This window comes from Myodes glareolus, chromosome 3 (genome assembly GCF_982192425.1).
Source record: "Myodes glareolus chromosome 3, mMyoGla1.1, whole genome shotgun sequence".
Classification (NCBI taxonomy): domain Eukaryota; kingdom Metazoa; phylum Chordata; class Mammalia; order Rodentia; family Cricetidae; genus Myodes; species Myodes glareolus.
The window spans coordinates 78,357,394-78,429,482 of NC_142028.1; the positions used below are offsets into that span (position 1 = coordinate 78,357,394).

Below are 72,089 nucleotides of genomic sequence, written 5' to 3' on the forward strand. Positions count from 1 at the left end.
AGTCTTTTCAAATAGGAAAGAAACTAGAAGAGAAGAGTTCAGAGAACAGTCCTGTGCCAAGGAATGATGATTTATACTGAAAAGTGGAAGAAGACAATTTCCCAGAGAACTATCCAGAAGGTTGGCTTCACCAACAACTTGGTTTTCTGCAAGTGACACCCATATCAGACTTCTGAGATCCAGAACTGTAAGATAATGACACTGGACCACCAAAGTTGTGACAGTTGGTTATTGGTGTAACAAAGAATCATTTAGGGAAAATAAGACAACAGAAAGATAAAGGGCAGGAGAGGAGACTAGAGGACAGAGAAGACTAGGGATCAGATGCAGGTAGTAAGAGACAGAAGACAAATAGGGAATCTAGAGGAGAGAGAGAGGGGGGGGGGTGCAGGAGGCATGGGAGCAAAGCTGCGAGGAAAGATGGGCAGACAGAAAGCCAGATGGTGACAGGAACAGATGACATGAAGAGGGGATTTCAGGCAGCATGCTCATCGAGTCTGTCCTTGTCCCTACCAGAATCAGTGGATCTTCTTGAGCTGCAGGTAGATCCCATTCTTGGCTTTCAACACAAGTTGTCGTAAGGGGACTGGGACCCTGGTGCAATCTGCCAGCAGCTCAAAGCAGAGTAGGGTCAGGGCCACAACCACCTTCAGCTCATTCATAGCAAATTGTTTCCCAATGCAGTTTCTGGGTCAGAAAGGGACAATAAAACTCAATGACTTCTGACCTGAGCAGGGAGGAATCCCTGAAATAGCCCAGAACAGCATTCAGGGGCTACCTTCACAGGTCCAGTCTAATCTCTGTCATTACAGGTCATGCCCACTTCTTCCCCAGGCTGTGGCTCTCCTGACTTTTGATTCAGCCTCTGTGTATTTCCGGCTACTTTGACTCTAGTTCTTTTAGAGTTATGAAGTCTGTTAGGCCAGCATTATAAGCATTAGAGCTCAAACTTGTGAATTATTTACTAAGTTAATCATTGCTTAGGTTACTTCATCCAGGGAGATCTAGGGCATTGCTTCTGAGGACTGGCGTCTGATTTCAGTAGAAAAGTTCCTAAGGGGGACTCTGTTGGGAATCCTCAATTGACTGTCCCATCTTCCTCCTAATTAGAGTACCTCTAACCCCTTAAACAGTTTAGCCTTCTAATTGTACTTTAGAAAAGTCTCTTGTTCCTGCTTCAGTTTTCTTTTCTGGACTTCCCTGATCTCCCCAAGTTTCTGCCCACTATGATCCTCTGTACCTCTATCAGGTAGGGCTCTATTCAGAAGCCTAGCTGCAGCTAACCTTCAACTGGCTGGATCTCCTCACCTCTTTTCTGCACATCTCATTCCCTACTTCAGATCAAGTTGTTCATGTGTTGACAATGTCTCCACTCCCTCAGACTGCATATTCCCTAAGCTCAGGCCAATGAGCAGCTGTCTCTTATTTCTTTGCTGATTTCCCCTTTTTCTAAGGCACCCACAGAATCATCACTGTGATATTTAATGATAAGCCACAGTCAGAGCATACAATGATATCAGGAATATAGAACATTTTGAAAACAGCTCAATGAATGAGGGAAAGAATGGAGGAAGAATAAATTTTGACTACAGATATAGTTGTCTTTGTGGAATACAGTTTTGAGATGGAAGCAGGGATATGAGAGTATCTTTCATTCTTTTTTTTTTTAAATCTAACATCACACCTGACACAAGAAACTCCTTAATATTTTATTTTAAATTCAAAATAAACATTTTTATTTGGCTCTAAATTGTATTTCAATGGAAATTTAAAAAGGCTTCTGAGCAAAGCAAGGTGTGGTGGTCTGTATGTGGTTCTCAGAACTTGGAAAGCTTAGGCAGAGGGATCATGAACTCCAGGCAAGCCTGAGCCTTTCTCAGAAAATGCCAGCAGCTGAATGCTTCATTCCAACCTAAGCTGAGTTTCCCACTACTCTGCTGTCTTCTAGTGTAAGTGGCATGATTCTCAGTGCGTGGATGGGGGGACATTCAACCTGAAGTATATCAAATGCTAGACAGCCTGTGTCTGGAAGAACAATTGACTTTAATCCTGTTCTGTAAAATCTCATTTGCCCCTTGAGTAATTCATTAAGTATAGGATCAGAAAAACCCTCTGCTCTGCCTTTTAAAGCTAACAGTAAGTTGGGTCCCCCGGAGCCTTGAGGATTTTCCTAGAAGCTATTGTAAAGCCTTCAACTTGTTCAGTATCTATTTCAGGATGGTTTTATATTTCACTCACCAAGAATCTTTTTTTTTCCATTAGACTTGTTTATTCAAGTATCCGAAAACACTCTTTCCACTTCCTCCCCTCCTCCCAAAACCCTCCCGCTCCCCCCAACTCCCCCCTCTTCCTCTCCTCCTCCCTCACCATTCCCCAGAGCAGTCAGGGTTTCCTGCCCTGTGGGAAATCCAAGTTCCTTCCCCCTCCCTCCAGGTCCAGGAAGGTGAACATCCAAACAGGCCAGGATCCCAAAAAGCCAGTCCATGCAGACGAAACAAGACCCAGTGCCATTGTCAATGGCTTCTCAGTCTTCATTTGGACCTTGGGGGCTCAGTCAGCCCCCATGTCAACCACATTCAGAGAGTCCAGTTTGATCTCATGCTCGTTCAGTCCCAGTCCAGCTGGCCTTAGTGAGCTCTCATTCGATCAGTCCCCTTGTATCAGTGGGTGAACGCACCCTTCGCGGTCCAGACTTCCAGTGCTCCAATGTGGGTCTCCGTCTCTATCTCCATCCATCGTCAGATGAAGGCCCCCTCTGATTTTGCTTTCCTTGCTCACGATCTCCCTCCCTCTGCTTCTCATTTGGGCCTAGGGAGTTAAGTCCAGTGTTCCAATATGTGTCTCTGTCTCTATCTCCATCCATCGCCAGATGGAGGTTCTATGGTGATATGCAAAAATTCGTCAGTATGGTTATGGGCCAAGGCCAGTTCAGGCATCCTCTCCTCTGCTGCCCAGAGTACAATCTGGGGACCTCTCCTTGGGCCTGGGAACCCCTCCAGAATCAAGTCTCTTGCATACCCTAAAATGGCTCCCTTAGTTGAGATATAAACTTCCCTGCTCCCATAACCATCCTTCCTCCCTCCCCCCTCCCATTTCCCCAATCCATCCCCGATCCTCCCCCTCTCCCCTCTCCCTAACCATCTCCCCGTACTTCCACTACTTTCATTCTTCTACAGGTTGACATCCAGTTATGCCAGCACCATTTGTTAAAGATGCTTTCCTTCTTCCATTGTATACCTTTAGCTCCCTTGTTGAAAATCAAGTGTTCATAGGTTTGTGGGTTAATATCTGGGTCTTCTATTCGATTCCATAGGTCGACTTCTCTGTTCTTATGCCAATACCAAGTTGTTTTCAATACTGTAGCTCTGTAATAGAGTTTGAAGTCAAGGATGGTAATGCCTCCAGAAGTTCCTTTATTGTATATGATTGTTTTGGCTATCCTGGGGTTTTTGTTTTGCCATATAAACTTGATTATTGTTCTCTCAAGGTCTGTGAAGAAGTTTGATGGGATTTTGATGGGGATTGCATTGAATCTATAGATTGCTTTTGGTAGAATTGCCATTTTTACTATGTTGATTCTCCCAATCCAAGAACAGGGAGGTCTTTCCATTTTCTGGTATCCTCCTCAATTTCTTTCTTCAAATACTTAAAGTTCTTGTCAAATAGTTCTTTCACTTCCTTGGTTAGAGTAACCCCAAGATATTTTATGCTATTTGTGGCTATCGTGAAAGGTGATGTTTCTCTGATTTCTCTCTCTGCTTCTTTATCCTTTGTGTAGGAGGGCAACCGATTTTTTGGAGTTGATCTTGTATCCTGCCACATTACTAAAGATGTTTATCAGCTGTAGGAGTTCTTTGGTAGAGTTTTTGGGGTCGCTTATGTACACTATCATATCGTCAGCAAATAACGAAAGTTTAATTTCATCCTTTCCAATTTGAATCCCCTTGATCTCCTTATGTTGTCTTATTGCTACTGCTAGAACTTCAAGCACTATATTGACGAGGTATGGAGAGAGTGGACAGCTTTGTCGTGTTTCTGATTTTAGTGGAAAGGCTTTGAGTTTCTCTCCATTCAATTTGATGTTAGCTGTCGGCTTGCTGTATATTGCTTTTATTATATTTAGGTATGATCCTTGTATCCCCAGTCTCTCCAATACCTTTAACATAAATGGGTGTTGAATTTTGTCCAATGCTTTTTCAGCATCCAATGAAATGATCATATGGTTTTTTTCCTTCAGTTTATTTATATGATGGATTACATTGATAGATTTGCGTATGTTGAACCAGTCCTGCATCTCTGGGATGAAGCCTACTTGATCATAATGGATAATTTTTCTAATGTGTTCTTGGATTCGGTTTCCTAGTATTTTATTGAGAATTTTCACGTCAATGTTCATAAGTGAGATTGGCCTGTAATTCTCTTTCTTAGTTGTGTCTTTGTCTGGTTTTGGTATCAGGGTAACTGTAGTTTCATAAAAGGAGTTTGGCAATGACTCTTCTGTTTCTATATTGTTGAATACATTAAGGAGTATAGGTATTAGCTCTTCCTGGAAGTTCTGGTAGAATTCTGCATTGAAACCATCTGGTCCAGGACTTTTTTTGGTAGGGAGATTTTTGATAACAGCTTCTAATTCTTCACGACTACAAGGTCTATTAAGATTGTTCACCTGTTCTTGGTTCAACTTTGGTATATGGTACCTATATAAAAAATGTCCATTTCTTTTACATTTTCCAACTTTGTGGCTTATAAGCTTTCGTAGTAAGATCTGATGATTCTCTGAATTTTCTCTGTGTCTGTGGTTATGTCCCCCTTTTCATTTCTGATCCTATTAATTTGCAAGTTCTCTCTCTGCCGTTTGATTAGTTTGGATAGGGGTTTGTCAATCTTGTTAATTTTCTCCAAGAACCAGCTTTTTGCTTCATTGATTCTTTGAATTGTTTTCTGTGTTTCTATTTTGTTGATTTCAGCCCTCAGTTTGATTATTTCCAGTCTTCTACTCCTCCTGGGTGAATCAGCTTCTTTTTTTCTAGTGCTTTCAAGTGTGCTGTTAAGTCTCCAATGTGTGCTTTCTCCGTTTTCTTTAATTGGGCACTTAGTGCTATGAACTTTCCTCTTAGCACTGCTTTCATAGTGTCCCATATGTTTGAGTATGTTGTGTCTTTATTTTCATTAAATTCAAGGAAGACTTTAATTTCTTTCTTTATTTTTTCCTTGACCCAGGGGTGATTTAATAGTTGACAGTTCAACTTCCATGAGTTTGTTGGCTTCCTGAGTGTAGCATTGTTGTTGAATTCTAACTTTAATCCATGGTGATCTGACAAGACACAGGTGGTTACTAATATTTTCATGTATCTGTGGAAGCTTGCTTTGTTACCAAGTATGTGGTCAATTTTTGAGAAGGTTCCATGGGCAGCAGAGAAGAAGGTATATTCTTTCCTATTTGGGTGGAATGTTCTATAGATATCTGTTAAGTCCATTTGATTCAATACCTTCAATAATTCTCTTATTCTCTGTTGGGTTGCTGTCTGATTGATCTGTCCATTGGTGAGAGAGGTGTGTTGAAGTCTCCTACTATTAGTGTGTGTGGTTTGATGACTGCCTTGAGTTCTAGAAGTGTTTCTTTTACATAAGTGGGTGCCTTTATATTACGGCATAGACATTCAGGATTGAGACTTCCTCCTGATGAATTGTTCCTGTTATGAGTATGAAATGTCCATCTCTATCTGTTCTGATAGATTTTAGTTTGAAGTTAATTTTGTTAGATATTAGAATGGCCACACCTGCTTTTTTCTTAGGTCCGTTTGCTTGGAAAACCTTTTCCCAGCCCTTTACTCTGAGTAGATGTCTGTCATTGTGGTTGAGGTGTGTTTCTTGTAAACAGCAGAATGTTGGATCTTGTTTTCGTATCCAATCTCTAAGTCTGTGCCTTTTTATAGGTGAATTGAGTCCATTAATATTAAGTGATATTAATGACCAGTGGTTGTTGACTCTGGTTATTTTTTGAGGGGGGGGTGTGTAGTGGAGTGTATGTTTTTCCCTTCTTTGAGTTCTGCTTGTGAATGGTCGCTAAATGCCTGAGTTATTGTAGACAGTGTTAGGAATGTTGAATTCCTTGGGTTTGATTTGCCTTCTAATACTTTCTGTAAGGCTGGATTTGTAGCTACGTATTGTTTAAATTTGTTTTTATCCTGGAATATTTTGTTTTCTCCGTTGATAGTGAACGATAGCTTGGCTGGGCAAAGTAGTCTGGGCTTGCATCCATGGTCTCTTAGTTTCTGCATTACTTCTATCCAGGACCTTCTGGCTTTCATGGTTTCCATAGAGAAGTCTGGTGTAAGTCTGATAGGTTTACTTTTATAAGTTACTTGATCTTTTTCCTTTGTAGCTCTTAATATTCTCTCTTTAATCTGAATGTTTTGTGTTTTGATTATTATATGGCGAGGGGATGTGTTTTTTGATCCAGCCTATTCGGTGTTCTGTATGCCTCTTGAACCTTCATAGGGATATCGTTCTTTAGGTTGGGGAAGTTTTCTTCTATAATTTTGTTGAATATATTTTCTGGACCTTTGATCTGCAATTCTTCTCCTTCTTCTACTCCTATTATTCTTAGATTTGTTTTTTTTATTGTGTCCCACATTTCCTGAATGTTTTGTGATGAGAATTTGTTGGATTTGCTGTTTTCTTTGGTCAGAGCGTTTAATTTCTCTGTGGTGTCCTCAGAGTCTGAGATTCTTTCTTCTATCTCTTGTATTCTGTTGGTTATGCTTGTTTTGAAGTCTCTGTTTATTTACCTAGTTTTTCCATAGCCAGCCGGTCCTTGGCTTGTGATTTCTTCATTGACTCCATTTCAGTTTTCAAATCTTGAACTGTTTCTATTACCTATTTGATTGTTTTTTCTTGGTTTCCCAGAATTTCATTTACGGATTTACTCATTTCTTCAAACCTTTTGGTATATTTCTCTTCCATTTCTTTACTCATTTCCTCAATCTTTTTGTTATACTTATCTTCCATTTCTTTACAGCAGATTTTTCACCTCCTGTTTAAGTTCCTCTATTATTTTCATAAAGATCCGCTTAGAGTCAATTTCTTCTATTTCTTCTGGAGTAGGGTGTTCAATTCTTCTAGTTTCGTGATCCCTGGATTCTGGAGATGTCATGTTGCCTTTCAGGTTGTTGGAGGAATTCTTGCATTGGCGCCTGTCCATCTCCTCCTCTCTGGATGAAACTCCTCAGCACTCTCTGGATAGAGCTCCTCAGCACTCTCTGGATAGAACTCCTCAGCACTCTCTGGATAGAACTTCTCAGCACTGCAGCAGGGCTAGCTGGTGTTTCCAGGACCCAGGAGACAAAAGGGCGGCAGCAGTGGGGGCAGGGAGGGGTCCCGTGGGACACCGAAGACCCTGCTGCAGAAGCTGAGGGGGGAGGGGTTGTGCTCTCTTCTGGGACAGAGAGCCCAGGCAAGCACCCACTCACCTCTCTGGATAGAACTTCTCAGCACTGCCACTCACCAAGAATCTTAATAAATCATGTGTGTTATTTATAAAACAGAGGGTTTTCTCAAAATCAGTTTATTCTCCTATTCTTTAATGCTTTTTGTTTGAAGACAGACCAAACAACCTCTACATGTAATGTCAAGGAATATATATTATCTGTCAAGGTTTGACCTTGGGCAATTACAAGAGGAATGTGAACATTGGCACTGAGTCTCTGTGCTGGGAGAGAATGCACAGGTGGAGTCCATGGATGTGGAATAAACTTTCCTTTAAAAGACTTTCTGTAACACCATGAGCGTCTGATGGACAGTTTTCTAGGGCTGACACCCAAGAAAATTATCACTTTTCATAGTGATTCTAAAATTTGAGAAGTACTCAGGAAGGATACTTGGCCTGGCTTAAGTGCAGAAAAAGGTATGACACTTAAGAGTCCCGAAACTTGAAAAGCTGGACGCTGAAGTTAAATTCACAGGACAAAAAAAAAAATCAACTTACAGTCCTTCCTTTAATATATGAGAGCATGTGCAAGTCTGTTTATCCTGCAATGCTATCCTCCTTTTGTGCACAGATACATTCCCAAGAAGCTTTCCCTCTATAGCTACCAATAGCATATAACTGGAGATGCCATGTACGCATTAGGTCAAAAACATCAAGGTATGCTTGAAATATCCCCACAGTTTATATCAATGTACATAGGATGTCTCACCTTGCTCCTCCTGAGAAGGACAGGAATGAATGGCTATGTCGGGGAGAATCTGGAGCAAACCTGGAAGGGTCAAACACCTGCAGGGACATGACACCTTTGTCAGGACAAATAGAAGTTAAACTGCTGCTTTCAACTTACCAGGACAAGATGATAGAGTTGGGGACAGCAGGTTTTGGTCTGGAGGGATCTCCCCCTGCCCTCCTGTGGAGGCTCCTACCTCTGGGTTTGGCCACATCTCCAGGTTGTGGTGGAGTGCATAAATGGAGAGTATGACTGAAGGAATAGGGGAGATGATGGGTTATACCCAGGATGTGAATCTTGGTTCCCGAGGCAGTATGGGACATGCCTGCACAAAAGGTCTTGCTAATAAACATCATCACTTTGGGTAGATGTGGGTGAATTGGAAATGAACTTGAGGTGCAAATGAGGAGTATAAAAGTGTAGTTAAAGAAAGAGAAGCAAGAAATATATGAACCTGAGTTTTGGGAGTGAAACATCTTAGAACTTAGGTTTGATGAAGGATTTCTGCAAATATGCACAAGAATTCAGTCCCCAAAATGATCCTCCCTTAATTCTAGTGCTTCAGTTGAGTTAATAATATTTCAGAGACAGATTTTAGATCATCACCAAAGTAGTAACTGGCAGAAAGTGTTTGACAGCATGACGTGTGAATCAAAGGGTGATAATCTGACATTGCAAGGGTCGATCTAGGATCTGGTCATCAGTTCACCTCTCCCATCAGCCTGATTTGGCTCTAGAGGGGTTCCCAGGTGTCCAAGGGGATGTCCCCAGTCAGGTCCTTGGGCAGTAGAGGAGAGGGTGCCTGAACTGACCTTGTCCCATAGTCACACTGATAAATATCTCAAATATCACTATAGAACCTTTGTTTGGCATTGGATGGAGAGAGAGACAGAGACTCACATCAGAGCACTGGACTGAGCTCCCGAGGTCTAGTTGAAAAACAGAAGGACGGAGAAGATGAGCAAGGAAGTCAGGACTGTGAGGGGTTGGTCCACCCACTGAGACAGTGTACTTGATCTAATGGGAGCTCACCAAAGCCAGCTGGACTGGGACTGAATGAGCATGTGATCAAACTGGACTCTCTGAATGTGGCTGACAATGGGGGCTGATTGAGAAGCCAATAATAATGGCACTGCTATTTGTCTCTACTGTAGGTACTGGCTTTTTGGGATCCTAGTCTATTTGGATGCATATCTTCCTAGGCCTGGATGTAGTGGGGAGGGCCTTGAACTTTCCACAGGCAGGTACTTTGAGGGGGAGAAAGAAGGGGGAGTGGGGGAGTGGGAGAAGAGGAGGAAGTGGAAATTTTGAATGATATTATTTATAAAGCAATAAAAGAAACAAAAAAACCCCAAAATCCAAAAAAACAAAAACATACAAAAAAGATTAGACCTGAGCCAGAACCCTTGCATGTCTGGGGGGTGAGTCTTGGACCTTCAAGGGAGTAGGCAGGAACCAGAGATCTTTGTGGGTCCAGGCATGAGGCTGAGACCTCTGAGGGAATAGGCCTGAGCCAAGACCTCAGTGGGTCTGGGCACTCCCAAGTCTGAGAACTCCAAGGGAATAGATAAGAGCCAGAGACTTTTACAGGACCAACCTGAAGCCAGGGACCTCTGCAGGAATGGATCCAGACAAGGGACATTAATAGAAACAGGTCTGAGCTAACAAGCTAGGCTAAAGCAGGCCTGAGACAGCAAACTCCACAGGAGTGGAGCAGAGCCTGGGATCTCTGAGTGACCTCCAGGAACAGAGAGTGACCAATGGGGTAACTAGAACTTCAGTACTAACTGTACCAATAGGAACAAAAATCTGAGCCTTGGATTCACTGGCATCTAGAAGATTAATCAACAGAATCACAGACATCCTCAACCACACCAATTAGAGGAAACTATTAGTAGACAAGGTAAGAACACATGCAACCCCCAAAAGAACATGATACCAGTAAAATCTAGTGACCCCACAACAGCAAGACTTGAACAACCAAATATAGATGAAACAGAAGAAAATGACATAAAAAATAATTTCAGGAGAATGTTTGAAACTCTTAAAGAGGAAATGAGAAATTCCCTCAAAGAAATGGAGAAAAACACAAGCAAAAAATCGGAAGACATCAGCAAATCTCTTAAAGAAAGCAAAGAAAAAGGAATCAAACATGTGAAAGAAACTATTCAAGACTTAAAAACTGAAATAGAGACAATAAAGAAATCATAAGCCGAGGGACTTATAGAAACAGAAATAATGGAGAAAATAATCAAGAACCACAAACGTAAGCATGAACAGCAAAATACAAGAGATGGAAGAGAGAATCTCACAAGATGAAGATACAATAGAGGAAATAGACTCATAGTCAAAGAAGACATTAAATCTTAACCAAAAATATACAGGAAATATGGGGCACCTTGAAAAGGCCAAGCATAAGAATAATAGGTATAGAAGAAGGTAAAGTTCAACTGAAAAGCACAGAAAATATATTTAACAAATCATAGAAAAAAAACTTTCCAGGCCTAAAGAAAGATATGTCTATGAAGATACAACAAGTGATCAGAACACCAAATAGACTGGATAAAAAAAAGTTCCCTTGCCTCATAATAATCAAAACACTAAACACATAGAGCAAAGAAAGAATATTAAGAGCTACAAAGGAAAACAGCCAAGTAACATATAAAGGCAGACCTATCAGAATTACACCTGACTTCTCATTGGAGACAATAAAAGCCAGAAGGTTGTGGTCAAGCATTATGCAGACATTAAGAGACATTATGCAAGCCTACACTATTATACTCAGTAAAACTTTTGATCAATATAGACTGACAAAACAAGATATTCCATAACATAACCAGATTTAACCAACACTTGGCCATAAACCCAGCACTAAAAAAATATTAGAAGGAAAACTCCAACCCAAGGAAGTTGTCTACATCAACAAAAACACAGACAATTGATGGTCCCATGGCAGCATATCCCAAAGAAAGAAAAAAAAAACAAATGAATTAACATTTTCAACATCGCCAACAATAAAATATAAATTAACAGGAGATAGCAATCACTGGTCATTAATATCACTTAATATAAATGGACTCAACTCACCTATAAAAAGACATAGGCTAACAGATTAGATATGAAAACAGAATCCATCCTTCTTCTGCATACAAGAAAAACATCTCAGTCTTAAAGACAGACATTGCCTCAGAGTATAGGTTTGGGGAAAAATTTTCCAAACAAATGAACCTAAGAAACAAGATGGTGTAGCTATCCTAATATCTAGCAAAATAGACTTCAAACTAAAATCAATCAAAAGAGACAAAGTAGGATATTTCATATTAGTCACAGGAAAAATTAATCAAGAAGAAATCTTGATACTGAACATCTATGCCCCAAATACAAGGGCACCCTCATATGTAAAGTAAACACTTCTGAAGCTTAAATCATACATTAAATCCCACACACTAATAATGTGAGACTTCAACACTCCATTCTCATTACTGGACAAGTCAGTCAGACAAAAAAATGTACAGAGAAATAAGGGATCTAACAAATGTTATGACTCAAATGGACTTAACAGACATCTATAGAATATTCCACCCAAACAGAAAAGAATATACCTTCTTCTTAGCACCTTATGGAACCTTCTCAAAAACTGACCACATACTCAGTAACAAAATGAACTTCAACAAATACAAAAATATTGTAACAACTACATGTATCTTATAAGATCACCATGGCTTAAAATTAGAAATCAACAGCATTACTAATTACAGAAAGCCCACAAAGCAATTGATAAACCTTCAGAGCTACTAATGGCCCTGCCTTTAAAATGGTTAACTGAGAAATCAATATGTGTTAAACAGTGGCTTCTACCTGAAGAAAAGCTGCAGGCTTTCGAATAGCTGGTACAAGAGCAACTAGAAGTTTGGCATATTGGAGAATCTACCAGCCCTTGGAAATCTCCTGTATTTGTTAAAAAGAAATCTGGAAAAGGGAGAATGGTGACAGATCTTAGAGATATCAATAAGGTTATTCAACCTATGGGCCCTCTACAATGTGGAATTTCTCTGCTCTGCCTTCTCTGTTACCAAAGGGATGACCTCTCATAGTTATTGATTTAAAGGATTATTTCTTCATTATACCTTTACAAGAAAAAGATAGAGAAAAATTTGACTTCACAGTGCCTGTTTATAACAATTCTCAGTCTACTAGGAGATATCAATGGACCATCCTCCCACACAGAATGCTCAATAGCCCCACCCTGTGCCAATACTTTGTTAGCCAGCCTAATCTATCACTACATGGGTGACATTTTGTCATCTGATTCAAATATGAATACTTTAAAAAGAATGTTTGAAGCAATAAAGAAAGTTTTGCCTAAATGGGGATTACAAATTGCTCCTGAAAAGATTCAAAGAGGAGATTCTGTTAATTACTTAGGTTACAGAATCAGTTTGCAGAGAATTAGAACACAAAGGGCACAAATTAGGAGAGACCAGTTGCGAACTGTTAATGACTTTCAAAGATTATTAGGAGACATCTCCATTCCATGGCTGGCTGTTGGGATAACACCTGACCTAACAGTTTATTTGAATACTACTTTATATGGTGATAAGGACTTAAATAGTCCCAGAGAATTAATAGCTGAAACAGAAAAGGAACTGACAATTGTTGAGAAGAAATTACAGGAGGCACAAGTAGATAGGGTGAATCCAAATCTTAATTGTATTCTAGTCATATTGCCTTCCAGAGTTTCTCCTACAGGAATTTTAATGCAGAGGGACAATATTATCTTAGAATGGAACTTTTTACCACATAAACCATGTAAAAAATTAAAAACTTATGTGGAAAAGGTCTCTGACTTAATTATAAAAGGTAAATTGAAACTTTGCCAATTAGCAGGTATAGACCCAGCAGAGATTATAGTGCCTTTTACTGCTGATGAAATAAAAAAAAAGTTGTGGGAAGACAATGAACCCTGACAAAGGGCTTGTGCTAATTTTTGTGGAGAACTTAATAGAAATTATCTCAAAAGCTATAGATTTAACCTTATAAAGAGAACTTCTTGTATTCTTCCCCATATTGTATGTGATGCACCAATAAATGGAACCCATACATTTTATACTGATGCAAATAAATCAGGGAAGGCAGGTTACAAATCAGAAGAATTAAGTAAGGTAGAACAAAGCCCTTATAATTCTGTCAAGAAGGAAGAATCATATGTGATTCCTTTGGTATTAAGGGATTTTAAAGAACCTCTCAATATAGTTACTGATTCACAAGAGTTGTCTTGTGTAACACCCAATTCTGCGTTACCCTCTTGGTACAGTTCGTGCACCTCTGTACCAATCACAAGTCCGGGCAAAGGCCTGGAGATTGAAAGAAACACACAAGAGACCTGGGTCATTTGAAAGGAGATCAGCCGAATACCACTTTATTCAGCTTTTTGCAAAACTAATATACTTTGGCTGCTGCAAAAGGATTACCTCCCAGGCAGGGGGGACTCTGACTGCTGCATAAGGATTTCCTCCTGGGCAGGTGGGAAATTACCATACCAAAGATGAAACAATGCCCTTCAGCTAATCACCAAGCTAGGGCAGAGGGAGCACAGAAGCAAACAGGATGCTTAGCCGACTGGCCAGAAACCGTCCTCGATATTCACCCCAAGGAGCAAGGGTAGACCGGGCCCTACAGTCTTGCATATTGAAACTGCTGAATTTATACCAGATGATATGGAATTGACTTCATTATGCATCCATGTGTAAGACATATTCAGGAATAGGCTTTGTCCTATATACATAACACAATCTGATCCCATACTGGTCTGCCAGGTCCTCTAGCACAAGGTAAGGCAGAAATTGATCAATTATTGATTGGAAGTATGTTTCAAGCCTCAGAATTTCATTAAAAAATCGTGTCAATAGCAAAGGTTTGAAGAAAGTGTTTCCCATTACATAGTAGCAAGCTAAGGAGATTATAAAGAGATGTCCTATTTGCTCTTTCATAACCAAACACAATTGTCTGTAGGGAGTAACCTTAAGGGTACTCAAAAAAATGAAATTTGGAAGATGGATGTGTTACACTTTGCAGAATTAGGTATATTAAAATATGTGCACCACAGCATAGACATGTTATCAGGTTTTCAATGAGCAACTGCTTTGAGCTTGGAAAAGTCTGATTCAGTATTTATTAGAAGTTATGGACATCATGTGTATTCCTGCACAAATAAAGACAGACAATGGTCCAGCATATTTATCTAAAAAATGAAATGTTTTTTTGCTTATTATAATATAAAGCACATCACAATTATACCAAATAATCCTGCAGGTCAGGCAGTTATATAAGATCAAATCATACTAAAAGGGATATGCTGAACAAACAGAAGGGATGGGAAAAACCCTCAGAAATAGATCCATAATGCTTTATGAACCTTGAATTTTTTAATGTTAATGAGAAAGGAACAACAGCAGCAGAGAGGCATTGGATAATGGAAAAAACTTCTGAATAAAATCAACCAGTGTATTTCAAGGATGTGTTGACCTCACAATGGAAACCAGGAGATGTGCTACATTGGGAAAGGGGTTTTATTCTTATTTCCACAGGAGAAGAAAAACTATGGATACCATTAAAATTAATAAATATTTGTTTTGAAAAGGAGAAACCTCTTGAAAAAGAGAAATGAGAGCTCATCAACAATGCTGACAACCATATAGGTGGTAAGGAAAACATACAGGGTTGGGGCAGGGTTTTACTCTTATCTTTAGAGGAAAATACACATCTCCAAAAATTTAAGAGACCCTGAATGTTTGAATGTTGACAGAATGAAAAATAACTATCCAATAAGGATCATCTAGAAAAAGGAATACGAGTAATGAGGTCAGGTAATGAATACATATACATTTAAATATATATATATTTCTTTATAAATATATAGAACTGGTTTTGGAGATGGACAATGGCTCTGTACTTTTTAAAATCCAAACATGTTGTTAAAAGGAACATTCAGAGTTTCTGTCTCATACCAGGAGCCATCTGGTATGGGACAAAAAGAAGAATTTAGAAAAAAAAATTTACTTTCTCCACATCTGTTTTGTCTATATTATAATCTTTATTGAATGTATGTTTCTATAAATAATGCTTAAGTTTTCCACGATGAACAGTAAATTTTCCTACAGATCCTTTTGCTGTGGTAATCTTGAGGTTTCCAGAAAGAAGATGGGGCCCCCGAGCAAAAACTCTGCCTTGTTGTGATACTGATAGTGTTACTATAAGACCAGTTTTTTGGGTATTGGTCCCTGATCTCCAAAATATACAAAAAAATTCAAGAAATTGGTCATCGAAACAACAAATAATTCAATAAAAAATGAAGTACAGACCTAAACAGAGAACTCTCAACAGAAGAATCTAAAATGGCTGAAAGACACTTAAGGAAATGCTCAGCATCATTATTCATCAGAGGAATGCAAATCAAGATGACTCTGAGATTCCATCTTACACCTGTAAGAATGGTCAAGATCAAAAACACTGATGACAACTTATGCTGGAGAAGTTGTGGGGTAAAGGGAACACTCCTGCATTGCTGGTGTTAGTGCAAACTGGTACAGCCCCTTTTGATGTCAGTGTGGATAATTCTCAGAAAATTAGGAAACAACCTTCCTCAAGACCCAGCAATACCACTTTTGGGTGTATATCTAAAGGATGCTCAATCATGCCACAAGGGCATGTGCTCTGCTATGTTCATAGAGTATTGTTTGTCATGACCAGAACTTGGAAACAACCTAAATGACCCTTGTCTGAAGAATGGAAAAGAAAAACGTGTTACATTTACACAATGGAGTACTACACGGCAGAAAAAAATATAACGACACCTTGAATTTTGCAGGCAAATGGATGGAGCTAGAAAACTTCATTTTGAATGAGGTAACCCAGACCCAAAAAGACAATTATCACATGTACTCACTCATAAGTGGTTTTAAAACATAAAGCAAAGAAAACCAGCCTACTAATCTCAATCCCAGAGAACCTACACTACAATGAAGACCCTAAGAGAGACATACATGGATCAAAACTACATGGGAAGTAGAAAAATAACAAGATCTACTGAGTAGTTGGGAGCATGGGGGCCTTGAAAAAGGGTTGAAGGGAAGGAGATAGGCAGGGATAGGAGCATAGAAAAATGTAGAGTCCAAAAAAATCAATGAAATTAAAAAATTCTACAAATTATATCAAGGGAAGAGTATGAGAAAATATATGACATTTAGAGTTGGAGAGACAGATGAACTGATGAAGCACCTGGATAAACTTACAAACCTTTTATTGGTTTTATTAAGCTGTGTTCAGTGGCACATATTTGTCCTTGTACTGCAGGTGACATGGGGACAGGCATCCACTGGACATCGAGCCTAGCTTAATAGGTGAGTTACAGATAATCAAAACACCTCCTGACCTTAAAAATATCAAGTTGGATGGCATCTGAGGAACGAAACTGATGTTGACTTTTGGCGTCCTCTTGTATGTGCAAAAATGCTTGTGAGTTCCTAGCTTCAACATGAAAACACACATATGTGACAGTGAGGATATATGAAAGATAAGACTGGCTATGAAATTACATAGTGTTGTCATATGGAATGAGTATAGAGTATAAGAATCAAAGACTACCAGTGTTCCCAAACTGAATGGATACATCATGAGAAGAATGCAGATTCAATAGAAGTGCTATCAAGTAAAGGAGAGACACAATTATTCATGCAAAGCATCAGAATTGAAATCCTTTTATCTTAAAGTAGATTATTTAAGCTTATGGTCTGCATTAGAAAATGTACTTTATGGATTAGAAGAATTTATTTACTAAAAATGAATTCAGTAGAATTCAGAACTGTTAAAGCACACAGATTTCCTATTATCCCTTATCTCTGGAATGAGTTTAGGTGAACAGGCCTTAGAAACTCATACCTTTGGGTAAAGAGCGCCCATCAGGAAAGGTGACAGGTTTGCTGAGCTCTCTGACAACACCTGGGACAGGTGGGTAGAGCCTCATGGCCTCCTTGATGCACATGGTAGTGTAGGGCATTTGGTCAAGGTGATCCCTAAAACAAGGTCCATCCTAAAGTTCAGGTAGACTGGAGACCAGCGGCTCCTCCCTACCCAAAGAATAAAGGTTCTTCCACCTTTTGAACTCTTACCAGGTAATGGAGGATCCATACCCCAGGAGGCTCTGAACTTCCTCCCTGCATCTCTGTTGGTGTTCAGGGTGTGTGGCCAGAGCATAGAAGATTCAGGAGAGTCCGCTGGCTGTGGTGTCATGGCCCTCGAACATGAATGTGTCCACCTCAGCACGGATGTCCTTGTCAGACAAGCTATCCCCATTCTCTGTCTGAGGGAGACAACAGGTGTCATCAGAGCTGTGCTTGTTCCTTGCTGTGTGTTCCCAGGCAGACTCTCTGTGATATATGCACCTCTGTGATACACACTCACTCTGGCAAACAAGAGGATGTCCAGAAAATCCAAACGTCTCTTCTTCTTGACCTTCTCCAGCTCTCCCTCATCCTGCAGCTGATCCTTTCTCATCTTGATCACTCCATCTGTTCCAGAGCACTGGTTATCACATTGACCCCAGAGCTACAGTAACCTCATGTAGCACCATGTGTCTCCTTGCCTAAAGCTATGTGCTATAAATGGATCAGCAAGTAAGGAGTGGGCAAGTTTATAAGACCAGTACCATCTAATGCAGACCAGACCTCCTTTCAGGATCACAGGCCAAGGAAGCTCTGCTTGAGATGCTGGGTTGGATCTCACTAAACATTACCAATACAATGATACCCACAGAGTCCCTGGATTTCTGACATCCCAACTCAAACATTTGCAGTTTGAGAATATCCACATGTGTGTGATCCAGGCACTAAAAGTTCACTGAAGGGCCTACATATGCCTAAGAAGTCATCAATACCGCCTTTGAGCTAGTCCTGGAAAAGGAGGGGAGATGTGAGCTACAGATAGAACCTGTATGATAGTGAGTAAGTTGACAGACACGGTCGGCCAAGCGGCCATTGGAGGACAGACTGTAGATGGTGTCATTCTGATGAAAGATGTTTCTCACACGGGAATAAAATAGGTTATTCAGGTCTGCAATGGCCTGGATGTAGGTCTTGTAATTTCTGAGGAAGAAGATACCGAATAGATTAGACTGTGGAGAGATCTGACCTGTGGATAGATCAACTGTGGGAAGAGATTTTCTGTATGTGTGAGAGAGACAGCATTGGTGCACACAGTAATCCTGCCTTATATCCGTTATAATTTTCAAGACTGCAGGAAATGGCATGAAGGCATCCACCTTAGCTATGAATCAGCGATCTGTGGTTGGGTCAGGGTTGGATTGTGTCAGGAATTGATTTGGAATGGGCTTAGACACTTGATTTTTGTTGTTGTTGTTGTTGTTGTTGAGGCAAGTATCCATACTGCCTCACCTCCTGCATGTCAGATGAGGCCATCCCGTTAGGAGAGATCAAAGGCCCTGAAGTTCAAAGGTTGCCACTCACCCATCCACCTGGACACTACCCTTGTGGCTGAAGGCACACTTCATGACGGTGTCAAGGGTCATCAAGGAGATGTGTTGAAAGATCTCTATGGAGGATCCCTGTGCAGCCAGCTGTTCCCATTTGTCCTGCAGTGGAAGGGGAACATCGACCTAATTTCCACAGAAGACTTGTGCTCATATATTGTATGATTTCTGTATATTTTCAGATATGTCCTCCAACTTAGATAACATAAAAATGTTTTATCTGACAAATGATGCTGTTTTCAGTGTAAAGAAGATGATGTGTCAGTATATGGATAGCTGACCTAACCTGAGACAATGGTAGGACTTTCATATAATGAGCATAAGAAAGCCCAGGAAGGCACTATGGGCACTTCTAATGGGACCACCAGTGACTTCAGTTACTATGTATTCATCAAATGATTGTGGATAACAATTGAGTCAGAATACAGAGTCCTGTTGATAGTTTGTGGTGTGGCGAGTTTGGCCGTTACAGTGTGGATCTTGTGCCTGTTTGCCTTTGAAATCAGTCAAGTCCATGCAGAGGCACTGAGACCCAGAAAAGCACTGACTTGGTATTGTTCTAGGATGTTCCTCTGAAGTTGAGGGCTTGAAGAGATAATTGGAGTCTCTATCTACCACAATGCTTTTGCCTTGGGCAATGAATAAGTATGGTCATATATTTCGTAGCTGGAATATTTCTTTTCTGCCTATGTTGGAAGAACCTGTACTCATACTAGAATACACATGTGAAGCTTGTTGGTGTGCACTCTGAGTAGGTGAAGAGAGACTCAGAGATAGAAAAAAAGAGAGAGGAGAGTGTGAGAAGTAAGATGAGAAAGAAGATGATGATGATGCTTATTACTGTGAAGCTGTGGTAGTCCTATCAGGATTAGAAGCAGCCACTGATGTAGAAAGGACAGCAGAGCTGAGGGGAGTAGAGGAAAAGAAAGTCAAATGAACTCATGAGCATCAGCCGGACAGAGTCAGCCATGGTTTTCACATAGGGCTTCAGAATGTCATAGTGGAAGGCTGTGGTCAGCATGCGCCGGTGCTGGAACCACGGCTGTCCATTCAGCAAGAGCAAACCATAGCCTGGACCAGAGATGTGTGTATGTATGTATGAGATGGAATCAGAGAGCCCATTAGATAATCTATGTGTGTGTTGGGGGTAAGGGGCTACGTGGAGTGGAACTGAGGTTGAGAGCTAAGAACGGTCGAGTTCAGAACCGGAAATCCCTAACTTGTAGGACTGGAATACACTCTGTAATGATTACATCTGTGAGATAAGAATTGCAAAAGAATTGCAGGGATGGGTGGCGGTGTGAAGATCAACCAGGGACATACACAATGGTTAGCTAGGACTGTTTGGAGCAGTGAGGGGTCAGAAGCCTAGCTTCTACTTCTTTGGGGACAGGGAGAGGAGGGCTAGATCAAGGCAGTGGTAGCCTCTCACGTTTTTTGTTCTCTGAGAAACAGAGTTACAGGTCTTGGATGCTCTAACTGGGACCAGACCACATTCTCCATTCAGACACACATACTGATCCAAGGAGCCAGCAATCTGTAGGCTATGTGTGCCTTTGGATCTGAAACAGAAACAAGAAATGGGATAAGTCAGGCAGCTCAAAGGCAGCTGTGGTTGAAACCACGGGCTTCTGGGTTCTTTTAAGAGCCATCTGTTGGCAGATTGTCCTGTGTCACTGTCCATTTCCTCAATCTCCTTCTATCTCTGTCCTAACAGTCAGGCTTAGGAGGACAGGATTCATGTTCCAGTAGCTGAACTCCTCCGGAGCACAGATGGTGAATTGGTGAGAAGCAGGCCATGTGCCCATACTCAAAGAAAAGAATAGGTGTGACTATGGTGTGTGTGTGTATGTGTGTGTGTGTATTACAGTAGACCATGAGTTAGTTATTCAGTGATTCTAGGCAGGTAACAGTTGAAATTTCAAACTCAAACCACAATGCATTTTGAGGTATGCTTTTCAGTTCTGGAACAATGTACATGACTTATCATCTTTGATTAAATGAAAAATTATTTGATTATAATTTGGTTAAATAGCAAAGAAAGATAAAGACTTTTGACTAAAGGCTAAAAATTTAAGGTCTGACTGCTGCTGGCCACATTCTGGGGTTTTGCCTGGGAAAATGGTAAATAGAATGTGTAGGGCATTGGCATAATGCCACAGTCTTGTGGAATTCGACAACAATGGGCTAGTTACAAAGAGGACAGCATAAATTATTCAGAATGATACTATCTCACCTGACCGACCCATAATCACCTTCATGTAGTCAGGGTCATAAACTTTAAGATATGCTTGGCTCCCCAAGAACCAGTGAGGAAAGGCATTTGGGAAGTTCTCCACAACCTTCATAATCATCTGTAGCTCCTGATCACCCTCGAACTGCTGTTGAGGGAAAGATAAATATGTGGGACTCTAGTTTTTGGGCTGGAGACAAAAACAGAACAAGCACATGAACATAGTTCTAAAGATGCAACCAGGATTTGAAACAGTTTGATGGACAATTTTTGCTATCACTCAGAGTTTGCTACACTGGGGATTTGTCCTGAGCTGGAATTGACAGTGTTGTTGGGTGAGTCCTCGGCTCTGCACACAAGTACCACATCCCCATGTCCTTCCAAGAATATTCATTGCACAAAACTTTGTTGAATGCTTCATCATGTATCCTCCTACTTGGCTCTGGGTCTTATTTTCTGTGTATTAGTACAAGGAGTCAATACCTTCCATTCATATATATGTATTTTTTTTTTGGCATCAATGGGTTTACTATCTACTTGGAACATGCCCACAAACAGTGAATTCAATGCAAAGTCAGGGTTCCTGACTTCTATTGGCGTTACAAAGTATAATTATAAGGAGAATAAACACTGATGGTTATTCTAAACTATAAACGGTACACACTCAGGTGGTGATACGTAACATTGGTGTTAGATTCCAGATCATAAAAGGAAATTATCAATCATTTCCATTCTAAAAATAAACATACTCTACAAATCAAGATGGCTTGGATGTCTTAAGAACCCCATAATGGTGAGTTCCCTTTTCTTCTTACCATATTATTTATTTATTTATTTATTAAAAATTTCCACCTCCTCCCCTCCTCCTATTTCCCTCCCACTCTTCCCCCCCTCTAGTCCTAAGAACAGTCAGGGTTCCCTGCCCTGTGGTAAGTCCAAGGTCCTACCCGCTCCATCCAAGTCTAGAAAGGTGTGATCCAAACAGACTAGGCTCCCACAAAGACAGTCCATGCAGTAGAATCAAACCCCAGTGCCATTGTCCTTGGCTACTCAGTCAGCCCTCATTGCCAGCCACATTCAGAGAGTCCGGTTTGATCACATGCTCCTTCAGTCCCAGTCCAGCTGGCCTTGGTGAGTTCCCATTATATCAGTCCCATAGTCTCCGTGGGTGGATGCACCCCTGCACCATCTCCTCCCTGGGAGATCTCAGACACGTGTGCCTGGGTCTTGACCTGAGCACTGTGGTACAGGGAAATGATGTTGTGTTTATCCAAACAGCTAACAGCACAGGATGTGTGAAAAGAGCATAGAGAACTAAACAGACCCTGAGGAAATTCTGACAGCGGTGCCCTCATGTGAGGACACTACACAGCCTTATTCCTTTCTGTGCCATGACTTCAGGATTTTAGCCTTAATACATCCATGATGAAGATTCCCTTGTGGGGCTGCAGATCTAATGGGACCAGCTACCCACTCATCCCAGCACTGTGAACTCTTCCTGTGCCTGACAGCTTCTGAGATGTGTACCATTGCCACACCAAGAACCCCATGGGGCCAGGCTTCCAACTCATTGATGTCTGTGTTCCCAGGCAAGCTCTGAGCTTGGGAGAGAATAACCATGAAGGACTAGTCAAGGAACCACCTAGAAGCTGTTGGAGAAGAGCAGAGGCTGTTGAAGGTGCTCAGCCTACAGAAGAGGAGACTAGGTAGGCTCAACCTCAGCCTTCAAGTGTAGGCTATTAGTACAGAGATGGCTACAGCCAGACAGGTTGAGCTACTCTAATGTTGGAATGTGTCTCATCCTGAGCTCTGTGTCTCATGAAGTACTTGGACTTCTTATACAGTGGGTTTTGTCCTGTCAATTTGATGGTCAGTGTCTGAGACCTCCATTCTCCCTGCACCTTCATCCTCCCTGCATCACCATCCTCCCTGCACCTCCATCCTCTCCACACCTCCATCCTCCCTGCATCACTATACTCACTGCACCCCCACCCTCCCTGCAGCTACATCTTCCCTGCACCTACATCTTCTCTGATCTCCCTCCCACCCTTCCCTTTCCATACCTTGTGTCCAAAGAACCAGTGAAAGGGTGGGGATGGGAACTGCTGGAAAGCCTTGAGTAGCCATTGCCTCTGCAGGTAGAACTGGACCGCTTTGAGCAGCAGCAGAAGCAAGCCAAGCACGGAGACCACTTGCAGGAAGCCAGAGATGCTGCCTGCGAATCTGGTGAGGCTCAGAGCAGAGACACTCATGGTGCAGCCACTTCTGGGTCACAGACTGCCCTCACTCTCATGAATCCTTTCTATCTCCTCTTATAAATCCTTTAGGACTGCCTGTCTCTCAGTGGGAGGGAGAAAGGTTATGGAAGGCAGAGTTTGCTCTCACAGTGCATTAGGTCAATTAATGTAAATGATTTACCTTGAGAAATGATTTGTCAGCTGTCAGTATCTAAGGGCCAGACCTGCACCCACTTTCTTCTCTTTGTGCTATCAAAAACAGTCATTTGTTTTCTATTTTATTTTTCTTTTCACCATATTTTTCTGTATACATTTATAGGGTACAGTGCGATATTTCAACATATATATTACACACATATTAGGTAGGCATAGTAATTATCATTTCCTTCAGTATTCATCAAACCTGATTTTTCTTAACTCAGAATGAATCCACAGCCTCTCATTTCCTGTGGAAACAAAAGCAAAACCTCTTCTCTAAAGTAACATACATTTTGACTTCAATTTTGAATTCAAGGTATTTTCAAAATACCTACCTTGGATTAATTCATCAGCATTTATAAACAAATATTCTTTTGTAGCTGTTGCTCTTTTCTCAACATTCAAACAATTCAAAGAGTACCATATAGCATACAGTATCCAGACTTTCTGTATATTTTTCATATTTACTTGGCTTTATTTTAACCTTTATTTCTTTTATTCCTTCATTTTTGCATTTTTGAAACAAGGTTTCTCTGTGTATCTTTGTCCTGGAACTCACTCTGTAGACCAGGCTGTTCTTGTAGAGATCTGCCTGCCTCTGTTTCCCAAGTGCTGGGATTAAATGTGTATGCTACTATACCTTGAACTGACAGATGTCTGTCTGCCTCTGCCTCCCAAGTGTTTGGATTAAAGCTGTGTGCCACCACACCCAACAATTTTCTTTCTTTATTTTAAGGACTCTATCCTTTTTTTCTTTTTTCTCAAGCCTATATATATATTTAAACACACTGTAAACCATTTAGAGGTTTTCTTCACCCGAATCTCTCTTTATTATATTTCTTTCATTTTTTGACCACATGAGTCTTTGATTTGCTGAGTGATATGGATAGGATTAAAGCAGTGGCTTTGATGGCTGGATCCAGCCCATTCCCTAGCTTTCTAAGATTCCTCATGGCTGGAGCCATGTTTATTGCCACAACTCTATGGCGTTTCAAGGTCTGTGCCACTAACAATAAGCATGCTGTAAGCTATTTATAAACACCATTTAAGTGATTTGTGGCAGAGTCTCTTAAAAGGGATGCAAAGTTTTTGCAACTAAAGCTGAGTCTGGAAGCCTCTTTAAAATGAGAGCATTTACCCATAGCAAGCAGAGCCAACCCAAGAAATTGCTGTTATCAATAAGCCATGCTTAACTCTATTATTTTATGTCTAGAATTACTTCCCAAGCTCTCTAAGGCTTTATGTGGATGCAGTTGTCCACATGTTGGGTACCATTCTGTTGTCTGAGGTGTTCTATCCCAACAGGTTCCACAGCTGTTTAGCTTCAAAGAAATCACACAGAGGTCTACATTAGTTATAAACTGATTGGCCTAGTAGCTCAGAGATTAGTTTACCCCTGCCATTATTTTAGTGGTGAAAAACTGATAACAGAGAGGCAAAATGATACTATAAAGAGGAAATCAATCATTGAGAGTCCATGCTGGTACTGGTCAAATCCCTATTGGACTACAAGACTCCCTCCTCAGAAGATGCTGTCAGGCTCCCAAGTGTTTTCTCCTTTGACTTTCCTAACAACAAAGGATTTATTTCTCAACCCACAGGGCCAAAGGTCCATTCTTTCTCTCCTAAATCCCTTGCTATGTCAAAAACTAGAGCAAAGGGGAATACAACTCACTAACTTTATCCAATTTCATGACTACTCTTTGTATTCACATAGTGTTCTTCCCCTCTGCCTGGACTTTGAATGGTGAGCTTTTCTCTCTTTTGCTCAAGAACCTATATTTTACCACTAAAATGAGGGAGTAGATGGAAGAGTTTTGGAGTTCAAACCAGACTCTCAGTTACAGTTGTCTTTTTTCTTTAAAGTTATTAGAGTCTTTGAGAATTTTATATAATGTAATTTGATTATATTCATTCCCTCTCCAAATTCCTCCCAGATCTGTGTCCCACTTCCCTAATACACCTCTCTGTGTCTTCTTTCCCCACCCCAAACCTGTCAAGTTCAATTTGTGCTGCCCATGTACTTCTAGTGCATGGCCATTCACTGCAGCACGGTTGATCTACCAGGGTTTGACTCTTTTCTCTACATCTTTGCCAGAATTTATTGCCAGTTGTTTTCTTGATCTTAGCCATTCTGTCTGGCATTAGATGAGTCTCAAAGTTAGCATTTCCCTAATTGCTCAGAATGTGGAACACTCTTAAAAGACATTTTCTACAAGTTTTATTTCTCCTTTAGAGAACTCACCTTTGAGATCTATAGCCTATTCCTAAATTACTTTTTTAGAGTATAATTACATCACTTCCCCCTTTCGTTCCTTTTCTTTGTCCTTCCCATAAATCCCTTTTCTCTCTTTCATCAAATTCATTTCCTCTTTTCTTTCATTTGTTGTTATACACACACACACACACACACACACTCCATTTATATGTATAAGCATGTGTGTGTGTGTGTGTGTGATTCTAAATGCATAAATCACACCTGATCGGTTTATATGATGTCACTTGAGTGAATGGTTGGGGGCTGAATATTTGGTATTCCATTCTCAGTTGACGTACTCTTCCCTGTCTTCAGCATTCCTTAGTGGCCCGTAGTTCTGTGTATAGGGTTGAGTCCTAATGAGCACCCCCTTTCCACATTTCCAAGTCTTTTTGTGTTATCCTTAAAGGAGAACTTTCTACTATCAATTTTCTAAACAAATGTAATTTCTAACTGTATTGTAAATCTTCATCCTTATAACCATAGACAAATTTCTCTCCCATCCCTTGGCAAATCTTTCTCCATCTCCCCCTCTCCTCCTTCTCCATCTTTTGTTACTTTCTTTCATTCTTTTCTCCCCCTCTTTCTTTTGCTTTTCTTTTCCTTCTTATCTTCTTCTTCTCCAACAGAGAGATACTCTGCTAAAAATACAGGGTATAAGTGATCATAGGTTTATTAGCCACCATTAGCACATCTACAACTCAACCTACAAACCTAAGTCTTAGGGAACATCATAGAATTGGTCCTGGAGAAAACAGTGTAAGAGTCAGAAGACCAGATGCCTGCTGTTAGGGAGTGTCTTCTAGATATAGCAGGAAAGTTGTATCCATGAAACCTCAACAATACAATTACCCAAACAAGATGTGCAAAAATCACAACACCTGTCTACATGTCAACATGGATGTGGAAAATGCCACAAGAATTCATCACTAACTGAAGAGCTTGAGGCTTTGTGTGTAGAACCCTGGGTCCAAGAACCAGCCTCACAGAGTATGAGTAAGCCTTCCTCTGTGCCCACACCTCCACTTTCTCTTCTGTTAAATAATGCCAACTGTGTAAAGAGAGTACAAAGTTCATTTTTTTTTCTCCTGGAGCTCAAGGTGGTTATGTCAATTCAACTTCCTATGGATTGAAGTAGCAAGAACTATTACTTTGTCTTCCAAAAGAATCCAATATGGTATTACTTTGAAGCAGTGATTTTGATAGTTCAGCTTTCTTATTGATGATTAATGAAATAGAACCCAGGCATGGCTAATCACAGTTGCTGTATTGTTCTCGGGGAAGGGGTTCTTTTAACTTGAATGTTTTTTCCTCTGTTAAAACCACATCAAATCATTCTACTATGGTGCTACTTAACAAATACATTGTAACTATGAGCATAAAAATGAAAACAGAGTGTGAAAGATGTTTTTCATAGTTGTCAGAATTAAAAAGAGAGAATGATGGTCAGGGTTTTCACACACCCTGTGCCTACTCTGACTGCACCCTGGACAATACCAGGAGATGATTCACATAGACTACGATGCAGCATCTGTACAATGTGTCTGCTCTGTGTGTGGCTTCATAAAAATGCTCAGACCTTACCTGACATGTAGTAGGCATCAAATGAAGGGTATCTCATTATTATTCATTGCATAATAAATTCCTGAGAACTAGTCAATTGGCAGTCAAAAGGCTACAATAAATAACTGCTGCCTATCTGACTTCACAGTGGCCTGGGTTCATTGTTCTTGTTTCCATTCCATAGATGTCTGGGTTAGACACTGTTCTCAGTACCTGGCAACTAGAGCTATTGATTATGATGATTAAAATGCTTTGAATGTGACCTACAGCTCTTTGTCACTGGCAGTACACAGACAGAGGCTAGTGTCCCAGATAGGGGGATATCAGGGGATTCAGGCCTAATGTGGAGGTGAGCCTGGCTGCCTTATGACCCCTTGTCATCAGCTTCTCTTCTGCTTACAGGAAGCCTGATCTCTATGCACATATCTATGCCCTCCACAGGAACAGTGCTGTGTGGCCTGACCCAGAGGTACTGAATCTCTGGTCTTGGAGGGCAGACAGGATGGGCTGAGGAGCTACCTCTGCCAGGATTTGATAGTTAAGAAAGTTCTATTTTGTAGGTCTTTGACCCATTGCACTTTCTTTTGAGGATGTGACAGGGCTTCACCCCTTTGCCTACATGCCTTTTTCTGCAGGGTCCCAGGTAGGAAGAGGGACAACATTCTTAGGCCCTCAAGACTGGGGGTGAAAAATTAAAGGCCATCACTGGGGAGGCATCTTATGGAGTGCTCTGTGACAATGGGGACTTTTGGTATTTTTTCTTATTCCTGGGAAATGGGAGGGGTAGTGTTCCATTATGTGAGAGAGTGCAAGCCGAAACTCCCAATGGGACAATACCTAATTGGGCCCTCACTATGATTCTAAGATTTGCTCTTTAATCCCAGGTTAACAAATCAATCATGCATTATACTTAACTCAGAAATAGTTACTATGTTTTTTGTGGGTCTCTAAGAACACTGGGTGGGCAACAGCTCGATGCCTCTTTGTGCTGCCTGCTGCAAGAACTGCATTGGGCAGCAGTTTGCCTTGAACGAGACGAAGGTGGTCACAGCCCTTTGTTTGCTGTGCTTTTATTTTTTTCTGGATCTCTTAGAGCTGCCCATCAAGATTCCCCAGCTGGTCCTCTCTTCTAATAATGGCATCCACCTCCACCCGAACTCACTGGGCTCTGGGAAACAGGTCTTTGGGGATCACGGCTTGGACAGCACAGGCTGTGGCTTTTCCAGGGACGTTGCCCTCCTAGATTGAATGTGGAGTCGTCATGGATCCAAGATTATGGGGGACTTAAAGATGTGATAGCATTGGGACTGACAGTCTCATGGAAGGCAGTCCCTTGTAAATGTGTGTCTAATGACTCAGTGCCTGGACTTGAGTTCATTTCTTCATTTCACAAAAATTTGTAGAACATCTGGCTGTCTCGAGAAACTTAATTTCTTTCTCATAACTGCATGTCTTTCTAAACCAAACAAACAAAAATTCAGGACCATACATTCCAGGCCTTGAAAAATCTTGGTGAAGACAATGGCAGTGTTGCCTTGAGATTTGTGGAGGAGGCATGTGAAGGAGGGTAAAAATTGATTAAATCTGTCCAAGATAAAGAATAATTTAAAAACAAACTCCCACCACCAAAGTGACAGAACATGAGTGGTGTCTCTACTGGTGTGACAATTTCCTTGGGACATCTCTATGCGATATTTGTTCTTCCTAACAGAGGTGTCTCATAGTCACACAGTGCTCTGGCCTTCTCAGTATTCTAGGGAAGGTGCTGCAGTAGCGTTAAAGTGGAATCTTGAGACAAATGGAACTCCTTTCCATAAGGCATGACTATGTAAACAAGAACTTTTTTGTGGTAGAGGTCAGGGTGGGGCCCACATGATAACTGAGTGTCTTTCCCTGGCAGTCCGTGCAGCAGCAGCTTGTTGGCTGTGGGAACCCATATCTCCAGGATCAAGGTCTAAAATCGGTAGGAGGTTCCAATCCAGGAGTTAACCCCAGTGGGGTGGAGGTCAAGTTGGGGCCCACATAATGACTGATTGGTATTTCCCTGGGAGTTCAATATCTTAGGTCAGTAAGAGGTTCCAATCAAATATTTAGCCCCATAGGGAAGGGACAGAACTAGAAACTAGGATCACAGGCAGGAGCTAAGAATTCTGTACCTGGGACTTGGTGTGGTTTCTAGGGCAACTGTACTCAACGGGCGTGCAGGTGGGTTTTTTGAATGACCCATTCATGGTATTAGCCTTAGACTCTCAGAAAACAGATTTTTTTTACATTAGTATTCATAACAGTACCAATATAACAGATAGAAAGTTTCAAAATTACAGCTAAGAACTAACAATGAAAATAAATTTATGATGGGGGTCACCACAATATGAGGAACTGTTTTTATTATTATTATTTTCTTTTATTAATTTATAAAAGTTTCCACTTCCGCCCCTCCTCCCAATACCCTCCCACTCCCCCCACTCCCTCTCCTCCTTCCTCTCCAGCCCTAAGAGTAGTCAGGGTTTCCGCCCTGTGGGAAGTTCAAGTTCCTCCCCCCTCCCTCCAGGTCTAGGAAGGTGAGCATCACCTTCCTACTAGACTAGAATCCCAAAAATCCAGTACATACAGAGGAAACAAGTCCCAGTGCCATTATCAATGGCTTCTCAGACAGTCCACATGCCAACCACATTCAGAGAATCCGGTTTGATCATGTGCTCGTTCAGTCCCAGTCGAGCTGGCCTTGGTGAACTCTCATTAGATCAGTCCCCTTGTATCAGTGGGTGAACGCACTGCTCATGGTCCTGCCTTCCTTGTTCATGTTCTCCCTCCTTTTGCTCCTCATTTGGACCTTGGGGCCTCAGTCCAGTGCTCCAATGTGGGTCTGTGTCTCAATCTCCATCTACCGTCAGGTGAAGGTTCCCTCTGATCCTGCCTTCCTTGCTCACGTTCTCCCTCCTTCTGCTTCTCATTTGGACCTAGGGAGTTAAGTCCAGTGTTACAATGTGGGTCTCTTTCTCTATCTCCATCCATCGCCAGATGAAGGTTCTAAGGTGATATGCAAAATATTCATCAGTATGGCTATTGGTCATGGCCAGTTCAGGCACCCTCTTCTCTGCTGTCCAGGGAATAATCTGAGGGATCTCTCTTTGGACCTGGCAACCCCTCTAGAATCAAGTCTCTTGCAAACCCTAAAAGGGCTCCCTGAGTTGAGATATATACTTCCCTGCTCCCATATCCATCCTTCTTCCCTCCCCCTTTCTTCTCTCCCCTCCATCCCAATCCCCCAAGCTTTTCCCAATTCTCCCCTAGTCCCTTCTCTCTAACCCTCACCCCTTCCATCCACCCCCCCCAACCCACCCCCATGCACCCAAGGTTGCCTGGCACTCTTATCTACTTCCAATATCCAGGAGGATAACTACATAACTTTCTTCAGGTTCACCTTCTTATTTAGCTTCTCTAGGATCATGAATAATAGGCTCAAAGACCTTTAATTATGACTAGAATCCACTTATGAGTGAGTACAAACCTTATTCCTCTTTTTGTGTCTGGGTTACCTCACTCAGTAAAGCGTTTTCTATTTCCATCCATTTGCATGCAAAATTCAAGATGTCATTGTTTTTTACCGCTGAATAAAACTCTAATGTATATATGTTCCACACCTTCTTTAACCATTCTTCTATTGAGGGGCACCTAGGTTGTTTCCAGGTTCTGGTTATTAAATAGTGCTGCTATGAACATAGTTGAACAAATGCTTTTGTACTATGATAGGGCATCTCTTTGGTATATTCCCAAGAGTGGAATTGTCGGGTCCTGAGGGAGGTTGACTCCCAGTTTCCTGAGAAACCACCACACTGATTTCCACAGTGGCTGCACAAGTTTGCAATCCCACCAACAATGGATGAGAGTTCCCCTCACTCCACATCCTCTCCAGCATAGGCTATCATTGGTGTTTTTGACTTTAGCTAATCTGACCGATGTAAAATGGTATCTCATAGTTGTTTTGATTTGCATTTCCCTGAATGCTAAGGATGTTGAACATTACCTTAAGTGTCTTTTGGCCATTCGAAGTTCTTCTGTTGAGAATTCTCTGTTCAGATCAGCACCCCATTGTTAATTGGGTTAATTAGAGTTTTAGTGTCTAGTTTCTTGAATTCTTTGTATATTTTGGAGATCAGACCTTTGTCTGATGAGGGGTTGGTGAAGATCTTCTCCCAGTCGGAAGGTAGCCTTTTTGTTTTACTGACAGTGTCCTTTGCTTTACAGAAGCTTCTCAGTTTCAGGAGGTCCCATTTATTCATTGATTATCTTATTGTCTGTGTTACTGGGGTTCTACCTAGGAAGTGGTCTCCTGTGCACATGTCTTGTAGACTACTTCCCACTTTCTCTTCTATCAGGTTCAAAGTGATCAAATTAATGTTGAGGTCTTTAATCCATTTGGACTTGATTTTTGTGCATGGTGATAGATATGGATCTACTTTCATTCTTCTACAGGTTGACATCCAGTTATGCCAGCACAATTTGTTAAAGATGCTTTCCTTCTTCCATTGCATACCTTTAGCTCCCTTGTCGAAAATCAAGTGTTCATAGGTTTGTGGGTTAATATCTGGGTCTTCTATTCGATTCCATAGGTCAACTTCTCTGTTCTTATGTCAATACCAAGCTGTTTTCAATACTATAGCTCTGTAATAGAGTTTGAAGTCAGGGATGGTTATACCTCCAGAAGTTCCTTTATTGTATATGATTGTTTTGGCTATCCTGGGTTTTTTGTTTTGCCATATAAACTTGATTATTGTTCTCTCAAGGTCTGTGAAGAAGTTTGATGGGATTTTGATGGGGATTGCATTGAATCTATAGATTGCTTTTGGTAGAATCGCCATTTTTACTATGTTGATCCTCCCAATCCAAGAGCAAGGGAGATCTTTCCATTTTCTGGTATCCTCCTCAGTTTCTTTCTTCAAAGACTTAAAGTTCTTGTCAAATAGGTCTTTCACTTCCTTGGTTAGAGTAACCCCAAGATATTTTATGCTATTTGTGGCTATCGCGAAAGGCGAAGTTTCTTTGATTTCCCTCCCTGCTTCTTTATCCTTTGTGTATAGGAGGGCCACTGATTTTTTGGAGTTGATCTTGTATCCTGCCACATTACTAAAGGTGTTTATCAGCTGTAGGAGTTCTTTGGTAGATTTTTTGGGATCACTTATGTACACTATCATATCATCTGCAAATAACGAGAGTTTAACTTCTTCCTTTCCAATTCGAATCCCCTTGATCCCCTTATGTTGTCTTATTGCTATTGCTAGAACTTCAAGCACTATACTGAAGAGGTATGGGGAGAGTGGACAGCCTTGTCGTGTTCCTGATTTCAATGGAATGCCTTTGAGTTTCTCTCCATTCAGTTTGATGTTAGCTGTCGGCTTGCTATAAATAGCTTTTATTATATTTAGGTATGATCCTTGTATCCCCAATCTCTTCAACACCTTTATCATAAAGGGATGTTGAATTTTGTCAAATGCTTTTTCAGCATCTAATGAAATGATCATATGGTTTTTTCTTCCAGTTTATTCATATGCTGGATTACATTGATAGATTTGAGTATGTTGAACCACCCGGCATCTCTGGGATGAAGCCTACTTGATCATAATGAATAATTTTTCTAATGTGTTCTTGGATTTGGTTTGCCAGGATTTTGTTGATAATTTTTGTGTAGATGTTCATGAGTGAGATTGGCCTGTAATTCTCTTTCTTGGTTGTGTCTTTATGTGGTTTTGGTATCAGGGTAACTGTAGTTTCATAAAAGGAGTTTGGCAATGACTCTTCTGTTTCTATATTGTGGAATACATTGAGGAGTATAGGTATTAGCACTACTTGGAAGTTCTGGTAGAATTCTGCATTGAAACCATCTGGTCCTGAGCTTTTTTTGGTCGGGAGGTTTTTGATAACAGCTTCTAATTCTTTGCGACTAACTGGTCTACTTATATTGTTCACCTGGTGTTGATTTAACTTTGGTAAATGGTACTTATCTAAAAACCAGCCCATTTCTTGTACATTTTCCAACTTTGTGGCATATAAACTTTCATAGTAAGATCTAATGATTCTCTGAATTTCCTCTGTGTCTGTTGTTATGTCCCCCTTTTCATTTCTGATCTTACTAATTTGAGTCTTCTCTCTCTGCCTTTTGATTAGTTTGGGTAGGGGTTTGTCAATCTTGTTGATTTTCTCCAAGAACCAACTTTTTGTTTCGTTGATTCTTTGGATTGTTTTCTGTGTTTCTATTTTGTTGATTTCAGCCCTCAGTTTGATTATTTCCAGTCTTCTACTCCTCCTGGGTGAGTCTGCTTTTTTTTTCTAGAGCTTTCAGGTGTGCTGTTAAGTCTCCAATGTGTGCTTTCTCTGCTTTCTTTAGTTGGGCACTTAGTGCTATGAACTTTCCTCTTAGCACTGCTTTCATTGTGTCCCATAGGTTTGAGTATGTTGTGTCTTTATTTTCGTTAAATTCAAGGAAGACTTTAATTTCTTTCTTTATTTCTTCCTTGACCCAGGGGTGACTCAGTAGTTGACTGTTCAGTTTCCATGAGTTTGTAGGCTTTCTGGTGTTAGAATTGTTGTTGAATTCTAACTTTATTCCATGGTGATCCAACAAGACACAGGTGGTTACTAATTTTTTTTGTATCTGCGGAAGTTTGCTTTGTTACCGAGTATGTGGCAATTTTCGAGAAGGTTCCATGGGCAGCAGAGAAGAAGGTATATTCTTTCCTATTTGGGTGGAATGTTTTATAGATATCTGTTAAGTCCATTTGATTCATTGCCTCTATTAATTCTCTTATTTCTCTGTTGGGTTTCTGTCTGATTGACCTATCCATTGGTGAGAGAGGTGTGTTGAAGTCTCCTACTATTAGTGTGTGTGTGGTTTGATGACTGCCTTAAGTTCTAAAAGTTTTTCTTTCACATAAGTGGATTCTTTTATATTAGGGGCATAGATATTCAGGATTGAGACTTCCTCCTGATGAATTGTTGCTGTTATGAGTATAAAATGTCCGTCTCCATCTCTTCTGATTGATTTTAGTTTGAAGTCAATTTTGTTGGAAATTAGAATTGCCACACCTGCTTGTTTCTTAGGTCTGTTTGCTTGGAAAACCTTTTCCCAACCCTTTGCTCTGAGTAGATATCTGTCTTTGTGGTTGAGGTGTGTTTCTTGTAAACAGCAGAATGTTGGATCCTGTTTTTGTATCCAATCTCTTTTTATAGGTGAGTTGAGTCCATTAATATTAAGTGATATTAATGACCAGTGGTTGTTGACTCTGGTTATTATTTTTTTATTTTTTTTTGTGTGTAGTAGAGTTTGTGTGTTTCCCTTCTTTGAGTTGTGGTTGTGAAGGGTCGCTAGATGTCTGAGTTATTGTAGGCAGTGTTGGCAATGTTGGATTCCTTGGGTTGCAATTTTCCTTCTATTACTATTTGTAAGGCTGGGTTTGTGGCTACAAATTGTTTAAATTTGTTTTTATCCTGGAATATTTTGTTTTCTCCATTGATAGTGAATGATAACTTGGCTGGGTATAGTAGTCTGGGTTTGCATCCATGTTCTCTTAGTTTCTGCAGTACCTCTATCCAGGACCTTCTGGCTTTCATGGTTTCCATAGAGTAGTCCGGTGTAAGTCTGATAGGTTTACCTTTATAAGTTCCTTGACCTTTTTCCTTTGTAACTCCTAATATTCTTTCTTTAATCTGAACATCTTGTGTTTTGATTATTATATGGCGAGGGGATTTTTTTTTTATCAAGTCTATTCAGTGTTCTGTATGCTTCTTGAACCTTCATTGGAATATCGTTCTTTAGGTTCGGAAAGTTTTCTTCTATAATTTTGTTGAATATATTTTCTGGGCCTTTGATCTGCAATTTTTCTCCTTCTTCAATCCCTATTCTTCTTAGATTTAGTTTTTTGTATTATGTCCCAGATTTCTTGAATATTTTGTGATGAGAATTTGTTGGATTTGACGTTTTCTTTGATCTGAGCGTTTATTTTCTCTATGGTGTCTTCAGAATCTGAGATTCATTCTTCTATCTCTTGTATTCTTTTGGTTATGCTTGATTCCGTAGTCTCTGTTCATTTACCTAGATTTTCCATATCCAGCTGGCCCTCGTTTTGTGTTTCTTCATTGCCTCCATTTTAGTTTTCAATTCTTGAACTGTTTCCATTACCTGTTTGGTTGTTTTTTTCTTGGTTTCCCTGGGTATCATTCACGAATTTACTCATTTCTTCAAACTTTTTGCTATACTTCTCATCCAATTTTTAAAGGAGTTATTCATATCCTGTTTAAGGGACTCTATTGCTTTCATAATGACACTTTTTCCCACTTCTTCTGGATTAAGGTGTTCAAGTCCTTCTACTGTAGGGACGTTGGGATCTGGTGTTTTCATGTTGTTTTTCAGAGTGTTGGAGGAGTTCTTGCCTTGGCATCTGCCCATCTCTTCCTTCAAATGCTCTCTATTGGATCTTCTGATATTGGGTCAGGTTCCCTTGTTGGTCAGGGACTTCACTGACAGAAGGCCTACCTTTCCTCAGGCAGGCTATTGAAACACAGGAACTGCCTCCTGCCCGGTTGCGCTTACCGCCCAGGCCCAAGGGGCAAGGCAGCTGAGCTGGGGAAGTTTTATGGCCGCAGGGGGAAGGGAGGAAAAAGGAAGGTGTACCTGGATGAAAGTTGGGATGGGAGGCAGGAGAGCTTAGCAGTGTGGAGCCACCATTGCAGGGTGACCAGGGAGTCAAGGGGGTCGGGAAAGTCTGAACTCCTCCTTGCCGGGCTTCTGCCGTGGGCCAGGAGCAAACTCACCCCTCTGATGTATGTCCGCCAGAGGCTCAGTGCCCCTTGCTGGCCAGGAATGTCACTGATCTGACACAGGGCCCACCTGTCCTCAGGCAGGCTATTGAAACACAGAAACTGCCTCCTGCCGGGTTGTGCTTACCGCCTAGGCCCAGGGCACAAGGCAGAAGCGCTGGGGAAATTTTATGACCACAGGGGGAAGGGAGGAATAGAGGAAGGTGTACCAGGATGAGAGCTGGGATGGGAGGCAGGAGAGCTTAGCTGGGTGGAGCCACCACTCGAGGAACTGTTTTAAAGGGTGCAGCGTTACGAAGGTTGAGAACCACTGCTCTAGGGTGTCCTGGATTATGAGGCATATTCGTTCTCCCTACCAGAGATTATTTCCCTCTTGTGAGAAGGTTGCATCTTGACAGATCTTCCTCAAGACACTTGTTAACTATTGTTAAGCCCCGTAAAGACATGTCCTTGTATACTCGAAGCTGCATGCAAAGTTTCCATATTACTGTACCTGTTGGCTATGAGCCCCAGGGCAGCTAACCTGCATTTTGTCCTAGCACCAGATAGACCTCTCTGAACAAATGTAGTAAGGTTACAGAAGTTATCACTCAGTGCTGATTCTGCAGCCATAATCACCATGTGCCTCTGGGTGGCAGCTGAATATAAACTGTATTATTTTAGATAATAGGAGTTTTGGCCATTGTGAGGTAAGGAAAGGATGGAGATACCCATTATCTGTTAGGAGAAAGCTGTGACTGCATTTTAATATTAAGGGAAGTATCCTGAGGGACATTGATCTAGGAGGAACGTTCGCAGAGGCTTCCTGACTCTGATGTCTTGTTCAAAACTCCATCCTTAATGTCAGCTCTTCTTTAGTGTAGGTATCAACTGAAATAAAGCCAAGACCTAGAATCTGATGTGTGCATAGGCGTGTGTGTGTGTGTGTGTGTGTGTATGATTGTGTGTGTGTGTGTGTTTGGGATGTCCTGGGTGACAAAGCTTGGGCACTGGAACTGATGGCCATCACAGGTGACCACAGATTCATCCTTCTGATTTTACAAATCCATCTGAGGCTCCCCTGTTCTTGGCCATGCCCATGCCCATGTGTGGGTGCAATGTGTTATGGGTGTGCATAGATGCTTACATGAGTGGGAATTTGTGTGCATCATGAGGGGGACTGGTCACAAAGTGACCTGAGAAAAAGTTTGCCCATTTCTCCCAGGCAGTAGAATCGTATTCTGGTTACACATTTTATCCCATTTAGAATTCTGTGGTTAGAGGGCGTGTCTTTGCCTGGGTACTCAGCATTCTGTTCTGTACTCTCACTTTCCTTTGCTCTCACCATGGCCAGCATGAGATTTTCTGGATTACTTGAAAGTTCTGTACAGGGCAACTTTGGGTATGTTCCTCCCCAGATCTCCCCTTGGTCAGGTACTGAGTATCCTGTATGACCTCTTCTGCCCTCTCTCAGAACCACTCTGCACTAGCCCAGGAAACTGGAAGGTTAGGAAGTAGGAAGGAGGTCCTGGTTACAGACAGTGGCTTCAGGAAAATTCTTTCGAAGAAGCGGGCCATGGCACACCAGGGAAATCTGTCCATGGCATCATGGACCCTGATCCAGAAGCAGTTTCAAGCAACGTGGAATCACGACAAACACTGTGTGTGACACTGGGAACTTTATTGTCCAAAAGAGGAAAGATGAAGAAACTTGTGTAGAAGACAGTCAGGTAGAGAGAGACTATGCAGGAGAAATGTAGACAAACCAACCAGGTAACAGTCATGTAAAGACTATACCAGGCTTCACAATGACTTCACAATGATGTTCGAGCTCTAAGTTTGGAACCCATGAATGTTTTCTCATAATTCAAAAGGGCTTAGTATGTTGAACTGAGAAAAATATATAAAGCTGGCAAATTTGTCTTGGATTTTATTAGTGGGCTTGATGATGTCACAAGAGACTTTACAAAAGGGAAGAAAATTAAAAGAGAGGGATTCAGAGGATGCTGTTTTTCAGGCAGGGTGAGAGCCCAGTGCCAAGAAATGATGGTTTATACTGGAAAGTGAAGGAAGACAAGTCTCCGTAGAACTCTCCAGAAGAAGGTTCATCGCACTAACAATTTGGTTTTCTGCAAGGGACACCCATTTCAGACTTCTGAGATCCAGAGCTGTAAGATAACTTTCAATTATTACAGATCACCAATATTGTGACAGTTGAGTAATTGTGTTACGAGGAAGTCGTGTAGAGAAAAAATAAGATGACAGAAAGACAAAAGGCAAGGGGAGGAGGCTGGAGGACAGAGAAGACTAGGGATCAGATGTGGGTAGTATTAGACCGAAAGACAAATAGGAAATCTAGAAGAAGAAGAGAGAAATAGATAAACAGACTGGATGGTGGTGGGGGGGGGGAGGCAGGAGGCATGGGAGCAAACCAGGGAAGAGGAAAGATGAGCAGATAGAAAGCCAGATGGTGACAGGAACAGGAGACATGAAGAGGGGATGTCAGGCAGCATGCTCATCGAGTCTGTCCTTGTTCCTACCAGAGTTAGTGGATCTTCTTGAGATGCAGGTAGATCCCATTCTTTGATTTTAACACAAGTCGCATTATGGGGATGGGCACCCTGGTGTGATCTGGCAGCAGCTCAAAGCGGAGTAGGGTCAGGGCCACAACCACCTTCAGCTCATTCATAGCAAATTGTTTCCCAATACAGTTTCTGGGTCATAAAGGGAAAATAAAACTCAGAGACTTCTGACCTGTAGGAGGGGCCCCTGAAATAGTCTAGAACTGCATTCAGGGGCTACCTTCACAGGTCCAGTCTAACCTCTGAAATTACAGGGCATGCCCACTTCTTCCCCAGGCTGTGACTCTCCTGACTTTTGATTAAAACTTTATATATTTCAAAGCTTCTTTGACTCTAGTTCCTTTCGAGTCTGTTAGGCCAATATTCTAAGCATTAGACCTCAAACTTGTGAATTGTTTACGGAATTAATCATTGCTTAGTTTATTCCATCCGGAGGGATCTCAGGCATGGCTTCCAAGGAGTGGAGTTAGATTTCAGTAGCAATGCTGCTAAGGGGGACTGTGTTGGAGATCCTCAATTGGCTGTGTCATCTAGCTCCTACTTAGGGTACCTCTGCCTCTTTATTCAGCATCTGTAGCCTTCTAACTGTACTTCAGAAATGTCTCTTGTTCCTGCTTCAGTTTTCTTTCCTGGGCTTCCCTGTTCTCCCTGATTCCACCTCTACAATGATCCTCTGTGCCTCCATCAGGTGGGGCTTTATTCAGATGCCTAGCTGCAGCCATACCCTTGACTGGCTGGTGCCCTCATTCATTTTCTGCCCATCTCACTTCCTACTTCAGATCAGGTTGTTGATGTGTTTGACAATGTCTTCTCTCCCTCAGGCTGCATAGTACCAAAGCTCGGGTCAATGATCAGCTGCCTCTCATTTCTTTGTGACTATTTGTGAACTTCTGGGGCATCCATGGCCAAATCAGTATGATATTTAATGACATGCCACAGTCAGGACATGGGATAATGTTAGAAACAATGCATTTCCCAAACTGCTCAATAAATGAATAAAAAAATTGAGGAAGAACATATTTTGACTACAGATATATTTGACTTTGTGGAATACAGTTTTGAATTGGAGGAAGGGTAGGAGAATATCATTCATTCCCATATTTTTATCTAATATAGAACCTGACACACAAGAAAGATTTAATATTTTATTTTAAATTTAAATTAATCACTTTTACTTGGCTCTAAAAATGTACCTCATTTGAATTTAAGGAATAAAAGTGGAATTAAATACAACGGAAGTTACAAAGCATCTGACCAAAGTAACATGTGGTGGCCTGTACTTGAATCTCAGAGCTTGGAATGTTGACACAAGGGATCATGAATTCCAGGCAAGGCTGAGATTGTCTCAGAAATGCTAGCAGCAGCATGTTTCCATACAACTTAACCTGAGTAATCCAAGACTCTCTGTCTTCTAGCGTCAGTGATATGATTTGCCGTGAGTGGCGGGGGGGAGCATTTAACCTCAAGTCCATCAATGCTAGACAGCCTATGTTGGAAGAACAAGTGGCTTGTAGCCTGCTCTGTGAAATCTGATTTGCCCCCTGAGGAATTCATGAACTCTGAGACTATGAAAGTACAGGCTCAGAAAAACCTGCTTCTGCTTTGTCTTTAAATTTAACAGATAGTCAGATCCATGGAGACTTGAGGATTTTACTGGAAGCCATTGAAAGCCTTCAACTGGTTCAGTAGCTATTTCAAGAGTGTTTTATATTTCGTTCACCAGTAACCTTAATAAATGCTATGTGTTAGATATAAAGCAGATGATTTCCTCAGAAACATTTTATTCTCCTCCACTTTAATGCTTTTGTCTGCATAGAGATCACATAGCCTCTAAGTGTAATGTAAAGGAATATATGGTATCTGTCAAGGATTGGCCTCGGGCAGTTACAAGAGGGATGTGCACATTGGCACAGATGCTCTGATTGAGTGGGAGAGACTGCAGAGGTGGAAGCCATGGACGTGGAATAAACTTTCCCTTAAAAGACTTTCTGTAACACATCAAGCGTCTGACTGAACTGTTGTCCAAGTCTGTCACTCAAGCAAAATTATCCTCTTCCACTGTGATTCTCAGGAAATATGCTTGACCTGACTGAGGTATGGAGAAAGGCATGTCACATAAGAATCCTGAAACTTGAAAAACTGTACACCCAATGTTAAAATCGCAGGAAAAATGATCAACTTAAAGTCCTGCTCTTAACCTATGAGAACATGTGTAAGTCTGTGACATCTACTGACAGAGAAATTTGGCTGGCCAATGGGAGGAGCCATTGGTCAAGGTCTTCACTGTGTCTCCTGCAATGCTATCCTTCTTTTGTGCACAGACAAGTCCCAAGAAGCTTATTGGGAATATAATATACCTGGAGATGTCATGTATGCATTAGGTCAAAAACATCAAGGTATGCTGGAAATATCCCAAAGTGTATTCCATCAATATACACAGGATGTCTCACCTTGCTCCTCCTGAGAAGGGCAGGAATGAATGGCTATGTCGGGGAGAAATCTGGTGCAAATCTGGAAGGGTCAAACACCTGCAGGGACATAACACCTTTGTCAGGAAAATAGAGGTTAAACTGCTGCTCTCAACTCACCAAGGGACAAGGTGCTAGAGGTGGGACAGCAGGTTTTGGTCTGGAGGGATCTCCCCCTGCCCTTATGTGTAGCCTCCTACCTCTGGTCTGGCCACACCTTCGGGTTGTGGTGGGAGTGCATAAATGGAGAGTATGACTGAGATACCTGTGGGCAGAAAGGAATAGGGGAGATGGTGGGTTATACTCAGGATGTGAACCTTGGTTCCTGAGGCAGCAGGGGACATGCCTGCACAAAAGGTCTTGCTAATAAACATTATCACTATGGGTATATGTGGGTGACTTGGAAATGAACTTGGGGAACAAATGAGGAGTATGAACATGACGTCAAAGAAAGAGAATTAAGAAAGATATGAACCTGTGTTTTGGGAGAGATTCAGCTTAGAACTTATGTTTGATGAAGGATTTCTGCAAAGATGCCCAAGAATTCAGTCCCCAATATGGTCTCTCCCGTTGTTTTTGTGTAATTTTTCAGATGAGTTAAAATGTTTCAGAGAGGGGTTACAGATCATCAGCAAAGTAGTTAGTGGCCTAAGTAGGATTTTGACAGAATGAGGTGTGAGATCAAGGGTGATCTTCTGACATTGCAAGGGTTTATCTAGTATCTGGTCATCAGTTCAACTCTGTCATCAACTTGAGTGCTTCTCATGGACTGAACCATATATGACCTATGACATCCTTCTCTTTTGCTTTGACCCAGGGGAAAAAAACACATCTCTTAGCTTCTGTTTGATTCTTTACTTCTTGGGTAGTTTCCCGCATTTGAGAGATAAAGTCAGAATACCATATCCAAAGGTTTTCTTCGTGAAGAATTTTCCAAGGATTGAGTCATTATGTGTGTGTGTATTTTCTTTATTTGTTCTGTGAATGTATAATGTAAAGATATCAGTGAAAGAAGACTGTAGGAAAACGCTATTCAAAATTTGGTTTAAGAATTAGAGTTGCTCGTTGGGCACCAGGTCATTTTCTCTATGCTTGATGACATAAGTAAGTTGTGTGTTCAGCAATATGGTCTTACCAAATGGTGATACAGAACAACCAATTGCCTTAGAAATGTCTATAGCTACATTATATACTGATTTATACATAAATATTTATATAAATATATAAATAGCCGTTCTACACATAAAAAATTTCTGCAAATTGTATCAATTATAGAGGATGATAAAAAGATGTACATTTAAGATAGAGAGTCAGATAAATTGGAAAAGTGTTTGTCATACAAGCATGGGGACCTATATTTGATTTGCAGAAAGTATATGAAAAGCTGTTTGTAGTGGCGCTTATTTGTCCTTGAACTGCTGTTGAGGTGGGAACAGGCACACACTAGGTATCCAGCCTAACCTAATAGGTGAGTTATAGATCAGGGAGAGACATCCTGACCTCAAAAATATCAAGGTGGATTGTCTCTGAGAAACAAAACTAATGTTGACCTTTGGTTTCCACTTTAATGTGCAAACACACACATGCGTTCCAGTTGCAACATGAAAGCACACACATGTGACAGTGTAAACATATGAGGGATAAGACTGGCTATAAATTATGTAGTGTTGTCATCTGGGATGAGTCTAGAGTATAATAAACAAAGAATGTCAGTGTTCCCAAACTGAATGGATACATCATGATAAGGTTACGGATTAAAAAGAGTGGTATCTGATTTTTTTTAAAAAAAGAGAGAGATGCTTACAACTATTCACAAAAGCAGCAGGATTGGAGATCACTTAACTTTATAGGGCATCATTTATTCTTATGTCCCTCTTTGGAAAATGTACTTTATGATAAAGAGGAACTTATCTAATGAAAAGGAAATGGGTACCCAGCAGGATTCAGGATTTTTGAAGCACACAGATTTCTGATCCTCCCATATCTCTGGAATAAATTTAGATGAACAGGCCTTGGAAACTCATACCTTTGGGTAAAGAGCGCCCATCAGGGAAGGTGACAGGTTTGCTGAGCTCTCTGACAATGCCTGTGACAGGTGGGTAGAGTCTCAAGGCCTCTTTGATGCACATGGTAGTGTAGGGCATTTGGTCAAGGTGATCCCTGAAACAAGGTCCATCCTGACGTTCAGGTAGACTGGAGACCAGCAGCTCCTCTCTACCCAAAAAGAAGGGTTCTTCCACCTCTTGAACTCTTACCAGGTGATGGAGGATCCATCCCCTAAGAGGCTCTGAACTTCTTCCCTGCATCTCTGTTGGTGTTCAGGGTGTGTGGCCAGAGCATAGAAGATCCAAGACAATCCGCTGGCTGTGGTGTCATGGCCCTCGAACATGAATGTGTCCACCTCAGCACGGATGTCCTTGTCAGACAAGCTATCCCCATTCTCTGTCTGAGGGAGACAACAGGTGTCATCAGAGCTGTGCTTGTTCCTTGCTGTGTGCTCCAAGACAGTCTCTCTGTGATACACACTCACTCTGGCAAACAAAAGGATGTCCAGAAAATCCAGACGTCTCTTCTTCTTGACTTTCTCCAGTTCTCCCTCATCCTGCAGCTGATCCTTTCTCAGTTTGATCACTCCATCTGTTCCAAAACACTGGTTATCACATAGACCTCAGAGCTACAGTAACCCCATGTAGTGCCATATGTCTCCTTGCGTAAAGCTATGTGCTATACATGGATCAGCAAATAAGGAGTAGGCAGGTTTAGAAGACCATTACCATCTGATACAGACCAGACCTCCTCTCAGGACCATGGGATAAGGAAGCTCTGCTTGAGATGCTGGGTTGAATATCACTAAATGTTATCAATTTGATGACCCCCACAGTTTCCCTGGAATTCTGACATCCCAACTCAAATATTTTCAGTTTGAGAATATCTATGTGTGTGACCCAGGCACTATAGGATCACTGAAAGACCTAGATCTGCCTCAGAAGTCATCAACAGCCCCTTTGAGCTAGTCCTGGGAAAGGAGGGGAGATGTGAGCTACAGACAAAACCTGTATGATTGTGGGCAAGTTGACAGGCACGGTCGGCCAAGCGGCCATTGGAGGACAAACTGTAGATGGTGTCATTCTGATGAAAGATGTTTCTCACACGTGAGTAAAATAGGTTATTCAGGTCTGCAATGGCCTGGATGTAGGTCTTGTAATTTCTGAGGAAGAAGATACAGAATACATTAGACTGTAGAGAGGTCTGACGTGCAGATAGATCGACTGTGGGAAGAGATTTTCTGTATGTGTGAGAGAGACGGCATTGGTGCACACATTAATTCTGTCTTATAACCTTTGTAATTTTCAAGACTGCAGAAAACGGTATGAATATTTAGGCATTAACCTTAGGTAGGGATTAGTTATCTGTGGTTGGGGAAGTTTGGACTATGACAAAAATTGATCTGGAATGGGCAGAGTCCCTTGATTTTTTTTTTGTGGAGGCAAGTATCCATACTGCCTCGCCTCCTGCATGACAGATGAGGCCATCCCAGTAGCTGAGACCAAAGGCCTTGAAGTTCAATGGTTGTAACTCACCCATCCACCTGGACACTACCCTTGTGGCTGAAGGCACATTTCATGACGGTGTCAAGGGTCATCAAAGAGATGTGTTGAAAAACCTCTATAGAGCTGTCCTGTGCAGCCAGTTCTTCCCATTTGTCCTGCAGTGGGAAGGGAACATTGACCTAATTTCCACAAAACATTTGTGCTCACTCATGGAACCTCCTCAAAAATTGACCACATACTTGGTAACAAACTAACTTTAACAAATACAAAAAAATGAAATAACCCAATGAACCTTATCAGATCACTATGCTTTAAAACTAGAAGTCAACGGCAATACCAATTCCAGAAAATCCACAAACACATGGAAATTAAACAATGCTCACCTGAATCATCAATGGGTCAAGGAAGAAATAAAGGAGGAAATTAAAGACTTCCTAAAATTCAATGAAAATGACCACACAACATACCCAAATTAATGGCACCCAATGAAGGCAGTGTTAAGAGGTAAGTTCATATGTTGGACTCTACTGTCCAAACCGAGAAGGAGTCACCCCCAGAGACCATCTCATATACCACAGCCGATGCAAAAGCATGAGGATTTTATTAATTCTGTCATGACAGGGTCCCTCAGCATTCGGAAAGCCGAGAGACCTCAAATAGCTGGTACAGTCTACTTTTAAAGAAGAAAGCCCCATCGAAACAAGAGGGGTTGTTCCTTGACCATTATGATTGGCTTATTCTAAAAGGGCTAATACCAATAATTGGCTGGAGAGCTATTGTCACATCAGATGAGGTAAGAGGTCATTTTGACCTCATTTCTCAGGGGACTGAGTCAAAACATACATGTATGGGCAATTGTTCAGGAACTGAGTACGTGCATGTGTCCTTTTTTCCCAGGGGAGGAGGGGAAGCACTGAGTCACAGAGGCTGAGAGGGTTTGGAATTGTCAGAAATGGTTTCAGAATTGTCTAAAAGTCTTACACATAGCACTAAATGCCTACATAAAGAAGCTGGAAAAATTTCACACAGTAAATTAACAGAACATTTGCAATCTTTAGAACAAAAAGAAACAAACTCACCCAAGAGAACTAGCGAGCAGAAAATAATCAAATTGAGAGCTGAAATCGACAAAATAGAAACAAAGAAAGCAATACAAAGACTCAATGAGACAAAGAGTTGGTTCTTTGAGAAAATCAACAAAATAGACAAACCTTTATCAAAACTAACCAAAATGCAGAGAGAGAATATCCAAATGAAATGAAAAGGTGGGACATAACAACGGATGCAAAGGAAATACAGAGGATCATCAAATCATATTTAGAAAACCTGTACTCCACAAAATTGGAAAACTTAAAGGAAATAGACAACTTTCTGGATAAACATCACATACCAAAATTAAATCAAGGCCAAAAAACAAATTAAACAGACATATAACTGCTGAAGAAATAGAAACAGTCATCAAAGTCTCCCAACCAAAAAAAGCCCAGGACCAGATGGTTTCAGCTCAGAATTCTACAAAACTTTCAAAGAGGAACTAACACCAATACTTCTCAATTTATTCCACACAATAGAAAGAGAGGGAACATTGCCAAACTCTTTTTATGAGGCTACCATTACTCTGATATCCATACCCCTGAAAGAAATTACTAAGAAAGAGAATTACAGACCAATCTATCTCATGAACATTGTCACAAAACTACTAAATAAAATAATGTCAAATCGAATCCAAGAACATATCAGAACCATCATCCACCATGACCAAGTCGGCTTCATCCCACAGACGCAGGGATGGTTCAACATACAAAAAACTGTCAACATTATCCACCATATAAACAAGCTGAAAAATAAAAACCGCATGATCATTTCATTAGATGCTGAAAAAGCATTTGACAAAATACAATATCCCTTCATTATAATGGTCTTGGAGAGAGCACAGATACAAGGAACATACCTAAACATAATTAAGGCAATATACAGCAAGCCAACAGCCAACATCAAACTCAATGGAGAGAAACTCCCAGCGATTCCACTGAAATTAGGAACAAGACAAGGTTGTCCACTCTCTCTAAACCTATTCAATATAGTTCTTCAGACCCTAGCTAGAGCACTAATATACCAAAGGGAGATCAAGAGATACAAATTGAAAAAGAAGAAGAAAAACTCTCACTGTTTGCTGATGATATGATAGTTTACATAAGTGATCCAAAAAATTCTACCAAGAAACTTCTACAACTCATAAACACTTTCATCAATGTAGCAGGATACAAGATTAACTCAAAAAATCAGTAGCCCTCCTGTACACAGGAGACCACTTCCTAAATAGAACCCCAGCAGCACAGACACTGAGAGAAACAATTAATAAATGGGACCTCCTGTAACTGAAAAGCTTCTGTAAAGCAAAGAACATGGACAACAAGACAAAACGACAGCCTACAGAATGGGAAAAGATCTTCACTAACCCCACATCAGACAGAGGTCTGATCTCCAAAATATACAAAGAACTCAAGAAATTGGACACCAAAAGATCACATAATCCAATAAAAAAATGCAGTACAGACCTAAACAGAGAACTCTCAACAGAGGAATCTAAAATGGCTGAAAGACACTTAAGGAAATGTTCAACATCCTTAGTCATCAGAGAAATGCAAATCAGAACAACTCTGAGATTCCATCTTACACCTGTAAGAATGGCCAAGATCAAAAACACTGATGACAACTTATGCTGGTGAGGTTGTGGGGAAAAGGGAACACTTCTGCATTCCTGGTAGGAATGCAAGCTGTTACAACCCCTTTGGGTGCCAGTGTGGCTATTTCTCAGAAAAATTAGGAAACAACCTTCCTGAAGCTCCATTAATACCACTTTTGGGTATATATTCAAAGGATGCTCAATCGTGCCACAAGGACACTTGCTCAACTATGTTCATAGCAGCTTTGTTTGTCATAGCCAGAATCTGGAAACAACCTAAATGCCCCTTGATCGACGAATCGATAAAAAATTTCATACATTTACACAATGGAGTACTACACAGCAAAAAAAAAAAAAAAAAAAAAAAAAAAAAAAAAACCAAAAAAACAAATAGCTTGAAAATTTTGCAGGAAAATGGAAGGAACTAGAAAGCATTATTTTAAGTAATACCCCAGACACAGAAAGACAATAATCACATGTACTCACTCATAGGTGGTTTTTAAACATAAAGCAAAGAAAGCCAGCCTACAAACCACAATCCCAGAGAACTCAGACAACAATGCAGACAGTAAGAGAGACTTACATATATATAATCTACATGGCAAGTAGAAAGTAGAAAAAGACAAGATCTCTTGAGTAAATTGGGAGCATGAGGACCTTGGGGGATGATTGAAGGAGGGAAGGGAGAGGCAGGGAGGGGAGCAGAGAAAAATGTAGAGCTCAATAAATATCATTGAAAAAAAGACTTGTGCTCATATACTGAATAATTTCCATATAATTTCATGTGTTCTCTACATCCTTCAATTTAGATAATATAAAGATGTTTTATCTGACAAATGATGCTGTTTTCGGGGTAAAGAAGATGATGCACCAGTATATGGAAAGCTGACCCAAGCTGAGACAATGGCAGGACTTCCATGTATTGAGCATAAGAAAGCCTAGGAAGCCCTATGTGCACTTCTAACAGGGCCGCCTGCGACTTCAGGTACTATGTATTCATCAAAAGCTTGTTGCGAACAAATGAGTCGGAATCAGGAATTTTGTTGAAAGTTTGTGGTATAACAAGTTTGTCTATTACAGTATGGATCTGGTGTCCGTTTCCCTGCTGATTCACTCGAGTCCACGCAGAAGCACTGAGACCCAGAAAAAGCACTGACTTGGTATCGTCCTAGGAAGTTCCTCTGAAGTTGAGGACTTGAAGAGGTAATTGAAATCTGTATCTACCATGATGCTCTTTGCCTTGGCAAAGTATGGCCATATTCTGGTACCTGGAATATTTCTGTTCTGCCTATGTTGGAAGAACCTGTATTCATACTAGAATACACATGTGGAGCTTGTTGGTGTGCACTCTGAGTAGGTGAAGAGATTGAGAGAAAGAAGAGAGAGGGGAGTGTAAGGAGTAAGAGGAGGAGGAAGAGGACAAGGAGGAGGAGGAAGAGGACAAAGAGAAGGAGGAGAAAAAGAAGCAGCTGTTTTAGTACTAGCAGAAGCAGTCCCTGATGTAGAATGCACAGCAGGACTGAGGGGAGTAGAGGAGAAGAATGTCAAATGAACTCACGAGCATCAGCCGGACAGAGTCAGCCATGGTTTTCACATAGGGCTTCAGAATGTCATAGTGGAAGGCTGGGGTCAGCATGCGCCGGTGCTGGAACCACGGCCGTCCATTCAACAAGAGCAAACCATAGCCTGGGCAGGAGATAGGTTTGTGTGTGTGAGAGAGATGGAACCAGAGAGCCCATTAGATAATCTTTGTGTGTGTTGAGGTAGGGACTACGTGGAGTGGAACTGAGGATGAGAGCTAAGAATGGTAGAGTTCAGAACCTGAAATTTCTAGCTTGTGGGACTGGCAAAAATTGCAGGGGTGGGGTGGCAGCGTGAAGTTCAACCAGGGACATACACAATGGTTAGCTAGGACTGTTTGGAGCAGTGAAGGGACAGAAGCCTAGCTTCTACTTCTTTGGGGCCGGGGAGAGGAGGGCTAGATCAAGGCAGTGGTAGCCTGTTATGTTACATTTTGTTCTCTGTGAAACAGAATCACAGGTCCTGGATACTATAACTGGGGCCAGACCACATTCTCCATTCAGACACACATACCAATCCAAGGAACCAGCAATCTGTAGGTTCCATGTGCCTTTGGATCTGAAACAGAAACAAGAAATGGGATAAGTCAGACAACACAGAGGCAGTTGTGGTTGAAGCTACAGGCTTCTGGGATCTTTTAAGCTGTCTGTTGGCAGATTGTCCTGTGTCACTACCCATTTCTTCTATCTCCTTCTAGCTCTGTCTTAACAGTCAGGCTTAGGAAGGCAGGATTCATGTTCCAGTAGCTGAACTCCTCCGGAGCATGGATGGTGAATTGATGAGAAGCAGGCCATGTGCCCATACTCAAAGAAAAGAACAGGTGTGACTGTGTGTGTGTGTGTGTGTGTGTGTGTGTATTACAGTAGATCCTGAGTTATTTATCCAGTAACTCTAGGCAGGTAACAATTGAGATTTCAAACTCAAACCATAATGCACTTGAGGTATACTTTTCAGTTCTGAAACAATTTACATGACTTACCATCTTTGATTAAATGAAAAATTATTTGATTATAATTTGGTTAAATAGCAAAGAAAGATAAAGACTTTTGGTTAAAGGCTTGAAACTTAAGTTCTGAGTGTTGTTGACCACATTCTGGGTTTTCTCTGGGAGGATGGTAGGTAGAGTATATAGGGCAATGGCATAATGCCACAGTCTTGTGGAATTCGACAGCCATGGGCAAGTTACAAAGAGAATGGCACAAATTTCATAAGAATAATATACGCTCACCTGACCGGCCCAGAATCACCTTCATGTAGTCAGGGTCATAGACAACAAGATAAGCTTGGCTCCCCCAGAACCAGCGAGGAAAGGCACTTGGGAAGTTCTCCATAGTCTTCATAATCACCTGTAGCTCCTTATCACTCTCGAACTGCTGTTGAAGGGAAGATAAAGAGGTGGGACTCTAGGTTAGATTTTTAGGGGGGGCTGGAGACAAGAATAGGACAAGCACAGGAACATAGTTCTACAGATGCTGCAAGGATTTGGAACAGTTTGATGGACCATCTGTGCTATCACTCAAAGTTTTGGTACACTCGGGACTGGTCCTGAACTGGATTTGACAGTGCTGTTGGGTGGATCCTCAACTCTATACACTAGTACCACATCCCTTCATCTTTCTAAGAGGATTCATTGCACAATCCTTTGTTGAATGTTTCATTGTATCCTCCTACTTGGCTCTGGTCCTTATATCCTGGGTGACAGTGCAAGGGGTCAATACCTTCCATTCATAATATGCAGGGTGCTGCACCATCTCCTTTCCTGAGAGATCTTAGACACGTGTGTCTGGGTCTTGACCTGAGCACTGTGGTACAAGGAAGTGATGTTGTGTTTATCCAAAGAGCTAATAGCACAGGGTGTGTGGAAGAAGAATAGAGAACTAAACAGACCCTGAACAAATTATGACATCAGTGCCCTCATGTGAGGACATTACACAGCCTTTTTCCTTTCTGTTCCATGACTTCGGGATTTTTGTTGTAATCTTTCCATCCTGAAAATTCCCTTGCAGGGGTGGGGAATCATCTGGACCAGCTACCTACTCATCCCAGCACTGTGAACTCTTCCTGTGCCTGACAGCTCCTGAGATGTGTGCCATGGCCACACCAAGAACACCACGGGGCCAGGCTTCCATCTCAATGATGCCTGGGTTCCCAGCAAGCCCTGGGATTAGGAGAGAATAACCGTGAAGGACTAGGCAAGGAGCCACCTGTACCTCCATCTTCCCTGCATCTCCATTCTCCCTGCACCTCCATCCTCCCTGCACCTCCATCCTCCCTGCTCTCCCACCCACCTTTCCCTTTACTTTTACCTTGTGTCCAAAGAACCAGTGAAAGGGTGGGGATGGGAACTGCTGGAAAGCCTTGAGTAGCCATTGTCTGTGCTGGTAGAACTGGACCGCTTTGAGCAGCAGCAGAAGCAAGCCGAGCACGGAGACCACTTGCAGGAAGCCAGAGATGCTGCCTGCGAATCTGGTGAGGCTCAGAGCAGAGACACTCATGGTGCAGCCACTCCTGGGTCACAGACTGCCCTCACTCTCATGAATCCCTTCTACCTCCTGTATATAAATCCTTTATGGACTTCCTGTCACTCAGTGGGAGGGAGAGGTTAAGCTAGACAGAGCTTGCAATCACAGTGCAGTTGGTCAGTTAAGGTGAATCATTTACCATGAGAGACAGAGAAATGATTTGTCAGCTGCCAGTGGCCAAGGGCCAGACCTGCACCCACTTACTTCTTTTTGTGTTAATCTAAACCATTTATTTGTTTTCTATTTTATTTTTCTTTTCAACGTATCTTTCTGTATACATTTATAGGGTACAGTGTGATGTTTCAACATATGGATACTACACATATTAGGTAGGCATAGTAATTATTATTTCCTTCAGTATTCATCCATTTATTTTTTTAATTTTTTCATCTAAATATTTTATTTAAAAAGTAAAAAAATAAGTTGTCCAAAGAGGACCCCAAGAGAGACATATATGGATCTAAATTGGAAGGAGAAAAAGACAAGATCTCCTGAGTAAATTGGGAGGATGGCGGTCAAGGGAGAGGTTAGAAGGGGAGAGGAGAGGAAGGGGGTAACAGAGAAAATGTATAGAGCAATAAAAACAATAAATACATAAAAAGCAAAGTTTTTGTATAAAAATAACTATCTGCTGAAGCAGTGTATGACATGGGGTCACCATACCCCGGCTCTTTCTCCAGGCTTCATGTCTTTATTCTTTACTTGTTGCTCTTAAGAGTTTCTTGAGTTCCCACAGGAAACCCAGCACCTACATAGTCTCTTCTGAATTGTCCATGTTAGGCGGATTGTGAGTGGTTACTAATACAGATTGCAGAGCATCTAGGCACTGCTGCCCTTCTCCCTCTAGGCCTCATGTGCAGTCCACGCCTTGTGATGCCAAAGGCTCTGGTGAATGTCATACATCGTTCCTGGGCCATTCATCTGCTGCCTGAAAGAGGTTGAACATCCTAAATGGACGCTGAGTACATCTTCCGGCTCCTGTTTCTTTTGCCTGGATAAATCTGAGCATTACCTCAGGGGATTTTCCATGAACATGTCAACACACAAATGCATGCATGATCACACACATAGATTTTGTTTGTTTTTGCTATGTTAACCTTTATATCTTCCATGGGTCACCATTTATCCGTGGCCAGCCTTGAAAAAAGTACCCTCTGCCAGAGTGGATTCATGGGAATTTAGAAATATAGTAAAGAATACGAAAACAAGAAAGAAAGTAATAAAATACAGAAACATATAGGGTAGTATAGGGAGGGAATTTCAGTGAGTACTGAAAATTCGGCTGCATTTTATTTTCCAACATCTTAATATACCCCTGATTTCAAAATGTAGAAGTCGAACAAAAGGACTGTATTAGCATACAGATTGAATGACATGGGAGTATATTCATCTCTCATGCCTTAGACCAAACACTCTGTAGGCAAACCACTCCTTGGGTGGAATCCCAAGTTATTTCTGTAAAGGGACCTAGAACTTAGTTAAATCCTTAGATCCAACTTTTTGTTTTAGGTAGGAACCAACTACTTCCCTTTTTCAGAAGCCGGGGTCTGACAACAAGCCACACTTGTCAACAATAGCCTTGAGAGAGCAGAACTCTTGATTTACAACTTGGTGGGATCTTTGCTTGAATTGGAAGCAGGATAACCTTGAATGAACTAAAAGCAAGTCCCAAACTCTCTGACCTTTGGCCCCTTTGGGCCTCCACAATCATCGCTGTTTATGATTCTATTATTTCTACTGCTTCAGTTAGGTCTGGGCTCACTTCTGTGAGGTAATAGACAACATGAACCTGGTTTTCCTTGACATCATGTTTTTCTGATTGTGGACTCTTTCTGAAATTTTTTCTGTCATAATGACCCAGGTAGCCAGGCTAGGCAGCATCATGGGTGCCTTTTCAGCAGCATGAACTTCAGATCTTCCTTCCTCATCCCTGTCTTGTGTAGTTTTTCTGGAACCAGCGGGTTTCTTTCCATTCTTCCACACCATCTTATGAGGTTTTTTGGACAGCATATAGTTGAATTTGACTTTTTAAAATTTATTTTATATTATTGATATTTATTGAGCTCTACATTTTTCTCTGCTCCCCTCCCTGCCTCTCCCCTCCCTCTTTCAACCCCCACCCGCATGGTCCCCATGCTCCTAATTTACTCAGGAGATCTTGTCTTTTTCTACTTTCTGCTTGCCACGTAGATTATATCAATGTAAGTCTCACTTAGTGTCCACATTGTTGTCTAAGTTCTCTGAGGTTGTGGTTTGTAGGCTGACTTTCTTTGCTTTATGTTTAAAAACCACCTATGAGTGAGTACATGTGATAATTGTCTTTCTGTGTCTGGGTTACTGTTTTCTAGTTTCATCCATTTTCGTGCAAAATTCAAGCTGTCATTATTTTTTTTTCTGCTGTGTTCCTCAAGACCCAGTAATACCATTTTTGGGTATATATCCAAAGGATGCTCAATTGTGCCACAAGAACATGTGCTCAACTATGTTCATAGCAGCTTTGCTTGTCATATCCAGAACCTGGAAACATATTAAATGCCCCTTGACCGAAGAAGGGATACAAAAAAATGTGATACATTTACACAATGGAGTACTACACAACAGAATTTGACTTTTAAAATCTATTCAGCCAACACAATTCTTTTAATTGGACATTTTAATTATTTTCCGAAAAGTTTCTGTTCTGGACTCTAATGCTAGTCTACTACACACTTGCTTGTGTGTGACTTGGCTTGGGCCTTTTGTTTTTAGAATTTCTTGCCTTGGACTGTTGAAAGCTTGAATATAGCTTAACTTTGACAAGACTATATCAGTTTAATCTAAACGGAGTCTTTTGAATTTATTATACTTAAATGCCAATATATTTCTCAGCATTTGGAAGGTTTTAAGCTATTATTTAACTAGACTTATTTATTTTTTTTATTTGTATGTGTGTTTCACATGCATGTCATCATGTTGTGTAGGTCAGAGCACAACTTACAGGGTCAGTTCTCTCCTTCTATCAGGTGGGTTCCAGAGATGAAACTCGTGCCATCATCTTGGAAGCAGGAACCTCTAAGCACTAAGCCACTTCATCAACCCCCCATGAAGTAAATGTCTTTTCATTCTGTAACTCCTACAATGCACATATTTCATCTATAGAATTTTGTTTGTCTTATATTCTTTATTCTTTGCCTTTTTCCTATTTCTTCCTCTCTCTCTCTCTCTCTCTCTCTCTCTGTTTCTCTTGCCTAGTTCAGTTATTTAAAAGCCCCATCTTCAAGCTCTGAATTCTTCCTTTTGCATGATATAATCTGCTGTTGAAATTCTCAGTAGTACTTTCAATTTCATTCCTTGAGTTCTCTGTGGTGATTTTTGGTTATTTTTCTTCTCTTTCTTATTTAAAAAATCATTTTCATTTCACATAACAACCCCAGTTCTCCTCTGTCCTCTTCTCTCCTATCTTACTTGTCTCCCTTCTCACCCCCCATCTACTCCTCAGAGTGGGTAAGGCCTCACTTGGGGAGTCAAGAAGTCTGGCATACCCAGTTAAGGCTGTACTAATCCCTCCTCCAATATTCAGACTGTTTGGTTCTTTTTATGATCTGTATTTCTTTTTATAGTTTCCCATTCAAGTGATGGATTTTTTGTTTGTTTTTTAATAAAGTCTGTATTCTTCCTCATATTTTGAAGTTTCCTTAGAATCATATTTTGTGTTTTTTCTTAAGGTATTGCATTGATATCTTCTGTAATAATTACTGGAAAAGTATTCTTTATTATGTTAGCTGTGTCTTCATTCTCAATGCTCTGTGTGTGGTTGACCACTTGTCTCTGCTGCTTTGGTAGAAGAGTGTTTTTTACAAGAGAGTATCAGTACGGTAGTAATACTGCTTTTAGTCTTAGCATTATGGTCTCCATAATGCTTCTTCACTTACTATACTAATATTGAGGATACCTATGTGTGTTTGTTTCAGTGGGCTACCCACAGGTATTTGCGTGCTCTTCCTGACAGGTCCCCTTTCCATAGCTGTGAAGACAAAGCATGCTCTTGTGTCTGAAGATGTGTAGGTCACATTTAATTTTCTGTTGTTTATACCAGGTAGTGCTGGTATGATGAACCCAGGAAAGCAAGCATGATGGCACAGCACTGGAAAGGAGGATGCTAGCCAGTTTCTGAAAGCCTCAAGGGACGAGGCTGCTGAAAGACTACAAAGGCACATCATTGACTGCATAGTAGTGAAATAGGTCACATATCAGTCTCTGGGGGTTGTGTGTACCATAACCCTTTGCAGGTTTTTCAAGACAGGGTTTCTCTGTGCATCCTTGGCATTCTGAAGCTCTCTTTGTAGACCAGGCTGGTCTCAGGTAAATCGACTAGTCTGTGCCTCCTATGCGCTGGCAACAAGGTTTGCATTACCTTGTCGAATCTCTGTAAGTTCTGATCAGACAACACAGCAAGCCTGACAGCAGGAATGTGGTAGTCCTCAGTGTCTGTGCTGTCCCTGCACGGCTGCAGGGACAAACATGACTGAGTTGTTGAGGAAATGAAAAATGACAAACATATATACAGAGACATGGACACACACAGAAAAAGCTGGAATTAGGAGGACTGGGGTATGTTGTGGAGGAACTGAAGTTCCCCTTCACTAGCGCAGTGTATTTGTTTAAATGGTAGAACAGAGAAGCATGGTTTTTTACACAATCAAGAGGGGGGCAGATTTAATTAATCATGGTAGTCAAAGATTCTTTAGGCGCAATTTCTTCATGCTCTCCAGGGGAGACAGACATGGTGGATGCTTTATGCTCACACTACCAATGTCTGCACACTGACCAGAGGAGGCTTTGCTGTTCCTCTGAGATTCACCTCAGGAAAGTGAGGCTTTGCCATTTTCCTGCAGGTTTGAGGCTAGGCTCCTTGACATGGCCATGCCCGTATCAACAACACACATTCACTCAAGGCTTCATCTATTCGGGGCTTTTCCCCTCCCCACAGTTGTCTGAGGACCACGCAGGAGCTAAGGTATAATAGCAGGCTCAGCTAGGAGATCAGTTAATGTTCATTGGCTGCACACTGTTTCTTCATGGGAACTTTACTCACTGAATTGTTCAGGGCTGGTTGCCCAGGTACTCCTAGGGCTTCTGTTGGGAGGAAAAGGCCTCTAAGCTGTTTTGTATGAACTTGGTAGGGAAGGATGCTTTGTAGAAAGTTAGGAAGTTGATTGGGGCTGGTTGGCTACATTGTGGGAGTCTTGGGGAAACAGTGGAGCTCAAGATGGTGTCCTGCAGGAGAAGGCTGAGTGATGGCTGTGCCCGAGTTAATGCTGTAGTGTGAGATTACCTGAGAGCGCTGCAAAATGGGCTCTGACTTCTCTAAGAGCACGTGTGTTAGATGCTTGTGTGTTGGGCAGGAACTGCTCAGTGCATTCACTTTGGCGTGAAGCTTAGGTTTGATCTCATGTGAGGAACTGTAACAGTAGATATTGTGTCCTCTTTTACTAGGACATTGTGTCCCTGTTTACAAGGACAGCTTGGGTCTCTGTGCTCTGTGCGATGTTTGTTTCTACCTTTGTGCACCAGCCAGTGGAATAGAGCTTCATATACTTGGCTTTGGCCCTTGTTATAGAGGGAAACATGGTGGATACATCATGGTGGATTTTGTTAGTGATTTTCCACTGAACACTTATCTGTGTGCCAGGCAGGGTGGTAGGGAGTGTGCACATAACAAGAAAAAGGAACACCAACATTGGCTTAAAAGACCTCAGTATTGTTCACAGATTTTCAGGAAGCATGCTGACTTTACCCCTGCCCTTATTTTAGTGATGAGAAACTGATAACAGAGAAGCAAGGTGATATTGTATAAAGGAAATCAATCATTGGGAGTCCATGCTGGTACTGGTTACCTTCCCTATTGGAATACAAGACTCCCTCTGCAGAAGCTGCTGACGTGTTTCCAAGTGTTTTCTCCCTTTCCTTCCCTAATAACAAGGGATGTATTTCTCAACCCACATGGCCAAAGGTCCTTTCTTTCTCTTCTTAATACCACGCCCTGTCAAAATCTAGAGCAAAGGGTAAAGCAACAATTTACACTCCCATCTCACTGAACTTTATACAATTTTATGATTACTCTTTGTATCTACATAATGCTCTTCCCTTATGACCTCAGACTCTTGGATGGTGACCTTTTCCCTTCATTGCTCAAGAGCCTATATTTCACTCCTAAAATGAGGGAATAGATTGGAAGGGGTTCTGGAGTTTGAACTTGATTCTCATTACAGTTGTGTCTTTTTTCTTCAAAATTATTTATGAGTTCTTTGAGAATTTTATATAATGATATTTGATCATATTCATCCTCTCTGCAAGTTCCTTCCAGATACCTGCCCCACTACCCTAATACACCTCTCTGTGTCTTCTTTTCCCTCCCCACAAATCTGTCAAGTTCAATTTGTGCTGCCCATGTACTCCTGGGTGTATGGCCAGTCACTGCAGCAGGTAGATCTACCAGGGTTTCTCCCTTTTCTCCACATCTTTGCAGAATTTGCTATCAGTTGTTTGTTTGATCGTTGTCATTCTGTCTGGCATTAAATGAGTCTCAAAGTTAGCATTTCCCTAATTTCCCAGAATGTTAAAATGCCACAAGAATTTATCACTAGCTGAAGAGCTTGAGGCTTTGTGTGAATAACTCTGGGCCCAAGAACCAGCCTCACAGAGTATGAGTAAGCCTTCCTCTGTGCCCACACCTCCACTTTCTCTTCTATAAAGTAGGGCCAGTTGTGTAAAGAGAGTACAAAGTTCATTTTTTCTCATTGATCTCAGGGTGGTTTTGTTGATTCAACTTTCTGTCGACTGAAGTAACAAGAACTATTATTTTGTCTTCCAAAAGACTCTAACATGGTATTCCTTTGAAGCAGCTATCTTGATAGTTGGGCTTTCTTTTTGACCATTAGTGCAATAGAACCTGTACAGTTGTTTTGTTGTTCCTGGAGGAGGGCTTCTTTTACCTTGAAATTTTTTTCTTCTGTTAAAACCATATCAAATCATTCTACTATGGTGCCACTTATCAAGTACATTGTAACTATGAGCATAAAAATGAAAACAGAGTGTGAAAGATGTTTTTCATAGTTGTTGTCAGAATTAAAAAGAGAGAACGATCATCATTGTTTTCACTCACCCTGTACCTACTCTGACTGCACCCTGGACAACACCAGGAGACGAGTCACATAGACTACAATGCAGCATCTGTACAGCGTGACTGCTCTGTGCTGTGGCTTCATAAAAATGGTCGGACCTGAGCCTGATGTGGAGCAAATACCAAATGAAGGGTATCTCTTTATTATTAACAGCATAATAACTTACTGAGCGCTAATCAATTGACAGTCAAAAGGCTACAATAAATAGCTGCAGCCTAGCTGACTTCATGGTGGCCTGGGTTCACTGTTCTTGTTTCCATTCCACAGATATTCGGGCTAGACACTGTTCTCAGTATCTGGCTACTGGAGCTGTTGTTTATGATTAAAATACTTTGAATGTGACCAGTGTCATTGCCAGCTCAGTCACTGGCAGTGCACAGACAGAGGTTAGTGTCCCAGGTAGGGGGACATCAGAGGATTCAGGCCTAATGTGGAGGTGAGCCTGGCTGCCTCATCACCCCTTGTCATCAGCCTCTTTTCTGCTTACAGACAGCCTGATCTCTATGCACATCTATGCCCTCCACAGGAACAGTGCTGTGTGGCCTGACCCAGAGGTACTGAATCTCTGGTCTTGGAGGGCAGACAGGGTGTGGGGTTACCTCTGCCAGGATTTGGTGAGTATTTTAGAAAGTCCTATCTCATAGATCTTTGACCCATTGTACTTTTCTTTTGGGAATTTGAAAGAACTCCACCCACTTGCTAACATGCCTTTTTCTGCAGGGGTCCAGGTAGGGGCAGGAACAACATTCTCAGGCCCTCAATACTGAGAGTGCAAAATTAAAAGCTATCACTGGGGAGGGATCTTATGGAGTGCTCTGTGACAATGGGGACTTTTGGTATTTTTTTCTTACTCCTGGGAAATGGAAGGGGTAGTATTCCATTATGTGAGAGAGTGCAAGCCGAAACTCCCAATGGGACAATACCTAGTGGGGCCCTCACTATGATTCTAAGATTTGCTCTTAAATACCAGGTTAACAAATCAATCATTCATTATACTTAATTCAAAAATAGTTACTATGTTTTTTTTTGTGGGTCTCTAAGAACACTGGGTGGGCAACAGCTTGCTACCTCTTTGTGCTGCCTGCTGCAGGAACTGCATTGGGTGGTAGTTTGCCTTGAATGAGACGAAGGTGGCCACAGCCCTTTGTTTGCTGTGCTTTGAATTCTCTCTGGATCCCTCAAAGCTACCCATCAAGATTCCCCAGCTGGACCTCTCCTCTAATAATGGCATCCACCTCCACCTGAATTCACTGGTCTCTGGGAAACAGGTCTTTGGAGATCACAGCTTGGACAGCACAGGCTGTGACTTTTCCAGGGACGTTGCTCTCCTAGATTGAATGTGGAGTCATCATGGAGTCCAGCTTTTGAGGGGCTTATAGATGTGAAAACGTTGGGACTGACAGTCTCATGGAAGGCAGTCCCTTGCAAATACGAGTGTCTAATGACTCAGTGCCTGGACTCTGTTTGTTCAACAAGTTTTGAACATCTGGTTTTCTCGAGAAACTTCATTTCTTTCTCATAACTCTGTGTCTTTCTAAAACACACAAACAGAAATTCAGGACCATACATTCCAAGCCTTGAAAAACCTTAGTGAAGACAATGGCAATGTTGTCTTGAGATCTGTGGAGGAGGGAGGTGAAGAAGGGATGACTGGATAGAATGTGATCCTTCATTGACGTTCACATCTTTATCTGCTTCTGGGTGTGTTTGGAATATAATGAACATAAATAAAAATTGAATAAAACTGTACAAGATAAAGAATAATTGTAAAATCAAACTCCCACCACCAAAGTGACAGAACATGAACGGTGTTTTTACTGGTGTGACATCTTCTTTGGGCCCCTTGTCCTTCCTAACAGTGGTGTCTCATAGTCACACAGTGCTCTGGCCTTCATAGTATTTTTAGGGATGGTGTTGCAGTAGTGTTAAAGTGGAATCCTTGGATAAAGGGAACTCTTTTCCACAAGGCATGACTATGCAAAGAAGAACTTTTGGGGTAGAGGTTAGGGTGGGGCCCACTTGATAACTTGAGTGTTTTCCCTGGTAATCCTGGAAGCAGCAGTTTGTTGGCTGTGAGAACCAATATCTCCAGGGTTCAAGATCCAAGGTCTTTAGGAGGTTCCAATCCAGGAGCTAACCCTAGTAGAGTAGAGGACAGGGTGGGGCCCACATGATGACAGATTGGTATTTCCCTGTGAGTTCAAGATCTAAGGTCAATAAGAGGTTCCAATCAAGTATTTAGCTCTATAGAAAAGGGACAGCACTAGAACCTAGGATCACAAGCAGGAGCTTCTAGGGCAACTGTACTCAACAGGGATGCAAGTGGGTTTTTTGAATGACCCTTTCACAGTATTAGCCTAAGACCATCAGAAAACACAGATTTTTTACATTACTGTTCATAACAGTAGCAATATTACAAATATAAAGTTGCAAAATTACAGCTAAGAAGTAACAATGAAAATAAATTTTATGGTGGGGGTCACCACAATATGAGGAACTGTTTTAAAGGGTTGCAGCATTAGGAAGGCTGAGAACCACTGCTCTAGGTGTCCTGGATTATGAGGCATATTCTTTCTCCCTACCAGAGATTATTTCCCTCTTGTGAGAAGGTTACATCTTGGCAGATCTTCCTCAGCACACTTGTTAACTACTGTTAAGACCCATAAAGACCTACATGTCCTTGTATACTCAAAGCTGCATGCAGAGTTCCCATATTACTGTGCCTGTTGGTTATGAACCCTAGGGCGGCTAAACTGTGTTTTTTCCTAGCACCAGATAGACCTCACTGAACAAATGTAGTAAGGTTTCAGAAGTTATCACTCAGTGCTGATTCTGCAGTCATAATCATCATGTGCCTCTGGGTGGCACCTGAATCTAAACTATATTATTTTAGATCTTAAGAGATTTAGCCATTGTGAGGTAAGGACATGATGGGGGCACCACTTCTTTGATTAGAGAAAGCTGTGACTGCATTTTAATATTAAGGGAAGGTTCTTGGGGGACATTGATCTAGAAGGAACTTTAGCAGAGGCTTCCTAACTCTGTCGTCTTTGTTCAAAACTCCATCATTAATGTCAACTCTTCTTTAGTGTAGGTAACAATTGGAATAAAGCCAAGGCCTATAAATCTGATGTGTGCATAGGCACATGTGTGTGTTTGTGTGTTTGTGTGTTTGTGTGTATGTATGTGTGTATGTGTGTGTATGTGTGTGTATGTGTGTGTATGTGTGTGTGTATGTGTGTTTTTAAGTGTGTGTATGTGTGTGTATTGGGACCTTCTGGGTGATAGAGCTTGGACACTGAAACTGATGACCATCACAGGTGACCACAGATTCATCTTTCTGACATTATAAACACACCTGAGGTTTCCCTATTCTTGGGCATGAAATGCCCATGTGTGGGTGCAATGTGTTATGGGTGTGCATAGATGCTTACATGAGTGGGAATTTGTGTACATCATGAGGGGGACTGGTCACAACAGTGACCTGAGAAAAAGTCTTGCCTGTTTCTCCCAGGTAGTAGAATCACTTTCTAGTTATACATTTTATCCCATTTAGAATCCTGTGGTTAGAGTATGCGTCCTTGGCTGGGTACCCAGCATTCTCTTCTTTTGCTCAGTTTCCTTTGTTCTCAGCATGGCCAGCATGAGATTTTCTGGATTACTTGAAAGTTCTGTACAGAGCAACTTTGGGTATGTTCCTCCCCAGATCTCCCCTTGGTCAGGTACTGAGTATCCTGTATGACTTCTTCTGCCCTCTCTCAGAACCACTCTGCACTAGCCCAGGAAACTGGAAGGTTAGGAAGTAGGAAGGAGGTCCTGGTTACAGACAGTGGCTTCAGGAGAATTCTTTCTAAGTAGCAGGACTTGGCAAATCATGGAACTCTGTCCATGGCATCATGGACCCTGATTCAGGAGCAGTTTCAAGCAACGTGGAATCATGACAAACACTGTGTGTGACACTGGGAACTTTATTGTCCAAAAGAGGAAAGATGGAGAAACTTGTGTGAAGGACAGTCAGGTAGAGAGAGACTATGCAGGAGAGATGTAGACAAAGCAACCATGTGACAGTCATGTAAAGACTATGCCAGGCTTCACAATGACTTCACAATGATGTTCAAGACTTATATTTGGAACCCATAAATGTTTTCTCATAATTCAAAAGGGCTTAGTATGTTGGACTGAGAAAAACATATGAAGCTGGCAAATTTGTCTTGGATTTTATTAGTGGGCTTGATGATGTCACAAGAGACTTTACAAAAGGGAAGAAAATTAAAAGAGAGGGAGTCAGAGGATGCTGTCTTTCAAGCAGGGTGAGAGTCCAGTCCCAAGGAATGATGGTTTATACTGGAAATTAAAGGAAGACAAGTCTCTGTAGAACTCTCCAGAAGGTTCATCATACTAACAACTTGGTTTTCTGCAAAGGACACCCACTTCAGACTTCTGAGATCCAGAGCTGTAAGATAACTTTCAATTATTTCAGACCACCAATGTTGTGATAATAATCTAATTGTGTAATGAGGAAGTTGTGTAGTGAAAAATAAGACAGCAGAAAGACAAGAGGCAAGGAGGGGAGGCTAGAGGACAGAGAAGACTAAGGATCAGATGTGAGTTGCAAGAGAAAGAAAGACAATAAGGAATCTAGAGGAAGGAGAGAGAGAGAGAGAGAGAGAGAGAGAGAGAGAGAGAGAGAGAGGAGAGAGAGAAGGAATGGGAGCAAAAGAGTGAGGAAAGATGAACAGATAGAAAGCCAGATGGTGACAGGAACAGATGACATGAAGAGGGGATGTCAGGCAGCATGCTCATCGAGTCTGTCCTTGTCCCTACCAGAATTAGTGGATCTTCTTGAGATGCAGGTAGATCCCATTCTTTGATTTTTAACACAAGTCGCATTATGGGGATGGGCACCCTGGTGTGATCTGCCAGCAGCTCAAAGCAGAGTAGGGTCAGGGCCACAACCACCTTCAGCTCATTCATAGCAAATTGTTTCCCAATACAGTTTCTGGGTCAGAAAGGGACCATAAAATTCAGTGACTTCTGACCTGAGCAGGAGAGGCCCCTGAAATAGCCCAGCACTGCATTCAGGGGCAACATTCACAGGTCCAGTGTTACCTCTATCATTCTTTCCTGGGCTTCTCTGGTCTCCCTGACTCTTCCTCCACGAAGATCCTTTGTGCCTCCATCAGGTGGGGCTTTATTTAGATGCCTAGCTGCAGCCATACCCTTGACTGGCTGGTGCCCTCATCCATTTTCTGCCCATCTCACTTCCTACTTCAGATCAGGTTGTTGATGTGTTTGACAATGTCTCCTCTCCCTCAGGCTGCATAGTACCAAAGCTTGGGTCAATGATCAGCTGCCTCTCATTTCTTTGTGACTATTTGTGAACTTCTGGGGCATCCATGGCCCCATCAGAGTGATGGTTAATGACATGCCACAGTCATTACATGGGATGATGTTAGAAACAACACATTTCCCAAATTACTCAATAAATGAATAAAAAAATTGAGGAAGAACATATTTTGACCACAGATATATTTGTCTTTGTGGAATACAGTTTTGAATTGGAGGAAGGGTAGGAGAATATCATTCATTCTCATATTTTTATCTAATATAGAACCTGACACACAAGAACGCGTTAATAATTTATTTTAAATTTAAATTAATAATTTTTACTTGTCTTTAAAACGTAACTCATTAGAATTTAAAAGATAAAAGTGGAATAAAATACAATGGAAGTTACAAAGCATGACCAAAGTAACATGTGGTGGCCTGTACTTGAATCTCGGAGCTTGGGATGTTGAGGCAAGGGATCATGAACTCCAGGCAAGGCTGAGATTGTCTCAGAAAATGCTAGCAGCAGCATGCTTCCATACAACTTAACCTGAGTACCCCAAGACTCTCTGTCTTCTAGCGTCAGTGATATGATTTGCCGTGAGTGGCGGGGGGAGCATTCAACCTCAAGTCCATCAATGCTAGACAGCCTATGTTGGAAGAACAAGTAGCTTGTAGCCTGCTCTGTGAAATCTGATTTGCTCCCTGAGGAATTCATGAACTCTGAGACTATGAAGTACAGGCTCAGAAAAACCTGCTTCTGCTTTGTCTTATAGCTAACAGTGAGTCAGATCCCAAGGAGACTTGAGGATTTTACTGGAAGCCATTGGAAAGCCTTCAACTGGTTCAGTAGCTATTTCAAGAGTGTTTTATATTTCATTCACCAGTAACCTTAATAAATGCTATGTGTTAGATATAAAGCAGATGATTTCCTCAGAAACATTTTATTCTCCTCCACTTTAATGCTTTTGTCTGCATAGAGATCACATAGCCTCTAAGTGTAATGTAAAGGAATATATGGTATCTGTCAAGGATTGGCCTTGGGCAGTTACAAGAGGGATGTGCACATTGGCACAGATGCTCTGATTGAGTGGGAGAGACTGCAGAGGTGGAAGCCATGGACGTGGAATAAACTTTCCCTTAAAAGACTTTCTGTAACACATCCAGCATCAGACTGGACAGATGTCCAGGTCTGACACTCAAGCAAAATTATCACTTTCCACAGTGATTCTCAGGAAATATGCTTGACCTGACTGAGGTATGGAGAAAGACATGACAGATAAGAATCCTGAAACTTGAAAAGCTGTACACCCAATGTTAAAATCACAGGAAAAAGATCAACTTAGAATACTACTCCTAACATATGAGAATATGTGCAAATCTGTGGCATCCACTGAAAGAGAAATTTGGTTGGGCAATGGGAGGAGCAATGGGTCAAGGTCTTCACTGTGTCTACTGCAATGCTATTCTTCTTTTGTGCACAGACAAGTCCCAAGAAGCTTATTGGGAATATAATATACCTGGAGATGTCATGTATGCATTAGGTCAAAAACATCAAAGTATGCTGGAAATATCCCCAAAGTGTATTCCATCAATATACACAGGATGTCTCACCTTGCTCCTCCTGAGAAGGGCAGGAATGAATGGCTATGTCGGGGAGAATCTGGTACAAACCTGGAAGGGTCAAACATCTGCAGGGACATGACACCTTTGTCAGGATAATAGAGGTTAAACTATTGCTCTCAACTCACCAAGGGACAAGGTGCTAGAGGTGGGGACAGAAGGTTTTGGTCTGGAGGGATCTTCCCCTGCCCTTCTGTGTAGCCTCCTACCTCTGGGTCTGGCCACACCTTTGGGTTGTGGTGGAGTGCATAAATGGAGATTATGACTGAGATACCTGTGGGGCAGAAAGGAATAGGGGAGATGGTGGGTTATACTTAGGATGTGAACCTTGGTTCCTGAGGCAGCAGGGGACATGCCTGCACTAAAGGTCTTGCTAATAAACATTATCACTATGGGTAGATGTGGGTGACTTGGAAATAAATTTGAAGTACAAGTGAGGAGTATAAAAATGAAGTTAAAGAAAGAGAATTAAGAAAGATATGAACCTGTGTTTTGGGAGAGATTCAGCTTAGAACTTAGGTTTGATGAAGGATTTCTGCAAAGACGCCCAAGAATTCAGTCCCCAATATGGTCTCCCCCGTTGTTTTTGTGTAGTTTTTCAGATGAGTTAAAAATGTTTCAGAGAGGGGTGACAGATCGTCAGCAAAGTAGTAAGTGGCCTAAGTAGGATTTTGACAGAATGAGGTGTGAGACCAAGGGTGATCTTCTGACATTGCAAGGGTTTATCTAGTATCTGGTCATCAGTTCAACTCTGCCATCAACCTGAGTGCTTCTCATGGACTGAACCATATATTACATATGACATCCTTTCCTTTTTCTTTGACTCAGGAAGGAAACACATCTCCTTAGCTTCTGTCTGATTCTTTATTTTTTGGGTACATCCCAGCATTTGAGAGAGAGTCAGAATACCATATTCAAAGGTTTCTTTGTGAAGAATTTTCTAAGGATTGAGTCATTATGTGTGTGTGTATGTTTGTTTGTTTGTTTTTTGTTCTGTGCATATTTAAGTGCAAAAAAAAATCAGTGAAAGAAGACTGAAGGAAAACCCTATTCAAAATTTGGTTTAAGAATTAGAGTTGCTATCGCTTCTCGGTCTTTTAGCTAAGATCAAATATAGTATCTGTTCTTATCAGTTTAATATCTGATACGTCCTCTATCCGAGGACAATATATTAAATGGATTTTTGGAACTAGGAGTTGGAATAGGAACTTGCTCTGTCCACTCCACGCATCGACCTGGTATTGCAGAACCTCCAGGAATGGTGCACCCGCTCGGGGACATTAAAAAAAGAAAAGAAAAGAAAAAAAAAGAATTAGAGTTGCTAGTTGAGCACCAAGTCATTTTCTCTATGCTTGATGACATAAGTAAGTTGTGTGTTCAGAATATGTTCTTTCCAAATGGTGATACAGAACAACCAATTGACTTAGAAGAGTCTATAGCCACATTATATACTATACTGATTTATACATAAATATTTATATAAATATATAAATAGAAGTTCTACACAGATAAAAATTCTGCAAATTGTATCAAATATAGAGGATGATAAAAAGATGTACATTTGGGATGGAGAGTCAGATAAATTGGAAAAGTGTTTGTCAGTACCTACAGTAGAGACAAATAGCAGTGCCATTATTATTGGCTTCTCAGTCAGCCCCCATTGTCAGCCACATTCAGAGAGTCCAGTTTGATCACATGCTCATTCAGTCCCAGTCCAGCTGGCTTTGGTGAGCTCCCATTAGATCAAGTACACTGTCTCAGTGGGTGGACCAACCCCTCACAGTCCTGACTTCCTTGCTCATCTTCTCCGTCCTTCTGTTCTTCAACTAGACCTCGGGAGCTCAGTCCAGTGCTCTGATGTGGGTCTCTGTCTCTCTCTCCATCCAATGCCAAACAAAGGTTCTATAGTGATATTTGAGATATTTATCAGTGTGACTATGGGACAAGGTCAGTTCAGGCACCCTCTCCTCTACTGCCCAAGGACCTGACTGGGGACATCCCCTTGGACACCTGGGAACCCCTCTAGAGCCAAATCAGGCTGATGGGAGAGGTGAACTGATGACCAGATCCTAGATCGACCCTTGCAATGTCAGATTATCACCCTTTGATTCACACGTCCTTCTGTCAAACACTTTCTGCCAGTTACTACTTTGGTGATGATCTAAAATCTGTCTCTGAAATATTATTAACTCAACTGAAGCACTAGAATTAAGGGAGGATCATTTTGGGGACTGAATTATTGTGCATATTTGCAGAAATCCTTCATCAAACCTAAGTTCTAAGATGTTTCACTCCCAAAACTCAGGTTCATATATTTCTTGCTTCTCTTTCTTTAACTACACTTTTATACTCCTCATTTGCACCTCAAGTTCATTTCCAAGTCACCCACATCTACCCAAAGTGATGATGTTTATTAGCAAGACCTTTTGTGCAGGCATGTCCCCTACTGCCTCGGGAACCAAGGTTCACATCCTGGGTATAACCCATCATCTCCCCTATTCCTTCAGTCATACTCTCCATTTATGCACTCCACCACAACCTGGAGATGTGGCCAAACCCAGAGGTAGGAGCCTCCACAGGAGGGCAGGAAGAGATCCCTCCAGACCAAAACCTGCTGTCCCCAACTCTATCATCTTGTCCTGGTGAGTTGAAAGCAGCAGTTTAACTTCTATTTGTCCTGACAAAGGTGTCATGTCCCTGCAGGTGTTTGACCTTTCCAGGTTTGTACCAGATTCTCCCCAACATAGCCATTCATTCCTGTCCTTCTCAGGAGGAGCAAGGTGAGACATCCTATGTACATTGATATAAACTGTGGGGATATTTCGAGCATACCTTGATGTTTTTGACCTAATGCATACATGGCATCTCCAGTTATATGCTATTGGTAGATATAGAGGGAAAGCTTCTTGGGAATGTATTTGTGCACAAAAGGAGGATAGCATTGCAGGATAAACAGACTTGTACATTCTCTCATATATTAAAGGAAGGACTGTAAGTTGATTTTTTTTTGTCCTGTGAATTTAACTTCAGCGTCCAGCTTTTCAAGTTTCGGGACTCTTAAGTGTCATACTTTTTCTGCACTTAAGCCAGGCCAAGTATCCTTCCTGAGTACTTCTCAAATTTTAGAATCACTATGAAAAGTGATAATTTTCTTGGGTGTCAGCCCTAGAAAACTGTCCATCAGACACTCATGGTGTTACAGGAAGTCTTTTAAAGGAAAGTTTATTCCACATCCATGGACTCCACCTGTGCATTCTCTCCCAGCACAGAGACTCAGTGCCAATGTTCACATTCCTCTTGTAATTGCCCAAGGTCAAACCTTGACAGATAATATATATTCCTTGACATTACATGTAGAGGTTGTTTGGTCTGTCTTCAAACGAAAAGCACAAAGAATAGGAGAATAAACTGCTTTTGAGAAAACCCTCTGTTTTATAAATAACACACATGATTTATTAAGATTCTTGGTGAGTGGCAGTGCTGAGAAGTTTTATCCAGAGAGGTGAGTGGGTGCTCGCCTAGGCTCTCTGTCCCAGAAGAGAGCACAACCCCTCCCCCCTCAACTTCTGCAGCAGGGTCTTCGGTGTCCCACGGGACCCCTCCCTGCCCCCACTGCTGTCGCCCTTTTGTCTCCTGGGTCCTGGAAACACCAGCTAGCCCTGCTGCAGTGCTGAGGAGTTCTATCCAGAGAGTGCTGAGGAGTTTCATCCAGAGAGGAGGAGATGGGCAGGCGCCAATGCAAGAATTCCTCCAACAACCTGAAAGGCAACATGACATCTCCAGAATCCAGGGATCACGAAACTAGAAGAATTGAACACCCTACTCCAGAAGAAATAGAAGAAATTGACTCTAAGCGGATCTTTATGAAAATAATAGAGGAACTTAAACAGGAGGTGAAAATCAGCCGTAAAGAAATGGAAGATAAGTATAACAAAAAGATTGAGGAAATGAGTAAAGAAATGGAAGAGAAATATACCAAAAGGTTTGAAGAAATGAGTAAATCCGTAAATGAAATTCTGGGAAACCAAGAAAAAAACAATCAAACAGGTAATAGAAACAGTTCAAGATTTGAAAACTGAAATGGAGTCAATGAAGAAATCACAAGCCGAGGGCCGGCTGGCTATGGAAAATCTAGGTAAATAAACAGAGACTTCAGAAACAAGTATAACCAACAGAATACAAGAGATAGAAGAAAGAATCTCAGACTCTGAGGACACCATAGAGAAATTAAACGCTCTGACCAAAGAAAACAGCAAATCCAACAAATTCTCATCACAAAACATTCAGGAACTGTGGGACACAATAAAAAAACCAAATCTAAGAATAATAGGAGTAGAAGAAGGAGAAGAATTGCAGATCAAAGGTCCAGAAAATATATTCAACAAAATTATAGAAGAAAACTTCCCCAACCTAAAGAACGATATCCCTATGAAGGTTCAAGAGGCATACAGAACACCAAATAGGCTGGATCAAAAAAAAAATCCCCTCGCCATATAATAATCAAAACACAAAACATTCAGATTAAAGAGAGAATATTAAGAGCTACAAAGGAAAAAGATCAAGTAACTTATAAAAGTAAACCTATCAGACTTACACTAGACTTCTCTATGGAAACCATGAAAGCCAGAAGGTCCTGGATAGAGGTACTGCAGAAACTAAGAGACCATGGATGCAAGCCCAGACTACTTTACCCAGCCAAGTTATCGTTCACTATCAACGGAGAAAACAAAATATTCCAGGATAAAAACAAATTTAAACAATACGTAGCTACAAATCCAGCCTTACAGAAAGTATTAGAAGGCAAATCAAACCCAAGGAATCCAACATTCCTAACACCGTCTACAATAACTCAGGCATCTAGCAACCCTTCACAAGCAGAACTCAAAGAAGGGAAAAACATACACACCACTACACCCCCCCCCCAAAAAAATAAATAACCGGAGTCAACAACCACTGGTCATTAATATCACTTAATATTAATGGACTAAATTCACCTATAAAAAGGCACAGACTTAGAGATTGGATACGAAAACAAGATCCAACATTCTGCTGTTTACAAGAAACACACCTCAACCACAATGACAGACATCTACTCAGAATAAAGGGCTGGGAAAAGGTTTTCCAAGCAAACGGACCTAAGAAAAAAGCAGGTGTGGCCATTCTAATATCTAACAAAATTGACTTCAAACTAAAATCTATCAGAAGAGATAGAGATGGACATTTCATACTCATAACAGGAACAATTCATCAGGAGGAAGTCTCAATCCTGAATATCTATGCCCCTAATATAAAGGCACCCACTTATGTAAAAGAAACATTTCTAGAACTCAAGGCAGTCATCAAACCACACACACTAATAGTAGGAGACTTCAACACTCCTCTCTCACCAATGGACAGATCAATCAGACAGAAACCCAACAGAGAAATAAGAAAATTATTGGAGGTATTGAATCAAATGGACTTAACAGATATCTATAGAACATTCCACCCAAATAGGAAAGAATATACCTTCTTCTCTGCTGCCCATGGAACCTTCTCGAAAATTGACCACATACTTGGTAACAAAGCAAGCTTCCACAGATACATGAAAATATTAGTAACCACCTGTGTCTTGTCAGATCACCATGGATTAAAGTTAGAATTCAACAACAATGCTACACCCAGGAAGCCAACGAACTAATGGAAGTTGAACTGTCAACTATTAAATCACCCCTGGGTCAAGGAAGAAATAAAGAAAGAAATTAAAGTCTTACTTTAATTTAATGAAAATAAAGACACAACATACTCAAACCTATGGGACACTATGAAAGCAGTGCTAAGAGGAAAGTTCATAGCACTAAGTGCCCAATTAAAGAGAACTGAGAAAGCACACATTGGAGACTTAACAGCACACTTGAAGGCACTAGAAAAAAAGAAGCTGATTCACCCAGGAGGAGTAGAAGACTGGAAATAATCAAACTGAGGGCTGAAATCAACAAAATAGAAACACAGAAAACAATCCAAAGAATCAATGAATCAAAAAGCTGGTTCTTGGAGAAAATCAACAAGATCGACAAACCCCTATCCAAATTAATCAAATGGCAGAGAGAGAACATGCAAATTAATAAGATCAGAAATGAAAAGGGGGACATAACCACAGACACAGAGGAAATTCAGAGAATCATTAGATCTTACTACGAAAGTTTATATGCCACAAAGTTGGAAAATGTAAAAGAAATGGACATTTTTTTAGATAAGTACCATATACCAAAGTTGAACCAAGAACAGGTGAACAATCTAAATAGACCTGTCAGTCGTGAAGAATTAGAAGCTGTTATTAAAAATCTCCCTACCAAAAAAAGCCCAGGACCAGATGGTTTCAATGCAGAATTCTACCGGAACTTCCAGGAAGAGCTAATACCTATACTCCTTAATGTATTTCACAATATAGAAACAGAAGAATCACTGCCAAACTCTTTTTATGAAGCAACAGTTACCCTGATACCAAAACCACACAAAGACACAACCAGGAAAGAGAATTACAGACCAATATCACTCATGAA

The 72,089-nt window shown here is 41.2% G+C and overlaps 1 protein-coding gene, 1 long non-coding RNA gene and 1 other non-coding gene across 4 annotated transcripts; 1 reads left to right on the forward strand and 2 right to left on the reverse strand.

Moving 5' to 3' along the window:
- Positions 1 to 17,158: 17,158 nt before the first annotated feature.
- Positions 17,159 to 17,789, reverse strand: LOC148122720 (uncharacterized). Its single transcript, XR_015737368.1, has 3 exons — positions 17,679 to 17,789; positions 17,387 to 17,577; positions 17,159 to 17,290 (listed from the first exon to the last, which is right to left on the reverse strand). It is a non-coding gene; the product is annotated as an uncharacterized LOC148122720 (long non-coding RNA).
- Positions 17,790 to 41,260: 23,471 nt separating this feature from the next.
- On the reverse strand, positions 41,261 to 51,478 carry LOC125412553 (cytochrome P450 4A10-like). Of its 2 annotated transcripts, none has more exons than XM_087904720.1 (10): positions 51,218 to 51,478; positions 50,140 to 50,281; positions 49,425 to 49,469; positions 48,889 to 49,016; positions 44,675 to 44,799; positions 44,147 to 44,301; positions 43,624 to 43,730; positions 43,349 to 43,539; positions 43,120 to 43,253; positions 41,261 to 41,358 (listed from the first exon to the last, which is right to left on the reverse strand). In XM_087904720.1, the coding sequence occupies exons 1-10, from the start codon at positions 51,404 to 51,406 to the stop codon at positions 41,276 to 41,278; spliced, it is 1,299 nt and encodes a 432-aa protein (XP_087760846.1). In that variant the 5' UTR covers positions 51,407 to 51,478; the 3' UTR covers positions 41,261 to 41,275. The 2 variants fall into 2 exon arrangements, with proteins under 2 accessions (XP_087760846.1, XP_087760845.1); XM_087904719.1 differs by having other exon boundaries at positions 50,140 to 50,284; positions 51,218 to 51,476.
- Positions 51,479 to 66,628: 15,150 nt separating this feature from the next.
- Positions 66,629 to 66,819, forward strand: LOC125412698 (U2 spliceosomal RNA). Its single transcript, XR_007235653.3, has one exon. It is a non-coding gene; the product is annotated as a U2 spliceosomal RNA (small nuclear RNA).
- Positions 66,820 to 72,089: the final 5,270 nt, after the last annotated feature.

Coding starts and splice junctions, on each gene's coding strand:
- LOC125412553 (XM_087904719.1), bottom strand. CDS start 51,406: ATGAGTGTCTCTGCTCTGAGCCTCACCAGATTCGCAGGCAGCATCTCT. Junction 44,800..48,888: donor ACTCTGTCCGGCTGATGCTC/GTGAGTTCATTT, acceptor TTCCCACTGCAG/GACAAATGGGAAGAACTGGC. Junction 43,731..44,146: donor ACTTGCCCACAATCATACAG/GTTTTGTCTGTA, acceptor GTTTTGGAACAG/ATGGAGTGATCAAACTGAGA.